This window comes from Dreissena polymorpha, chromosome 10 (genome assembly GCF_020536995.1).
Source record: "Dreissena polymorpha isolate Duluth1 chromosome 10, UMN_Dpol_1.0, whole genome shotgun sequence".
Taxonomy (NCBI): Eukaryota; Metazoa; Mollusca; class Bivalvia; order Myida; family Dreissenidae; genus Dreissena; species Dreissena polymorpha.
Window position 1 is genome coordinate 75,376,682 of NC_068364.1, and position 72,089 is coordinate 75,448,770.

The 72,089-nt window shown below is 33.0% G+C and overlaps 1 protein-coding gene across 2 annotated transcripts; it reads right to left on the reverse strand.

Annotated features, from left to right (window-relative positions):
* Positions 1-24,568: 24,568 nt before the first annotated feature.
* On the reverse strand, positions 24,569-38,348 carry LOC127847099 (uncharacterized). Of its 2 annotated transcripts, XM_052378709.1 has the most exons (9): positions 38,319-38,348; positions 38,071-38,125; positions 37,198-37,269; positions 36,606-36,696; positions 35,249-35,317; positions 34,505-34,631; positions 31,348-31,475; positions 25,327-25,488; positions 24,569-24,907 (listed from the first exon to the last, which is right to left on the reverse strand). In XM_052378709.1, exons 3-7 carry the CDS (start codon positions 37,260-37,262, stop codon positions 31,351-31,353), a joined length of 477 nt encoding a protein of 158 aa, XP_052234669.1. In that variant the 5' UTR covers positions 37,263-37,269; positions 38,071-38,125; positions 38,319-38,348; the 3' UTR covers positions 24,569-24,907; positions 25,327-25,488; positions 31,348-31,350. The 2 variants fall into 2 exon arrangements, 1 of the variants encoding a protein (XP_052234669.1); XR_008033816.1 differs by lacking the exons at positions 24,569-24,907; positions 25,327-25,488; positions 31,348-31,475; positions 34,505-34,631; positions 35,249-35,317 and adding an exon at positions 35,513-35,705.
* Between the last annotated feature and the right edge of the window lie 33,741 nt (positions 38,349-72,089).

The following is a 72,089-nucleotide window of genomic DNA, read 5'->3' on the forward strand; positions in this document are numbered from 1 at the left end:
ATACAGAATTGTATTGATACGCAGATTTTTGAGTTGCAAATATATGTTCACTAAAAAATGCAATATCAGTCTAGTAAAAATTCATCACATGTTATACTTTTACCACCAGCACCAGTTAAAAGCTCCAAAATTGAAAAAAATACAAATAATAAAGAATAAATACATGTTTTCAGATTTAACACTGTAACTTAAATTAAGCAATGACACTACATGCTTAAATTGTATCAGTTTAATTTCAAAAAGGGGCTTCAGAAAATTGATCGATCACCAGTTACTAAAAAGTTTATATCTAAATTATTGTCTGAATTTTCTTTTGTTTCTTGAATTTTTGTGTTGATATGAAAAATCTGAGGCTTTGCATGTTCAACCACTTACGCATCCATTTCATAACGCTTTACCAGGCTTTTCGTTTGTCCGAACCAGTGAGGAAAACGGACAGATCACCCTCGAGCACGTCAAATTTGTTTTCATACTCGGAAACGAGCGTTTTAAACTCGTTTTTTGACCAATTCGTTTTCTTTTTCTTCGTTTTCACGTCCATTGTAACGATTGTTTACAGCGAGTATATACGATCTTGTCAAATATTTAATTAATTAATATAAAATGTGTAAAAAACTTATTAAACATATATTTTTATAAAAATTAAAATTAAAGTTAAGAAGAACATATGTCGAAAAATGCTAAATAAGCCAGCATGTAAATCATGCATGTACGATGTGAATCTAAATTTAGTTTAACGGTTTATTTTAAATTCCTGTAACGATATATATTCATACGACACACGAAAACTAACTAAAAAGACGAATGTTTTTGGTTATTGTAGGAAAATATGTAAGAAATACATTCGTCACAATCGGCTCGGGGCGCTAATTTGTCTTTGATGCATGCTATGAAATTCGTCTTCAATTTATAATTGTTATTGCCTATTTTGTGTAATTGTGACATATTTTATCAATATATTACAATTTAACACATGTAAAAAATCGTATAATCTCGCTTTACAGTAGATACTGTTACAGACGATTACTCTCTTACGCGTCCGCGCGCACCTGCCAGGCTAAACAACACTAACATGCAGCGTAAATTTTGCGCACATTTTAGTGAAACGGCATAGGCGTTAATTTACGTTCGGCGTAAATTCTGTGCGTAAACCTAAAGTTGCGTAAATATACGCTATGTAAGTGAAACGCACTTCTAAGCTAGAATGTGAAAATTTTGTTTTCTGAGTTCAAGTGTTTTGATTGAATCAGGGACCTATATAAACATATAAAGGACCTATACAAACATTGTTTAGGTCCCTGATTCAATTGATCATTACATTTTGAAAAAAAGCTTTTTGATTTGTATGCATTCAATTACATAATATTACTTAGTGAGATAAAAAATAAAGCCGTTTACGAATGCATATATCAAATTATGGAAATCAGCACTATGCACGGGTGAGTTAGTTTCCGTTTATATGGTTATGAATTAATATCTGACAAAATAAATTGCGCATCAAGTGGAGAATTATTGTTTAAACGTTTTTAAGCACGAAACAGTTTAACACACTAGAGTAAATCTTATTCATATTTACGGTTGGTAATGTATTGCGCGTTTTAACTTTTTTGTGCGTTAATACATGCATTTAACGAGGTCATTTCATCGCTTACGTAAACTATTCCATATGTATATGCAATGCGCGCGTTCTCATTGGTTACTATCGATGTTAATGCACCGCTTAACTCCGCCTGCAAGGTGTACTAATTGGTGTTTCAGAAAAGAGAACTATCAAAATTGTCGGCGAAATGACACTCGCTTTACATATTTTAATCTTAGCCTTTATTGTTTGGAAAATATGTCCATGTATGCTAGTTGACTAGATAAGTTTCAAAAGCCGTCGATCTGTTGCGGTGATATCATAAATAAAAAGCGTACTTGGTTACTTAATGACGTGTGTATACAGATAATTTTCAGATGGAAAAGTTGGAAAAAAAACGGTCATGTAGTAAAAATAGAAGACGGAAGTCGACTTCTCCTTCATATAATATAAGGGCGAGATTATTATGTCCCTGGCGAAGTTATCGCCCACGTTACCCACACGGCTGAGCCAAGCTTCTGATCTGGAAAGGGTTAAATTAAAATTCTGAACTAAGTTTTACAGTGAAATATGATTTGACTATAGAGGACTATAGGTTTGTCTCTTGTCCGTCCATGTGTCTTTATGTCTGTGTGTCTGTCAGAGTCAGACTCCGGCTATAACTCATATAGAAATTAAGCATATGAGTCTCACTGTCTGGGAAAACTGGGCTTAATGCATGTTCGAAAAGTGTGATCTGGGACAACACTTTCTCCCTAAACTGGATTTTCGCAAGGAAAACACTTCTTTTAAATAAAAGATACCTTAAAAGAGGAAAGTGTCGTCCGTGATTAGCCTTTGCATATTGCACAGACTAATCTGGGATGACACTACGAACATGCATTAAACCCCTTTTCCGAGAACGCAGCTCATATACATATATATAATAGGAAAGAGTTTCAAATGTTTCAGGTGTTAGCAGTGCTGCAGATCGTAGTCCTCATCGTGGAGTTATAACATGGGGCATACGAGCTCAACAGATAACAGGGGACCTTCTGGCAGGCCAATTTCCTGGGGCCTCTTATTGAAGCCATCACAATGGTAAGGCTTTAATATAGAATGCCATGGCGTAAAGGAGATGGTGCCCATCTAATGAACGGGAGATTATGTGTTTGATCCCGATTTTGGGAGCGTTTTTTTTGATCTCCCCGAAAGACACCAAGTACTGGTTCTAACAGGTTTGCGGACTCGATGGTGTTTCAATAAGCCTAAGGCTTTTGATGCAATCAAGTTAAAATGAATAGGTTTAAACTTATTGTGAGGCTTGATCGTACATAGACGCTTCCGTTAATATCAATCATATTTAAATGGGACAAGTTTTAGGAAAACTGGAATTAATGCAAGTGCAAACCGCACAGGCTTAATTGTGGAATGACACTGTCCACTGTTATAGTGTTTTTCTTTAAGGAAGTATCAAACGCTGTTTTTCATATAATTTTATGTGTAGTAATGTTCTCCATTGTTTCCGTTTTACATTATGGGTAACGGGATCTTCATTATCGTATTATAAATTATTAAATTCTTAATAATTCCGTCCATTCTTCGATTTTCGGTCTAAACAAATATTATTTCTACCACATTTCAACTTCAATTAGCGTTAAGCGCTGACACTCCTTGACGTATGAGAGATGTAAATAATTAAATAAGTCGGTGATGTAAACAGCCCATTTTATTCTCTAAAAGATATCAGAACACGCACAATGCAATTAATTAAAACAGTATAAATATTTGCATGCACAAAAAATATTTATGATTTTATATATATATATATATATAATATATATATATATATATATATATATATATATATATATATATATATATATATATATATATACTACACTTTTATATATATATAGTGTTGGGAAGTTAAAATGGAACATAGTTACAGTAATTAAGTGACAGTTAGTTTTACTGATTATTTGGTTGTATGCACATGGAGATATATCATGTTTTGTGCCGAGGACAGCTTGAAAGCTTTTCAGAAAAATATTTAACGTCATAGTGACCTTTGACCTAGTGACCCAAAAATAGGTGTGGCGTGTAGAACTCATCAAGGTGCAGCTACATATGAAGTTTCAATGTTGTAGGTGGAAGCACTGAGATTTCAGAGCCAATGTTAAGGTTTAAGCACGGTGGACGCCGGACAACGAGCTGGCTATGACAATACCTCATACCGAAAACAGCCGAGCTAAAAATGAGTTTCACATTGTTTTAGTAAATTAGTAATGTAGTTAGAAGGACAGAATAATCAATTATTACATTTATTAATTAAAAAAAAAGTGCTGCTGGCATATTGGATGTTTACATCTAGCTATAAGAAGGTCCCTGTTTTATCCCCACTGACACTGAGTGATGAACCCACCATAAAATTGCTGTTTTATTTCCCGATCGGGAATGAAAATGCAAATTTTGTCTATGAGTTTCCCGATCAGGAAACCAATATGGGGATTCCCTTAGTGTCCCGAACGGGGAGTTTCTTCCACTGCTATTCCTGTACGTTGATGCCATATGGTCGGTATGGTCTTACAGAATGCAAAAAAAGTGCATGAAATTCATTATATAAATATTACATTGCTGACAGGGTGACAGTTGTGGCAACTTGAGGAGCTTCGCCTCGGTTGACAGTATTTTTGCAAAAGTTGACAAAAATTTACTGTCAGCCATGTTATTTTTATTTTATATACCGAAACAACTATTCAATCATGAACACTTTATATGAACCATGAACAATTTTAATATTCAATAATTGTATATCATTTCAGCTTTGAACAACTATAAATATTTATATATAAATTAAGTACACTGGCTATATAACACAGTCAATATCTTATTACAGAAAATAAAAGTTCAATAGTTAAACAGTACGTATTGAGTATGTCTCTTAAAGTGTTTTCTAAGTCTAATAGTAACATAGTATTAACTTCAAACAATTTTCTTCAATGTTATTATTTCAAACGTTGATTATTTCGATTCAAACACGATTTCATTAATAACTTATCCGCAATTTAAAGGTTATAAATGAGAATTATATTTACCGAATGTCATCAACTTTTCCGCGAGAACGTGACGTCACCACAACAATGAAAATCAAATGACGTCGTCTTCATTCATATGCAGTGCGCAGACAATCTAAGTGACGTCACTTCGCCTCGATTGAAAGTATTTCCTCAAGTTGACAAATTTACTGTCACCCTTTCAGTCATGTAATATTTATATACTGTTGCCCGCTGGAATAATGACACCATTTCGTTGAAAAAATGACGTTATTTCACAGTTAAACAGTGAACAGTATCTATATTATCGATAAATGTTGTGTTTAAATAAAAATTTATTTTGGTCTTTTTTCTTTGTTTGAATTTTGATCAGGTAAAAAAAACACACTTATTTCATGGATGCTTGGTGAACAGTCAAAACTGTTGTCCCTCGTTATCAGGGCTGACATTTGCAACTGTTCCGAAGTCATCTATGATACATTGGGACAACAGTTTTGATTATTATACCTCACTTTTATTTACAATGCTAAACTCCCATAGGCCATCGTGACATAGAAATACTGTCAGACCCAGCGGGAATAAATTTACTGTCCAAAATATACTGTATCCCGCTGCTATAGCAATCACGTGCCACCAGCGGGAAAAAAATTACTGACAAAAAAATACTGTATCCCGCTGCCTTAGCAATCACGTGCAGAATGTTCGAAAAGTATTCTGTCCCATTCGCGCATGCGCAGTACGCAGTTTTGCGTGTCCGTTGTATTTGGATAATTAAAATATCGATTGCAGCTGAAACTGTGCGGTAGAATAGATAAATGCCATTATTTAAGCTTTGACAGGAGTCAAAAACGAAAATCAATTTAGTATAAACGACACGCTTACCTCAAAGGCAACTTTAATCCAATGCTAATAAAAATAAAGTTACAACGATATACACTTCCAGTGTCGGTTCTTAAGGTGTTATGCATGACAAACACACAATCCGAAATACGTTTTGGATTCGTTCGATGCTTTAAACAAATATTTTACTGTTAAAAAAACCCACCACGTCCATGATGATATTGTTGTCCCAAAATGTTTCGTCACCGAAATGACGTCACACAAGTACGTCATAAATTGCGTAATCAAGTGATGAAAATAAAATACGGAAAGCTGGTTCTGTAATATATTTTCAAAGAAATAATTGACGACTAAGAAAATTGATTGGATAAATTGATTACTAGGTCGGTGCCGAATAAAGCGAAGTTCATTTTGCTCTGCCCGTAAATCTTAATTACTCAACATATTAATGGTTGTTCATTGCTGAAATTAAATTCAATTATTAAAATTGTTCATGGTTCATATAAATTGTTCATGTTTGAATAGTTTATTCGGTATAATAAAATAAATATTACATGTCTGACAGGGTGACAGTAAATTTGTCAACTTTCGGAAAAATACTGTCAACCTTGGCTTCGCCTCGGTTGACAGTATTTCCTCAAGTTGACAAATTTACTGTCACCCTGTCAGCCATGTAATATTTATATACTGTTCACCGCGCATTCATGAAATAACTGTATATTAGTATACCTCACTTTTATTCACAATCAGGCCCGTAGCCAGGTTTGAAAAGGGGGTGTGCGAATTTTCCCAATAACGATTGTTATTTAGCAACGAAGTGGGGAAGGGGGTAGGTGCGCGAGGGGTGTCCCATTCCAGCTAGCGGGTGCTTTGGAGGTCCTCCCTATAGAAAATTTTGAAAATGAAACGTAAACTCCTGCATTCTGGTCACTTTTTAAGTGTATTTAAAGACTGAAGTTATAGAGCATTTTTTTAAATAAAATTTTTCTTACATTTACCATACTCAGGGACTGTTCGACATGAATATGATATAACATACATGTATTCCAGTACCGAGTTTCATTTACCACATTTTTCTATCAGTCACGGAAATACAATATTTTATACGGTGTATGACCCGACACTAGTATGCGCGCACACACTTTGTTTTCATATGCAACAACAAATTTATAGAATGTAAAATCAACAATAAGAAGAGTGTAAATATCATTATTTATTGGAATCTTGATAAAATTTGTGTATTTTACCATTCCAAAATTCTACCATTAATAAATCAATAAATAAATTAAAAGGAAGTATTTGACTTTTTTTCAAAACAATTGTTTGTCTGCTACTAAGGATTGTACCAGAGGCAACGCATTACTCTAAAGGTGCTAATAGTGTATTGTACAACAAACACTGATTAACAAAACTGGGTCTTCTCTAATCTGCACCAATACTTCACAGCAGAAATTAAAATGGTATAACTGGTTACTTTTATTTGTGTAAACTATTTTTAACAAATTAGTTATATTTTTCTAAACGAATTTCAGAAACCGCAAACTACTGGCCCTTTGGTCTCAAAGTCCCTTACAGTGTATACCAGGACAGTGAAGAAAAAAGATAATGCTCGCGATTCGACGCAGTTCATGAAGATTAAACGTTAACGTCCACGTGATCATGTGTTATAACGGTTTAAATTCATTATAACAACTTAGATCTCACATTTTGCTGTCAAAACTTCTGGTGATTTCAACATTTCTACAGTTAAAAATTGTAAATAAAAATCACGGTTTACCTTGGAAATGACTTCATCAAGAAATTTATTATATGGTGGCCTGTCGGTAGCTATTGAATTCCACATTATTGAAACTCTTAAATACGAAGCCTCACTGGATTCAGGAAAAAGATCAATAACCGTTTTTGCGTCAAATAAAGTTTGGTACAACCGATAGTACACATTTTTTTTACTTGTCAAAAAAATGGGTGCGAACGCACCCAACGCATTCCCCCCCCCCCCCGGCTACGGGTATGACAATGCTAAACCCCCATAGGCATTCGTGACATATAAATACTGTCAGACCCAGCGGGAAAACATTTACTGTCCAAAAAATACTGTCGCCCGCTACCTTAGCAATCACGTTCGGAATGACGTCAATTTGATTGTCCGCGCACTGTTTATGAATGAAGACGACGTCATTTGATTTTCATTGTTGTGGGGACGTCACGTTTTCGCGGAAAACTTCGCCTTGGTGGACAGTATTTCCTCAAGTTGACAAATTTACTGTCACTCTGTTAAAATTTAATATTTATAAACTGTACATTTTACAGTAATCAGCGTTAACAGACAGAAACAAAGTACATGCATTTAATATAAAACGGTACATAAATGACCGTAATAAACGCTATATCCCATTAATAAATAACAAAAACGAGGTTTAACTCCAAATTATTACAACATTTGTCACATTCATATGAATGCTTTATTCTGATTGGATAATTTGTTCACGTTACCGGTTTTTCGTTTTCCGATGAACCCACTTCGTATACAAATTTAAACATGAATATTCATGTCGCTACTTTCTGGTCATAAACATGTTTTGCGCGAAAATTAATGGCGTTGTTTTTATTGGCCAATAGCGAAATGACGTTATATGTTTTTGCGCGAACTTCAACGATATAACCGTTTGACAGAGATGAAACCGAAACTGAAAATAGATTCATACTCTAGATTAAAAAGGACTATAATGTCCTTACCGCGATAGAATTTCAGCTTTAAGATCATTTTGTGTTGTAATCGTAAGAATTGAATAGCATTTTTTCTGCATTTCATCGGTGTATGAACTGTCGGGAAAATTACACCTAACGTCGGCGTTTATTCAAATTAGGCGTAATTTTTCCGATAGTTCATACACCGATGAAATTCAGAAAAAATGCTATTCAATTCTTAAGTATAACACATGGCTCACTTACAGACCTTTTTAGTTGCAATGTCGATTTTTTACAAGGAGAAATAACATCGCCGATCGTGTTTTCGTTATGTATTAATGAGAAATAACGTTGATAAGACATACGTGTACGTTTCGAACGAAATTCAACATACATTAGACGGGTCAGTGTCATGAGTAAATGTGACAGAAGAATAAAGAATGCCATAAACGATTTCAATCAATTTCAAACTTAGGTGAGGAATACACATAGATGCAATTATTGTGTAGCTAAACGGGCTGCAGTGCTTTATTGCCATATGACATTTTTTTAGAACAAGCCGTTTTGCAAAAAATCTCTTTACACGTGTACTAATTGATTCTAATTGATTGAACACTTTTAAAAGAAAGTCTAAAAGGTCGCGTATAAGGATTTTCTTGTTAAAAATAAGACAGATGTGTAAGATTCGAACTCAAAAAATAAAAGACATTGAACGTCATCAATTTCACGAGTAAATGTAATAAAACAACTTAAAATGTGTATTGAAAGTAATGTTAACCAATTTCATTTTTAAGTGAAGAAACCCGGAAACCCTGCAATTATAAACATGCATAACGAGTTGCCTTGTTAATATTGCAATTGTTTATTTTTACATCAACCCTTTTAGCAATAAAGTCATCACATATAAAAAAAATGGATTGCAAATTATTTGACACTTTGAAAAATAATCCCAAACGTCGTGTGTAAAGATTGTTTTTTAAAATAAGACGGATTCGTAAGAGTCGACTACAAAAAAGAAGATGTATGTAATTGTTATTTTCACCAATTTTGTTAGTTTTATGAAGAAAACCAAGAAATGAAATAATTGTATTTCAAAACGGCTTGCAGTTTCTTATTGAAATTGATGAATTTAAAACAACCGGTTTGCAATACACTCTTTAAAATATCCTCTTACGTCATCTTACGTGTAATTATTGATTTGAATTGATTTGAAACACTGAAATGAATAGTTAAAATGTCGTATCGACGGATTTTCTTCATTTAATAAGAGAGAAGTGTTAGTTTCGACCTAAAAATTAAAAAGCATTGAAAATGAATAATTTTATGAGTCAATATTAACGAACAGTACACAATCTATATAAAGAATGATTTCAACATTCATAATGTATATGAAGAATGAGTTCAATTAATTTCGAACTTAGATTAAGGAAACTCAGATATGCAATATTTTTATTGTAAAAAAACCCGTGTTGGAGTGCATTATTGCAATGTGACATTTTTATACAATCCGATTTTCAATAAACCCGTTTTGAAATAAACGCTTCACACATGTATATTGATTGCAATTTCTTGGAAAATGTGAAAACGATCAGTGATCACCTTTTTTGGAAACCTTGATTATGGAAATAAATGGAAAATCTAGTTCATAAATAGTTAATACAATAATAGAAAATCTAGTTTATAAATAGGACACAAAACATTTTGTTTAAGAATAACATATTTTTTTATGAATTACAGAATTTGTCATAATTATCGACAGGTTAGTTTTATTCTTGAAAAGTATTTAATAAAACTATTTGTAATTGAAAGATTGTGCATGGTTTGTCTCGAATACAAACCATATTCTCTGATCATCTGTATGTATACATAGCAAGTAATGTATTTGTTTATGTATCTTTAACGATCCATTACAATGGTCATGTGTAATTAAAACAATCAAACCTAACAATATATCCAGTGAAAAAATATTGTTCCCATTTATCGATTTTGTTTATCTACAAAAAGCGACCGTGCTTTAAAATGCCCCATAAAATCGAGGTGACGATAATTATTTTGATGATGAGTGTGTTTTTACAAGTCGTATTTTTATTAACTTAAAACAGTATAATACGTATTTATTTAAACGAAATGTGTAATATAAGTTATTTGTGATGATACATTTATAAATATTACAGCATACCAACAAATAAAACATTTTATATTTGAACTCACGATTTGTTTTTCATTAGTCGTGATGCTTTTCAGAAAATGATATTTATCTGAATGCATTTGTTTGACCTGGTGTTAAAGCAAGACAAGATCTTTACAAATACTACAGTCAACGTAAAACAGACTTGCATCAGGTCTTATGTTCACTAAGATTATGAGATAATTGCTAAAATTTAAAGGACACACCAGTAATGTGATTAAGAGCCGAACATATTTAGCTTGATGAAAGATTAACCTTTTCCCAGAAGTTAAATGTGACATATAATTTCTAACTGCATAATTGTTTTCTCAATTGATATAGGATTTTAATATTCACTTAATTTTGATAAAAATAAAAAGCCTTTTCTTACATAGTACATTCTCTCGAAAATCATATATGTTTTCAAAATGTATAAACATGTTGTTATTTCGACGCATGTGTATGCTTAAGTTGCAAATAATATGTTCTGTTCTGTGCAATTTTCATACAGGGAAGTCGTAGTTTTTTTTGTTAAATTTGAAGAATGGCGAGACAGTGCGTTTTTAGCCGTTGTTATAATAATACAATGTTGATAGTATAGAGTCGATTGACAGTTTTTTTATGTTGAAATATTTATTTCAACATGGATATGTTATGTAAGTTAGTGCAACAGTGTCAGAAAATGTCAATAAATGAAAAACTATTTTACGAATTTTCTGTGTGTATTATTCACCAAATAATATGGAATGGTGTCTATTAAGTCAATATTTCCACGAATAAATGTTTACCTACATGTAACACTAATCTCTCAAAAAATGAATACATGTATTGAAAGCATATACAGGTATCATATATGTGTTTTCGTCTGAAAAAACAAGCTAGTGAAATAACAACTAAGATATTTGTATTTAAATTATAGCTACTGCGTTTTGTTGATTGTGGTGATTTATATTTTTAGAATACTTTTAGACCTACAAAAGGCTTTTGATACAGTGGACCACTCAACTCTTCTTATGAAACTTAGTGCAGCTGGCCTTGGTGATGATATCTTGAGATGGTTTAGGTCATATCTGTCTGATAGACAGCAGCTTGTTGATGTCTCAGGCACCTATTCATCAACTGCTGGTATTTCTTGCGGGGTTCCACAAGGGTCAATCCCAGGTCCTCATCTGTTTTTAATATATGTAAATGACATGTCAACTGTGGTAAAAAACAAGTTATTATTATATGCAGATGACTCTGGAATTTTAGTTTCAGGTAAATGTAAGTCTGATATTGAACATGCCCTTAAAAAAGACTTTCGTCTTGTTAGTCAATGGCTAGTTGATAATAACTTCATTTAGGTAAGACTGAGTCAATCTTATTGGGTCTAAACACAGACTTAAGTCAAATTAATCACTTGATATTACTTGTAATGGCACTGTGATTAATCCAATTTCTTCGGTCAAATATCTTGGAGCTACCATAGATCAATCTCTGTCTTTCGATACTATGGCACGGTCTGTTTTGCAGAAGGCTAATGCCCGGTTGAAATACTTGTGTCGTAAAAAGGACTTCCTTACCAAACATACTGAGAAACTCCTTATTATGTCCTTGATTCAATGTCACTTTGATTATTGCTGTTCAATATGGTACCCCGGTCTAACTCAGTTGCTTAAACATAAGCTACAGGTTACTCAAAATAAGCTAATTAGGTTTGGTCTTAATCTTGACGCCAGATCACATGTTGGTCCACAACACTTTCGCTCTCTTAATTGGTTACCTGTCAGTATACGTGTTGACAAGATTATCCTTTGTTATGTTTTCAAGGTCAAAAATGGTTTAGCTCCTGATTATATGGGAGAGTCGTTTATCCCCCAGGATTCTGTACATTCATATAAGACAAGGTCATGTAGTAGGGGTGCTTTTGCAATTCCAAACGTCAAAGGTTTTGGTTCCAAGTCCTTCTGCTCTCTTGGTTGCTCCTTGTGGAACAGCCTACCTGCTGACATATCAAGTGTAAGAAGATTACCTTCATTCAAAATAGCAGTTAAGAAATACCTGATGGACAGTTTATAATTTTATCATTTTTATATCATGATTATCTATGTATCGTTTTTGTTTCGGTATAGGAATATTTTAATCAGTTCATCTAGATTTAGTCATTTAATATTATTTTAATTGCTGAAGATATGATATTGTTTTTAACAGCTTTTTTTTAATTGATATTAAATTCGTTTTTTTAGGTTTTAAGGACATTGCGTTATGTGAAAGTTTGTGTATTAATTTCAAGTATTTTTTCTAGCTTTTTTGTAATCCATAAATATATTTCTTTATATTCCTTTATAGTCTATTCCCTACTTTGAATACAAAATGCCAAACATAGATTTGTACTGTGATAATATAATTTGGCCAATTATCTGTGATATCATTCCATTTAACAATGTGTACTCATATGAACTTTATTATAAGGTCAATGTTTAATTACTACTTTTTGTTAGTTAAAAGCTCTCTATGTCATGCCACCAGCACAAAGGACCACAATGGAAATAAGAGTCGCTCTTTTTTGTGTTATCCTTGGTGTTTAGTGCGCATGTCATGGTTTATTTATTCACATGTGTTCTACTATTCTGTATTATACATGTTGTTTTAAATGTCCATGTATGTGTTTTCCATACCAAAATAAATAAATCAATCAATCAATCAATATCTTAGTATAAATTTATGTATTTGACGTCGAATTGTCTTTAAAAAATCCGTTTTGTTTACCTGAGTACTGCAAAATGCAGAGCATCACAAGGAATCCTGTCAATCCACACATGGTTAGTTGCTCACAGGTCCAACACTGAATGTGACAGAAGCATGACGCTGCTTGTCAATTTATACCAACGGTAAACACCAAAAGTCACGTGCTCAGTTTCCAAGACGCTAAACAAAACTAATGTTGTGACAACTGTTTTCTAACAATCATTAGCAGAATTTATGTTTTGACAGAGGATCTACTTTAAGTGACAGTACCGTAATAATTCACTGAACCAATCAAACGTTCGTATACGATAGCTGTTTAAAAACAGTTGCTCAATTGCTGATACAATTTACCAGTAAGACATTCAAAAGTTTTTAAATTACAGGTTGGTTAAATCAGGGAATAGTTAAGCAAAGATCCTTCGTCAGGTAGAAGTTCTTTCATTATTGACTAAAACGATTGGATGTTAAAAACTCACGAGGCGGAGCCTTTTTCTACTGATAAAATTCGAGTCACTTGGATTATGGACTTCGAACAAATTTGAAGTAATACATTAACTCAAATGAAACAAGTTGTGATAGCAACAATCAAATTGTCATTTTCGGACAGAAAATACTATACTGATAAATTTCTGTATAGATTGTTTTCAATGCTGAAAAACAACTTTATTACAAATGCTACAACACTCCATTCGTTTATCAATTATTATTCGGAGCATTCTGTTAAACTGATCAAGTAATGTCTTATTCATATATTTTATCTTATACATTACCATAAATTAATGTTTATCTGAAGTCTAGTATAAACACATAAACCAAAACTCAACGGAAACACAGACAAACGAATCCAAACATCCACCCACACACAGAGGCTTAACCTTAAATCTCCTCTGATCAAAGACCAGTAGGGGCATAATAATAACTTTGTTTATAGTTTTCAATAAGGCAACATTGTTTACAAAGATGTGTTGCAGTCCAGTCCGTGAGTCCAGTCCACGAGTCCAGTCCATGAGTCCAGTCCATGAGTCCAGTCTAGGTTTACTAGACTACCGTCACTTGTGGATGCTCCGATTTCAAATAGTGCAATTAACGAATGGGCATAATCCCTTTGGGGATCTGTTCCATTTACTCGGGGTTGGGTCCCTATTACATCGTAATTAAATGCAAGAAAACCCCTGAAATAAACCAATACCAATCAAAAGCAAATAATCTCAACAGTCACTCTTCGGCTCTTAAGTACTGAATGATTTAATATGTATTGTCTGTACTATGACACTCATCCTTAATGGCACTATAATTTATAGTGAAGTCGACGATGTAAACAGAAAACGGGAAAAATTATAACTTACCCCTTTAAAAAAATGTCTCTGTAAGCATGGCCTAATACCCTTTGTTTATTTGTTTCCGTGATTTATGTGTTCTTATACATTTTATGTAAGGTCTGGTTAATTAACGCATCTGGTGTCATAAAGACATATTTTTATGTTTGTTTCAGTGTTCACTCAAAGACATACGTGCTTACAAAAACGTTGATTTATTGCTTTATGTGATTTAATCGGGAAATCAGACATGCGACTGGCTTTAAAGTTTCAACTTCACATCATCCACATTTGACATTTTAAGATTAAAGTTCGCTGGTTTATTCCTGAATATACTAAATGTTAGAAGAATGCACTTGATTCTGCACTATATATATCTCAAATGTAAACAGACCATGCCTTTTTCCCCATACACATAACGAAAACGCACGATGAGTTGATCAAGAATGTACCGCGACTTTTATAACACGTTAGCACAGTGAAATATGGTATATTTTGCCACAAACGATGAACTGATAATAATTTTAAAAGTCGTTTCGGAAATTCATAGAAAATGGCTAAACATGTATGGAATGATATATAGGTTAAAATTACATCGTTCGTGGTGAAAAAATTGGCAGCAAATTGACAAAAACAAGTTGAGGCCCTTTCTTTGGGTGTGTATATTGCGACTGCACAATTGACGCTGATAAGAGCACTTTATCAGTTTGCCACGAAGAGCGTCTTATCAGATATGTTAATCCCTTTTGATTTCCGCTGTCAATTAGTATTGTTGTTGCTGTAATTAGTAAGCAACTTGTGGGTAATTAATTAAAAAGAACAAAATCGATTGAAACAGTAAACTTTCGAATACTGACGATTCAATCGAATATTCGAATAGTTTTGCCAACACAGGAAAAAAAAATTGGGGGGGGGGGGGGGCAAACGGGGAGGGTGCGGAAGGGTTGCCCCTCCTTAATAGATTTTTTAATTAGGCACGTTTTAATGTGAATTTTAATGCGTATAAAAACCTTATTTTGTGCTATAAATGTATGGTATATAACAAGTAAATCAGCACCTTTCTGAAATCTAAAGCTTTAAATGGGCCTTTTCACAGATTTTGGCATGTTTTGAAGTTTGTCTTTAAATGAGTTATATTGATACACGTAAACATTGGATATAAAACGTTCCAGGAAACAAACACAAGATTAAAATTAAAAAAGAAAAGAAAAAAGGTAACCCTCAGCAGGGCTCGAACCACTGACCCCTGGGGTCTCGGAGTAAAAAGTCCACTAGATGTATAATATTCTTCATATAAGCAATCCTCGTAGTTTCACAAAATATAACGAAAACAACAGAACTCTCCAAATTATTAATTCGTTTCGCGTTGCAACGCTTTATAATTTTCGGGTTTAGAAATCCTCAAAAGATGAATATAATTGCTATTCTAGAGCATGGTAAATGTTCGGTATTACTTTTTCCTCACAAATATCATAACTAAAACGAAAATTTTCGAATCTGATTTTTTTTTCAATTTTGTCAATTTACCCAAACGTGAACAGGCCCCTTTAATGTTTGAATACTGTTCTTACATAAAAATGGTAATTGTAGTTTTATGTCTGTCATTTGTTATGATTGTTGTCGAGTACTTGCGTGCGTGCGTGTGTGTTTAAGAGTATGGTTCTTTTAATTATGATATATTTCATTATCAGTGTGCATGGATATATGATTATTTATGTTTTGTTCTTATTGCTTAAGATGAAAAATGATGTATTTGTTGTAATTTATATTATGTTAAAATACCATGTTGAAAATAAGAAATGTATTTTTAAAGTGTAATTTCATCTGATGTATTCCTTAACAAGCCCATCTTCTTTAAATAAAGATTTATTATTATTATTATTATTATTATGTCACACACAGTATTTAAGCAGGGGAAATGTTTGAAGTCTAGTCACAATGTCTTCATGGAAACTGAAAAGGGGCTACCAAAATTAACTTTTCTGAAACGAATATTTAAAAAAATGAACACGGTTCCAAGCGACAGTTGTATTATCGATGGCGTTACAATAAGTGTTATTATGGCTGAAGTAAAGAGTGCGAAAGAGTGCATCAAAACTGGATCAATATTGCATTTTTCGAGCTGTAGATGATGGCAAATTGATAGAGTGCGAGCTTTTTTTGCATATACCAGTTTTGCCATTTTCAGTGTGTAAGTCCGAGTTTTGTTTCGAGTGAAGGAAATGGAAAAATAAAATTTATTTGATTACCGATTATGTCTGTGCATTTGGTGACGGTTAGCAAGAGATTTTAATTTTAAAATTCAGGTAAATATTTAAATCGTTGTACTGAGTTTACTTTAGCTTGATTTAATATAAAGCCTTAGGCTTAATGAAACACTGGAGTCCGTCGCCTGGTTGAGCCTTTTACTTAAGGAACACTTCCATATCGGGATCGAACTGGTGACTAAGCTATTTTTCTCTTCGAGCATGCAATATATTTTTCGCAGTTTTCCCATGATGATGGCTTCTTTTGGAAGACGATACAATGATTTGTCATTTTCGCAGTCATGTCTATTTAAGCAACCGCGCAAAGCGTAAAAGGCACACATTTATTCGTTATGGTGATATTTATAAACAATAATTTCATTATTGTTTATTAAATGTATGCGTAACCTGAATGGCTTTGTCCTGTCTACCAAGATGGCGGCGAGCACTATTTAAGTCTTCACGCAAATGCGCCATATTTACCAGAGTTTCGACCCCTTTTAAATGCATTCGCACATGTGTGTATATATTGAAATAACTGGTCGGTCTATAAACATGCGGCACACTTGGTTTAGCATTTCAAATCTTGGTTATTTCTATTCTGTCGCAGTTTTAAATCCCCTTTAGAAAATCGGCAAATATTTTGGATGGTTTACCACAAAATACTAAAAAATCATATGCAAACATGTTAATTATGTACTACCTGTATGTGCTTCGTAACTATGTGAAACTTCAGCAAAACTTTTTTTGCAGTTTTCAAAGGAGCAAAATCACGGTTTATTGCTGCTGTTTACGGAAACTAGTAAGCTTAATATGATTTCAATAATTGAACAATAAAAACAATATGTCAAATAATTGCCCATTTTCAACATGCATATATGTGAACTGTCGAATAGGTTTCTAAAATTATTTTCCAGTTAAATAATTAATTTAAAGCGTTGCTAATATACGATTATGAATGTTATCTCCTTCCATATTAAGGAAATATTATTCAATAAATAAACAAATCAACACGATGCTTCTGCAAAAACGTTATCTCCATCTTTAATGTTATTGTTATTATGTTATTAAAATTTACAGCAGTTACGGATTGAAGTTCATGTTGACTGCTTGGACCATTTTAAGACCGGAGTTATTTTAATTACCCGTTCAATATATTTGAATATCTTAGTAAATAGGTGTGTGAGGGACGAGATCATCCCTCTCCACACCGTTCACAGTTTAAAAGCAATCTATGCAAATCATAACACAATTTAAACATTGTATTTTATATGAATCTCAAGTTCACCGGGCAATCAATATTTTCAAACTCAGTTCTGGAAAAGACAAATGCATTCCCTCTTTTATATACAAGTACCAATGATTTCTCGTTCGATAGAAAAAAAGGTTGCAAAGCAACTATAAACTGATGTGTTGTTACATATTAAACAGTTAAAATACATGCAACTTATAATATGCACAATCTTAAAATCATATGGCTATAAGACTTTTATTGGATTGGCGCATACATTCAAATTCATACGAAGGTTTTTAACTTTAATTGATTTTATAATCGTAACTACCGATGCGGATGCATGCTCGTTTTAACCTTAAACTGTTTATTCACTTTCACATCACATAACGAATTTGGATAAATTTTGAACAAAAGCCAACAATAATATGTGGTAAAAAAATCAAGCTACATTGTGTATCGTTTTAAATACTTTCAAAATCACATAACAAATCGAATGTAAAAATATAACAATTGGTACAAAAAAGTTAGCGTTATTTGTTCAGCTTTTTATTTTATTTTTGTATTTCCAAAGTTGGGGCGATTGAGATTTAAGCTCAGCTATACAAAGGCATAAGCATGGCACCAATAAGTCAACTTTACAAGCCAATCACACATTTTTCATACAATTCACTTATAGGAGTTGTTGATTAAAGTGATATTATGAGCATCTTACAGTTTATAGGTGTCTATCGAAACCGTTGTTTATTTTTGGTGTTTTCACTTCATATACACTTATATTTGTTAATGCAGCATCAACATACTAAAACAATATCCCGGAAAGAGAAAAATAATGCATTTGAATATCAACCGTACTTTCATTTTGACAATTGACGACAGAAATGATTCGATTTACGTTGTGAATCTAAATCTAGTTTTAGTTCAGGTTCGTTCATACGACACAAAGACACTATTTTATTTTACGGATCATTTCGGCTTAGAGGACTGGGTGAGTCATGTAAAATATCGAATATAATATATATTTTTTATAAACAACTGGTAGCAAGATGAGTTACAGATAATTGGTCAGTAACCACATTTTAACTAACACTTTTGATCTGTTAATTACTTTCAGCTCAATTCAACAGTGAAAAATGCCCATAATATCACTTTATCTTAAAAGACTAATAATGGTTAATGATGATCGCATAGCCCCCTGTTTATGTCTGACTGTAAATGTATTGTAAAACATTGCTATTGGCAAAAAGAGTTTATGATATACCAAAATCAACCAAAAAATGTGTTCCTTCCATAGAATGTCTATGTAGATCTCGATTTTGTTCTTCCTTATTCTCGATGATCGTTCCTATCATATCCTTGTTTTTCAGAGTTTTGTAAGTCCTCAACAAAACGCCATAAACTTGAACATTACATGGACAAAACTCAGCCAGAGTCTCCAAACAGATTTCTTATTAAAGGAGCCTTTTCACAGATGTTGGCATGTTTTAAAGTTTGTCTTTAAATGCTTTATAATTATAAATGTAAACATTGAATCTAAAAAGCTCCAGTAAAAAATCAAGAATAATATTTTAAAAAGAAAAAAAGGTAACACTCAGCAGGGCTCGAACCACTGACCCCTAGAGTACTGGAGTAAAAAAGTCTTCCACTTAGACCAATTTACCCAAACGTGAAAATGCCCCTTTAAGTTATAGTTTTAAGAATTCCTTCTGTATAAACATAATGCCTTCAGCATAATAATATTGTCATATTGCTATGTAGTGCGACCCTCACTGAAATTGATTCAGCATTCTTAAAGGCAATACTGTCTTTTTATTTTGTTTAAAATCAAATTTGCTAGTAGGCATACAACTATATTTTTGACAGACATGATACCCTTTATATCAACATATTTTTCTTAAAATTGTTGAAACAGTTTTTTACTGCTGTCAAACACTATGCAAATATTTAATGTTTTTCAATGTCAAACTAATTCGAAAAACCTGAACAGAAACAATTTTTTTTATATTTTATGAAATTAATAAATGGCTCCGAATAACAAGTTAAATTACGTTTACCATTTACCAAGAGAATTTTACCTTAAATATAAACAGAAAAAATCGTTGGATCCGACGTGTTTATATTTTTCAATAAAAATAATCTGAAAATATTAGGGCAAATTCTCTGTTGTTATATAATTCGCATATAACATTAGAAGTTCACTAATATGTACTTGTTTTGCCCTTTACTGTATATGAAGTGTATGAAGTGTATGAAATGCTTAATTATTACATTGTTTGCCACTCAGTTAAAACAAGCGGGCAACATTTTGTTATGATTCATCGTTCGATTGGTTATATTGCCTTCATCAACATTCGCGCTATGCCAAAAGTTATATCACGACGAGTAATACTGAAAGAATAGCCAATGCACCATTTTTGAAGTTTATGTATTTTGTAATGCGATTGTGATGTAAAATTAACCTCATTCATTCTGTCAGACCCATCGCATTGTCTGCAATAGAAGCTTTAATAACACCAAAGTTTTACATGAAATATTCTACATGCGGCATTCGTTTTTGTTGGACGTCTCAGTTTTTTTGCTACAGGTATCAAAACAAATAATACAGTTGAACATTCACCTTCAACTATAAACGTTCATTTGTGTTGAGTGATTTGAACTTTATGCTTTTGATATAAGGGAATGCCGCAGTTTCACATACAACATTCGTCTTAAGGTTTCTTGGGCCGATACGATTTTATTCTATAGATATTTAATGAAAATACAACAGTTTTACATCTAACGCCCAACTTAATTAACTTTTTTTTATCGGAACAATTAGGTTTTATGTAATAATTCTCAATATACAGATAAGATATTTGACATTTCTTGGTCGAATAACGCAACTGATTGTTTTGGTCAGTACCTAACAAATATCTGTTTTACGTGCAAAGGTAAACTTAGGTATTCATTTTTAGCGGAGTCGTCACTTCAGTCGTGCTACTTGTCTCACTGCCACTTTATAGGAATCCAGAGGCCGTTTTTGCAACGAACTTCGTCTGTACCACATGTCGTTTTATCTTTTAGCAAACGCCACTATTTGGGGCTGTAATGCACAAGTCCTTAAGTACTTGTTAGATGCAATGATATTATAAGTATTTATGATTCATAAAGTGTTCTTTTTACAAAAACTAAGAGTCAACATCAAATGAAGCTTTATTAACCCACTTGAAATACTTTTAACAGATTTGTTTGAAAGATCAATTTATTTTGATAAACTATTTAATACAACGTACCACCTCGTTTGTCTCGCCTTAAATTATCATCGTAAGATTTAATGATAGAAAGGGTTAGATATGGATATGATTGACTTCCATGAGAGGACAGGCCATGCTAACTGTTCAACCCCCACGATATTGAGGATGAATTCCACTTCATCATCATGTGTTAATGTTAAACAGAATTACGACATCGCTTTCTGAAAAAGATTTATACAAATTATAAATTAATATCTTTTTTGTTTCAGTAATGCTTTGATTCCAAAAATATTATAAATCACATCGATTATGTTAAGAAAATTTTCCGTAGTGAACTTACATCTATCAACCACATTCCCTTAAACCGTGTTGTTTGATCGTGGCAAACTGAGAAAAATACTTTAAATGACAGACAAAACAAAGTTTTATGGATATGTAACTGTGATTAAAACGTTTTCAGTTCCCATTCAATAATTCTGATTTTTGCAAACCTGTACAGGTACACGGAAGCTTCGGAACAATGAACGAAATATTGCTAAAAGTACTCATTGTAAAAAGGATTCTTCATTTAATTGTATAATATTATTTACAAACAGCATTTTTTATTTTGCGCTCAATATCTTTACACTCGGTCGCACGCCAAATACATACACACAACAATATTTGAGACATTGTATTTTATAGAAATGTAGTTGTCCTTGTGACTTTTAGACCTCCAACATGATACTTATAACTAATTTCCAAGAAATATATCGGGCAAAATATTATGATTATGAACTGGAGCTTCTCAGCTTACTCGAACGAATTTCACTAGTTTGTTGCGAGTTGAAGCACACTTTGTCTGGCACATTGGTAAGTTCATCGTTTACGCAGAATACATTGACAGACAATTGTCTTACTATGTCTTGTGTTTAAGGCGCGACGCTTGGCTTAAGCGGAGCAGAAAGCTAACGCAGGAAAAGCTTGTGCATTTTTTCTATATCGTTAAAGCTTAAGTCAGCTCCGATTTATGTGAAAATGCCTTTTTGCTATGGAATACTAAGCCTCGTTCTGTAACTCGATGATTCCTGATATTTGCAAGCAGTTACAAAGACTGTCTTAGCTAGCCATGTCGTCGCAGAGCTCGAGATATTAAACTTTGCTCTTTAATTAAGGGCATAGTTGACGATCCGTCAAAAATTCCAGTGGTTTGCATGGGCCGTTTCAATTCGGCGACTTTAATAATATTTTGTGTTGAATATTGGGTCGTAAGGTGAACCTTGTCCTGTAAGGGATAGGTAATTGGCCACTTGCCATAAATAAAATATTACATTCTCTCATGATTTATATTATTTATCGTTGAAAATAAATGTTTATTCATTTCTCATGTATGAAATGAAGGACATATTACCAATAAAGTTAACGCATTCTAGTCCCAAAGTTAAGCACACCATTCGATGTCACTTAGAATGACTTAAGTACAATTTGTTAGTTAAATTGATACATGTGTCTTAAATAATTTATCATATGTACAGTTTGCCACGTAAAAGATACCGTATGTGTGCTTCGTTAGTCATGGAAATATGTAATGTTTGTTTTATTAAAGTATCGTTAGCGAACACCGTTCACATACTATCAGAAAAAAACTTTACTTGATTACCATATTTAAAGTTGACCAAGTTTAATTAATCAAAACGATTTAAATTTTTTATCACCAGAAGACCAGATCATTAATATACATATTGATTCAGTTTAAAATACGGTTTCTGAGTTTATTTATTGGTGTTGGTATTTTAAATACTATTTAGAAAGCCAACAGTTCAAATAGGCAACATTTTGCATAAACATATAAATGCATATATTTAATAATTTGTTTATATCATTTCCTATGACTTTTCAATATTTGGAAATGAAATAAGTAGAAACATATTGACGCATATTGACAACTGATTTGCGCTTTGTAAAGGAAATATTAAACAAAACCAACTCACGATATGTACGCTGAAGAGATCCAATATGAAAAGTGAAATACTCATCTGTATCAATGTTTTGTATAACAAAAACAAAACAACACACGGAATAAATTACACACATAGATATACATTCGTTGACAGTGGGCCTGTAATTTAAAAAATATAATAAGTTAAAAAATAAATATCTGACTATTCAACACGTTTCAATATAAAATAGGAAATTTAATTTGATTTCTGTTTCAAATAATTTTGATAAAAATACATCACGGGAAAAAGAAAGCAGAACTGAAGCACACTAAACATAAATAAATCTTAAAGTTGTATTTCTAAAGAATCTAAACATTATATTCAAGAGAGACAATTTGTATTTAATACATTATGCTATGCATACTTTTATTATAATGAGCTGTTTAGCTACTAATACAAACGCCGTATTCTAGACTACGTATACGGAACACTAGACAGTCTTAAAGAAAAACGATACAACCACTTTTAATTAAGTAATTAATGGCAACCATATTAAATCACGACATGATACAGGTGAAAAACTATTATCGTGATGCCTTATTAGAAACAAAAGAAAATCCACACACTATGCTGCAAATTATAATAATGATACTTCATTAAGCCAAACATAATGAATTGCCTGGTTTAAATGCTAAATGAATTCGCCAGTTTATCGAAATTAATCTTCTCCAAATATTGAAAAACTCGACGGAAATATGACGAATACACATACAAATATCCTTAACAAATGTGTTTGACGGCCAAATTTGACCGCTCGTATGCACTATTCATGCTTATGGCAATTAAAGAAGATATATCAACAAAACAAGACATTAGGTTTAAACAAGAATTAAACTTTTAGCCCGGGATTCACCTTTAAGACGACTACGATGTGTTTATCCTTGTAATTTAATGCAACATAAAAAAGAAGCTCAATTCATAATTGAGCGTTTTGAAACTAAAAGATTTTTTCAAATGTTAAGAAGGTTAATACGCAACAAACTAAGATTGCGCAAAATGTAAACCATGTAAAATCCATGATGCCTCTGACATTATAATGGCTGAAGGGCACATGATAACTTATCAAGACGACATGTCAGTCATGTGCGGCAACAATACAACTGACTTCTCGCTCAAAGACATAGTTGAAATGTATGCACATTTTATTGGTCAGTAAGTATGACGAAGTATGACGAATGTCTAAAATACCCGATTTAAAAGGAATTCAAAAGAAAAACAAGATTGTCTATACATGTATTAAATATTTGGAAGTTATTGTCGTTAATGAACACAATTCATGCATAGCTTTCGAATAGTACATGTTTATGCATTTCAATATTGTGATTTTTTGTGAGAATAACAGTTTAAACCATTTTCTTATAGAGATCTTTGCCTGGTATTTTCATTTTCAATTTGTTCAGCGTCCACAACAAAATGCGAATAAAAGATAAATTACTGATACATTATCACTAAAACATTCCAAGTTTTCAATTTTAAAACTTAGTCAGTTTATTCATGGTTTAAGTTACCAAAAATGGTTTTAAAAAAAAGAGGTGTATTCAATGGACAGAAAAAATATTCATAAATAGTACAGTTCTATATTTCCATTAGTCATGTGTGTCTACACTGGATACATAAGAATCAAGATGCTAAACTCTCCTGAACATCATTTTTGCCTTTTTCATTGAACCATTTTGTCTAAAATCCTTATAAAAATTCCGGTTGCAGCGGATGTATCAGGAGTTAAATATTCTCCATTCAAATTCGCATTTGTACAGTAGCTATACCACCATCCTCCGTGATATCGTTTGGCACAGGTGATACTGGTATCGTTATCATACGTAGAAAATCGAAATCCGTTGTCACTGGACAATCCTTCTCTGTCACCTTATGAAAAAATTAAACGAAAGCACGGCTAACTAAAATGTTTAAATAGTTACTCCCACGTACAAATATAACAATTTAATTTGAATTATTGTTTTTCGGGAAGAGGAAAATTACAACGAGCGAGGCATGGCATAGGGGAGATAACCATGGGTTATACTTAGGTTAGGGTTACGGGTCGGGTAAGGGTAAAGATATGAGTTCAGGCTAACCCAAACCCGACCCTTAACCTTAATCCTAACCCTTACCCTAACCCTCTAACCCCCCCCCCCCCCCATGCGCATTACAATACCATGCCTCGCTCGTTGTCGTTGTCCGCTTTCCTTGTTTTGCTTGTTGTTGATAAATATGTAAACACAGATGGAATATCAAAGTCCTCTAAGCATACTTAAAGTTTATAAGGCAAAGATTGCATTACATACCAGCTGTTCCATGTCCTTGGTTGACATGCAGCGTGCAATTAGGAGCAGTCGACAGTCTGAAATTTGGGAACACTTCAAACGCTGTAGATCCATCAGCCGCCATCAAGTCAATCCGTAGTTCTGATCGCACGTTGTATGTCATTGCATGTATGAACTTTAAACCTAAAATAATATTTATTGAATTTGTTAACTTACACTAAGCATTAGCTCATTTGATGGCTTCTGGTTTTTAGTCTGTTGAACAATATCAAATATAAGAAGTGTTTAATTCAAGTTTTAATTTCAAAACAGATTCTTCTTAAAACCTTTCGTATGTGCGCCTTCATAATTGTATTCCAATATTTGTTAGAATTTTGTTTTACTGTCTGTTTATAGCAAAAACTATAAAGTGTAACGAGCTACACTTTGACGATGCTAGACGCAAGACTGCCTAAATTTACTTGAATACTCGGGTTAGCTAAAACAACAAATCATAAAACGCTGACATTCGCTTCTAAAATGTCTTAATAATAAGCGAATACAAACGGTTGTTAGTTTAAATATACTAACCATTCAAAAGCAGTTGAACGACAAAAACTAATAATTTAGGAACACCAAACGAGAGAAAAGCAAAGTAAGTCCTTCAATACAGCGATTACGGTCGAAGCTGAATGAATTAAGATCGACGAAAAGTAGCAGATGAATTATGCATGTAGTGTTGAATGTGTTTCAAATGCGTTACATACGTATTGCTAACTTAGCAAATATAACGATGGTTGTTTGGGCCTCGTGTAGCGCGTCCGTTCGCGGAGAGTCAAGCGCCTACACAGGCTTAAAGACTAGTACGAATCTGAATAAGCACCAGCAACTCTAGCCACAGTAGCAGAGGACCAATATCACCACACATGTTTGCTGCGTAAATATAATAAGACTCTCGTGTAGGTATAACCAACTTTATTGTTGTCAAATAAGTAGATCAATCTCACCAGTATTCAAAACCAAAATTAACTCACTATGACCCTTTTTGTTTGTGTCAGATATCCATATTTTGGTTGGTGTAGCAATTAAACCGTAATTACTCTGAGAGTTTGCTCTAGCCCAAATGCTTAGTTTGTGCCTCTTATTTTTCGGACACCCAGGTTTTATCGTGTATAATGACTCAAAAATTTCCGAAGGTTGCAGGTTACCATTTTGTTTCCTATTTGCGTCAATCCGTTGATTAACTTAATGACGGTCATAACACGTTGTAAGAAATTGCCAACATTCGGTGGACGGTTACCTTGCTGTATTTGGGCACATAGACGAGTTTACCTGATATACGGTAAATAATGTTTCAACTGACAACTTAATGTGCTTATTCAGTTGAACCAATAAGTTCTGCTTAATATATGTACTGTGTTAATGTCTTACCATTTCGGAAAGAAATTTTAGCCATCAATTACTGCAAATTATGATAATACGGATTGCTCAAAAAGGTTCATACTACAGAAAAGTAAATGAAAATCTTGCTGGTCGAAGTTCAACCAGGGAGTATCTTTTTTACATCAAAAGTAAAAAAGTTACAGTTATACAAATTTAATTTTAAACACAGTTTTAAATATTATTACTTTATAAAGTAATGTTTTCCAGCTACTTTTGGCAAGTTATGTTCTACATATTTGATTCCAAATGTCGATGCAAAATATGTATTAAAAAGTTATATAGTTGTATGATATAGGTAAGTGTTTATGTTACGGGAATTATACACGGCTAAACATAATGCGAACGAAACTGTTTCAATTTATAGTCAATTCCAAATGGGTTATTTTAGCTGATATTCAACAAAATTAAAAAAGTGATACTTCAGCAATTATTACACAAGGTCCTTTATGTATGTCAATTAACCAATAGTCACGCATTGTGAATACACAAGGAAAGAGTCTTTACACATGCAAACGAAACATAAAGAAAGACATAAATGAATCGTTAAGTCAGTCGAGAAGTTTTAAATTCTTCCCGTAAATATGTGTTTACATGGTATACGTAATTTAAACTTGAGGCAGCCATATGTGTCACGTGATATTTCTGCCTAAAGAAACAGTGGCGCAACACTTATCAGTGGATAATGCGGTATATAAGGAACACATACAAGATCTTTCCAAGTATAATCATGTGACTCATTATGGCTGTTGTTGTGAAAATAATTAGAAATGTTTCTCATTTATGCAGATTATAAAATAATCTAAGATTTTGGAAAGACAAAGGAAGGTTATTTATAAGAAATGCAATATGTTTCATCATTCCTGGTGAAAACGTATTTGCAATTGCATCTCATGATAAACGCATGTGTACGGGCAGAATTTAGGTGTTTGCTGTGTTGAATATATTTAACAGTTGAAATACTTACATGTAGGCATGTGTATTTTTTTATGTATTCAGCAATCTTTTCGCAAAGTCTACATGTCCAAGTTTTTTTCTTGCATTATATTATAGTTATATAATCCTACTCAGATTAATGTCAGTATCAAAATATCATTTTTTACTTTGTTGCTATTATAATCTTTGATTTTGGGTTTTGGTATGTTTAGTTAAAAAGATAATATACTATCCCCACACCGAAAACGTCCCATATTGAATTAATGGTTTATAAAAAAGACTTTAATCAGCCTTTAAAATTAGATTTAACAAAACGTATCAATAACAAATACAACAGTTACAAACCAAGCCAGAATTCCCCATGAGCGTTTCCGAAGCCGTTTTCATACGATGAAAAAGTTTGGTAGAAATCCACCGAACCGTTGAAACGACTTTGAAACACCTGAAATCAAAGAATCATCAGCATCGCCGTCATTATCATCAGCATCAAAAGCAGTAGCAGCAGGAGAAGAATCAGCATAAACATCAACGTCAAAATAATTACTTCTATTATGGTTGTTACATTATAATGATATAGAGATTATGTATAAAACCGTGTTATCGTTTAATGAGTGGTCATGCTCATTATATGTTCAAGATCGACGGAGCCATTGATGAAACTATATGTTCTATTTGGCCAGGAATACGATGTCTATAAAAAAAATTGATTGAAATCAACATAAATAAGTTTTATTTCATGCGTTTCGACGATTCGTGATATAAAAATACGCGTAGTAGTAGTAGTAGTAGTATTAGTACTACTACTACTGCTACAACTAGTAGTAGTAGTAGTAGTGGTGGTGGTTATAGTAGTAATAGTAGAAGTAGTAATAGTAGTAGTAGTAGTAGTAGTAGTAGTAGTAGTAGTAGTAGTAGTAGTAGTAGTAGTAGTAGTAGTAGTAGTAGTAGTAGTAGTAGTAGTAGTAGTAGTAGTAGTAGTAGTAGTAGTAGAAGTAGTAGTAGTAGTAGTAGTAGTAGTAGTAGTAGTAGTAGTAGTAGTAGTAGTAGTAGTAGAAGAAGTAGTAGTAGTAGTATTTATAGTAGTAGTAGTAGTAGTAGCAGTAGTAGTAGTAGTAGTAGTAGTAGTAGTAGTAGTAGTAGTAGTAGTAGTAGTAGTAGTAGTAGTAGTAGTAGTAGTAGTAGTAGTAGTAGTAGTAGTAGTAGTAGTAGAAGAAGAAGTAGTAGTAGTAGTACTGGTAGTTGAAGTAGTCGTAGTAGTAGTAGTAGATGTAGAAGTAGTAGTTGTTGTTGTTGTAGTAGTAATAGTAGTAATAGTCGTAGTCGTCGTAGTAGTAGTAGTAGTAGTAGTAGTAGTAGTAGTAGTAGTAGTAGACGTAGTAGTAGTAGTAGTAGTAGTAGTAGTAGTAGTAGTATAGTAGTAGTAGTAGTAGTAGTAGTAGTAGTAGTAGTAGAAGAAGACCAGCAGAAGTTATATATAGGATTTATCATTAAAACATGATCTTGCTTTGTTATTATTGTAATTGAATCAAGACTGATACATTGAGTTTGACCTAACATGTTCAAAACAATAAAGCTTTTGGACTTGATAAGAATAGCCTGCCATTCTCAAATTACGAAACGAAAGTTTACGTTCGTGGCATTCTATTATATGCTGCATGCATTAATATTTTAGTAAATATAAAATAAATCGCTCTATTAACGCAACAACTGCATTTTGCATTTCACTGATTTATTTAATCAGCGTATTACGGCCACATTTGGAGTATTAACAATCAGTGTGATCGACGATGACCTGAAATATCACGAAACAAACAATAACGACACAAATATAAACTTAAAGTGTAAATCATTAGACAGTTAATCACATTTTCACTTGGCTCTTGCTACTTTTTGACACATGTATCTGTACAAGACCATGTTATATCTGATATATAAATAAATAAATAAATATATATATATATATATATATATATATATATATATATATATATATATATAAAACTATACTATACTAAACTATACTAAAACTTGAACGGTAAGGATACATATCAGAGGACAATTTATCCTTACCCCATTTCGGACCCGTTCAAGTTTTAGTTAGCCACATATGCTTGAATGTCGTGTATTTAAACGAATAAGCAACGCGTCTTAAATGTTTAAACGTATTTGGATGGGGCGAATCATATGGCACCTCAAACGTTCGTTATGAATGTGTTCAATACTTGGGAAATGTGTGTTGCCCGTGCGGTACGAACTAATTGTTATATGTGGCTTCTTAAGGTTTTGAAAAAAACTGAAATCGTAGGAGATCACAACCGCAAGTGGTCAAGAAGTGTTAGCGCGTCATAAATTAAAGTATAATTGCAACTATATAGAAAATGATCTCTTATCGCAACATGTCGAATGTCAAGCTGATATATCAAACTGTTAAAAAAGTGTGTGTTGCGTTAGAGGCGCGATTTACGGATTTATTGTTTGTTTTAAACATGTTACATAGCATCATCGAATAATTTGGTAAGAATAATTAAATACACGTCTAACAGTTCAATCATTTACGATTATAAATAAGTACTAGATATAGTTTTGTGCGCAAAACCAACAAGTAAATTCCTTTTATAGAAGAACGAGAACGCTTAAACATGATTTATAAATAGATGATTCGCGGTGCATTGTTAAGGATGAACAATTTAGTGCTAAACATTCTTTGGGTCAAATCGTGTTCCAATTATAAAAAAAAACAGACGGTTTTCTATTAGGTCGCATAAGGCATCACATAAGTTTACAGATCACTTGTAAAATGAGGTTTATGTGTTCTTTAGCACCTGAAAGAATTTGACTTATTCAACTAGACTGCTATTATCATTTTATGAGGTAAAAGAAGTTCCTTTATTCCACTAATCCGTCTGAACATTTTCTGCTGCCGACCCTTGACTGGTTTTTAGTATTCCGGGTTGATATTTCGAACAGTGTTTTGACATATATTCACTAAATTAAATATGAAATTTGCGATAATTTTTGCGATAATTTTGTCAATAAACTTAACATTAAGAAAAATATTACTATAACAAGATATTGCGACTATTCTGCATGTAATTGTATTTTCTTGTCGAAGTATTAAAGTGCAAACATATTCACGAGTAAAAATTAATGACCTACAACCCTTATTTATTTTGCAAATGGCTATGCTAGCGGAAACAAATTACCTTTTCTTTTTAGCCTTGGTATATTCAGTTAATTGTGTCTGAAACAACTTATAACTGTTAGTTAAATATGCAACACAAGTAACCAGAAAATACAACTTTTGAAGGTTCTCCTTTAAACATGGCATACTTGAGTCAATCTTTGCATCAAAATATTGCATCGTCGGCGCGACCCATAAGTCATGTGTAATTTTAAAAATAAAGTATCATCTGGGATGTGTAGATTACACTTTATCTATTTTCCATTTCATCCCGTTATGCAACAGCAAACTTTCAACTGTCAAGACATTTGTCTTATGTTTTGTACCATAGATTCTTGTAAAACAGGAATATATCTCTTTCAAAGTTTGCAATAATACGAAATATTATATTGCATATAAGAAAATATCATACATCAATGTAGTCAACATATCATTGAAAACAAAAGTAACAAAACCTGGGTAAGCAAGCTAAAATAAATAAGCATATGATTTTAAGATCTATTTACCGTCTAACCACCTCCGTCTGTTGTGATGTCACAGTACACTTCAATGTCTTCATTTGTCCCCTCTGGTCGCACGCTGTACACACCAGAGACATTAGTGAAGGATCCAGTCCCCTTGCAGTCCTTGTAACCTTTGTATGCATAACGTTTGAATATTATATATTATTAACGCTACAACAATAAGCACACCTCAGGATGATACAAGGTTTGATCAAACTGACGATGTAAATATAAACCGACGCGTTAGCTTATATTGATGCTATTATTGTATTATCCTCTGTAGGGATTGATATTTATGAATATACCAAATAGGTAGCATCATAGTCAAGGTCCTAACGAAAGACATCCTCATCGTCAAAAAAGACCGGATCGCAAAGGTTGTATCAGACGCCTACGAAGACTGGTAAGAGACAGAAGGTAGATATGGCATGGGAGAGACCTATGTCAGGAGGGCGTAGACTTTTTGAGTTCAATTAAAGACACCAACTTACCAACACGCTATACCCACATAATACGTCTATGACAGCCGCCTTACATGCTCCAATAAGGCTTCACACAACCAGATCAACTCAAAACCTGCACCTCAACGGTTCCAGCGTCAAGCAGGCGAATAAAAAAAAGTTTTTTTTGCCACAGAACTTGGCAGTGACCAAGATTAAGTTCGTAGCTGAACTTAAACAACAAGCGCATTTACAAGAATATTCGCATTAGATTTGACTTGGAAATAGATCCCAATATAACAAAGGAATGCCAAGCACAGATAGTTGGAAAGTGTCCAGCCCTGAATAGACAAAAGTATTGACAGCACCAACAACATCAATAAAGTCCTAATGTCATCGGCCAAATAATTTCTTGGGAGAGAGCGAAGGAAGAACACACCATGTGTGACGACCGAGATCATGGACCTGTGCGAAAAGAAAAGAGCTGAGGCGTGAGAAGTACACAAGCCTGGACTCTAGGCCAGAATTCCAGAAATCGAACAGGGAGGTGTAGAAGAAAATGAAAGAATCCCCTTTGCGTAATGGATATGGTGTCCGACTAGCGACCGGGAGGTCACAGGTTCAATCACCGCCGTGGGAACGTTCTTTAGATCACCCTCAAAGACACCAAGTACTCATTTTATAACTAGCCCAAATGAGTGCGCCAAAGTCGTTAACAGCAGGACCTAATACTATAACTTCCCGCAAGATCCCTGTCCAATTAAGCTTATTGAGCACGGATCAGACTCAACGAGTTCAGCAATGACGATACTATGACAGAAGATCTGGAAGGTCCTGGAGAGGAAGTGGCCTAAGGAGTGGATTCAATCTCTCGTGATCCTGCTACCTAAAACAGACAACCACAAGCCGTGCGAGAATTACCGCACCATAAGTCACATAAGCCATCCCAGCAAAGTTATGCTATGCATCATCCTCACCTGACTCAAAATTAAGCCAGAGAAACTGCTGGTGGAAGAACGGACTGAGTTCAGAGCTTGGCGGATCGCACTTGAACAAAGCCTCAACTGTAGAGTCATCATTGAGAAACATATGCAACACCAACGTGAGATCTCCTACATCTTCAACCACTTCAAGAGAGATTCGACCGCGTGTGGCATAGGACGCCTATGACAGATTCTGATAGGATTCAACATTGACAAAGAGCTGGTGCTAGTCATCAACTCTACGGAAACTCTAGCAGCGCAATACGTCTCAAGGGCCAGATGGGTAACTTCTCTAAGGGCGTCCGTCAGGGGTGTCTGCACCCCCCCCTTCCAGTTTAACTTTTTAATTGAGACGATAAACAAAGAGACCCTCCTAGACCACCACACCTCAATCTTAATTGGTTGCAGACCGATCTGGAAATTGAGTTTCGCGATTTACCTCATGGGCGGCACCAGCACTGAGCTCCAAGGACTTAACAACTGACTGTATGCAAAAGCATGAGCATAAGAGATGGCAATCAGCACGGAGAAGTCGAAGATAATGTTGATAAGCACAAACAATGCCATCGCAGGCATCACGATTAACGACCAGTAATTTGAAATAGCGACCAGCTTCAAGTACTTGCGAACAACCCTTTCCAAGATGGGAACCAGCACCGCTGAGGTCCGAACTAGAACCGCAGCGATGGCCAGACTACGTAGATTATGGACAAGAAGCTCTATCAGCTTCCCCACCAAAGTACAGGCTCTACAATTCCATCATAGTCTTCATCCTACTGTTCGGCTCCGAGTCCCTCTCGATGGATGAGATACAACCAGCAGCTCACCACAGACCTGACTTGCGGATGATTTTTCTGCCGTCCTCCCTTATTTCCCTCAACAGCCAGACCGATCAAGGGAATGATGATGATGATAATTAATTCATATGGAATTATAAATACTAGTATTTATTACGTTAGCATCTTTGGAAGCTTAAGGTAAATTTAAAATTCCACATTCGCTCAGTTCTGATAATCTTGTCTTAAAGGTTCGAATTCCATTCTTTTAATTACTTTCTTAGGATAAAACAAATATTTCGAATAATACTCTGTTTATATATCAATAAACATAACATGGTGATTAATTTCATTATATAATTAACACAGTTTACTGTTGTAACTAAAGCAATTTATTCAGTTGAAATAAATAACTTATCGAAACCATCGCACACGCATTTCGATTACGTCTACGTTAACCGTCTTATTGCAGTTCATTTAGTACTATCTTATTGCTCACAATCATTTTCGCAACGTTCGTTTCTGTTTAATATCAAGTGATGAAAGAACATTTAAAAAATTAAGAAATCTAAATAATTCTGATTCGCAATACAAACTATGACCATTGGTTGTATATCCAATGTTTTTCTCTTTTAACCTACTCGGTCACTCTATTTCTTGCATAATTTGGAATGCGTATACGTGCTGAGGTATTGTACAATTTGTTTCAAATATAATAAGGAATCAGTAATATTTACCACGGAGGAAAACTACTCGAGTGTAAAATTATAAAAATAACATGTTCAGCAACATGCTTTAACAGATGGAAAAAACACGTAGTATTAACAACATATTAGTACCTTGTTCACAAGCATTGCATTTTGTTTTGATTCACTGTGTGGGAACATAATATAGAAGTTGGATGTACTTTGATAAGAAAATATTGCATGGCATGTTCGTATTTGTAAGATGAAATAAATACTGCAATGTTTGTTGCACAGATCTCCATTGCAGCAACGATCGCAGATAATTTCCGTTACAGATCTCTGTTCCGCTGATAAGGACCTGCCAACTATTGCCAAATTGTCCAGCTTGTAGCGTTCACATTGCTGAAAAAGGGCATGTATTATTTTGTGAATTGTTGTTGGATATACGTGATGAGCTCTAAATTATTGGGAAATAAAATGTTGATGTATATATGCTTAAATTTTTAAATCCTTTAGTCGAATGTCATAAACGCACTTAAAATAACATGCTTGCAATCACATTGATTTTAAGTCGATTTTAACACAAAACATTTTGTTCTTTATAAGTAATAGTTACTTTTCTGATTTTAACTAAAGAATAAATGAAAATATTGAATTATAATCAATTAGCCGGAAATAATAACGGTATTTCTGAAAAGCTTTACATTTACATAAAGATCAGATACCGTCTGTTTTAGTTTAAATATAATTTGCGACAGTTTATGATTATTAGATGTTTTGCGCAGAAGTATCTGAAATAAGTTTTTATTTAATAAAAGCCTCAATTGAGTGTCGTATAAAATTTCCCCGCATCAAATATCGTGTAACGATTGCATAACAAACTAAATTATAATTGTTGATTTACTTTTCAAGATTATTCGACTCTGTTTATATTTATTTCTCGCAAAGGAACAAACTTTACTATATAGTAGATATACTTTATAGAAAAGTGTAATGTATCAGAAAAATGTATAACATACCGATAACACAGCGCATTTGTATGTGTAGACACTGTCACCAAATTCACGTTCTTCATAGAACAAGCACACCTTGAAAACATTACAAATTGCGTCAAAAAGACTAGATTAGCTCTTACTTTTATAATTCCTACAAGAGGGTAATTTTACCTTATCGATGTTTTATGGATGTGTCTCTTGTTATTATTCTTGTTGTTACAAATTGAAAGCTAAATATTGCCATATAACGTTAGAAACCCATGTTCTTTAACAACAAAGCTACAAAACTGTGATTTTCTATTTGTTTTTGCCAATTCTGCATATTACAAGCGATGCAAAACATACATCAACAATGCAGCTAAGGTTAAACATATATGACATCATAGTTCGTGGCTTCCACAAAAGTCGATACTATGGCAGGATCCTGGAGTAGTCTGCGACGAACAACTGTAACATATCGGTCCGCGATTGGGCGGGTAACCTGTGCAAAAATGTTACACACACACACACACACACACACACACACACACATACACGCACGCACGCACGCACGCACGCACGCACGCACGCACGCACGCACGCAAACACACACACACACACACACACACACACACACACACACACACACACACACACACACACACACACACACACACACACACACACACACACACACACACACACACACACATACACACACACACACACACACACACACACACACACACACACACACACACACACACACACACACACACACACACACACCCACACACACACACACACACACACACACACACACACACACACACACACACACACACACACACACACACACACACACACACACACACACACACACACACACACACACACACACCACACACACACACCACACACACACCACACACACACACACACACACACACACCACACACACACACACACACACACACACACACACACACACACACACACACACACACACACACGTGACGACAGCGTTATGATCAGATTAAATAAATACGTCAATGTCCGAACGCAGTCGATACTGTTTCGGGATACAAGTACACGTGGGCAGAACGCTATCTTCAAAATGTGCAAGGTTATAATTGTTTGATTTATTGTCACATTTGATATGTCGGATCTTATTTCGATAAAAATTTGCGTGTATAAGTTCGAACAAAAGATATAAAAAAAACACTGTGTATTTGAAAACTCGTTTACAGGACATATGCCAAGGTTTCATAGTTTAAGGCGCTTTTCAAATGATAAAATGCCACATTTTCAATTGCTCTAGACGCTTCAGAAATATGCTAGTTTTGCTAGTTTATTTTACCAATCATTATTTGACATATACGTCTAGCTAAGCAAATCTTACCCGGTTTTCCGCATCCGGCAGCGTTGCACAGGTCACTATAACAGCAGTCGTCACAAGTGGCATGATTGCCATAGGTTCAATTAAGACACATCTGTCGAGGAGAATGTCAAAATTTGATGTTTATATTTGGATTTATAAAACGAAAGTGTCTTAAATATTTGTTTGATAATATAACAAGTCCATCGCAGAGTAAACATAAGATAATTACATAAACGCGTTTAATTTATAACGTAATTCATTGCGATTAAACAAATAGCATTCGATTTGATTAGTATTCGATGTATAGATCAATAATCATCGGATAAGAATAATGGAGTGCAGCAATAAAAACGCAAAAGCGGTTTTCATTTGGTTAAGAAATCATTCGTAGGAACGATATGAATGTTGGATTTGTAAAAATACATTTCCATTCTCACTTTATAAATTAATTAGATACACGATACACGATACATAATTAAATGTATCTATGCTGCGCTCGGGTTGATATATCTTGATCTGTATTTAAAGAATGGCATTCAATTGAGTACCCTGTATTAATTTCACAATATAATGTAAACGAGTCAGTAGATCACGTCAGTATATTACGACCTACCGAGGCTTGTGTACATCCAAGGTCATATAGAACATCCCCATATTCATTCGTTTTCTGATAGACATGGCAGATCTAGAATGCAGACGAAGAAAAAAAAATCATACAACACTTAAACTGCATAAACTATGCCTCATTGGAAATTTCATACAACACTTAAACTGCATAAACTATGCCTCATTGGAAATTTGTCAAATCCACCATCATACAGATCGATACGGTGCAGCCCATTAAACGCTGCTAATGTTGATAGTGTTTATTTAGTCAAGCATAATAAACCATGTCATCTGCAAAAAAACTTAATATGTAAGGTTGCAATATCGTTTCATAAATAATAAAATAAGACCACTTGAATGAATATAAGATTAAAAATGCAGTGACATTTGTATTTTTAAATGCGTCTTTCTATTCGAGACAACTAGCAAATGGGAACATGAAATGAAGAGTCTGTTTAGTCAATAGGTAAAACTATTTATATGCATTTGTTTCGAAAAAGTGCAACTCATAAATATAAATGTTATCACATGTGCATCCTAACAAATCCCTTCTGTCTCTAAAGAAGTATGAGTCATTTACCTCGCCCTGAGCACATTCCATGATGTTTTTGCAGTATCTGGATGTCTGCGCAATGAAGACATGTCAAACAATTGACTTCAAAATGCAAAAAAACAAAAATATATTTAAAACAAACTCGTGTTTTTGCAAAATATGTGATCTTTGTTTACATACCATCGACCAGTCAAGTCGGTTGTTTATGTTGCTTTCTATGAGTCTTCAATTTTGAGTGAATATTCGATGCGGAATAAGTTTTGAATTGCCAACAAGTAATTTGGTCGTTTATTACTTATATCCTTGTGTATCAAAACTGTTACTTACCGTTGCTGAGGCAGGCTTATAGAAGGCTAATTCCTAGCCGGAGGAACATGTTTGTCTAAAAGATAAATCAACGTATGAAACATTTATTCGGTCGAAAAACGAAGAAAGTGTAAAATTCAACGTTTATGGTTTAATAATACGTTTTTACCTAGTATAAAAAATCTAATTCACATGTTACCTTTATTAAGCATGTGACAACAACATGCACATTCAAACTTGTGCAACTTAAAAAATGAAACATAACTTACTCTTACACTGTTATCAATCAGGTGGCGAATGTGCCACGTCGAGTAAATTGTCAAACTTAAAAACATTAGACGAACATCTTATCTCTTCAAATCGTCTAATGAAAGCCAGAAGATGTAATTAACATTGAAAGTGGATATAAAGATGGAATATTCTGGCTCTCAAACGAATATGATTAATTTCGAATAATTGCGATAACGAAGTGTCTGAGACGAAACAGATAAAATTTTAACAATATGTTTGGACATTTTCTGAACAATATTCAATCTGCACCTTTTATATTATTACTAGTATGCTGTGATAAATTATTAATATAACACGACACTCATTTGCATCATATGAATGAAACAGAATGTTTGTGTTTACATTTGCTCAAAGGTATATTTGAGTCGTGTTCTGAGAAAACTGAGCATAATGCATGTGCGTAAAGTGTCGTCCCTGATTAGCCTGTGCAGTCCGCACAGGCTAATCAGGGAAGACAGTTTACGCACCTACACAGGCTAATCAGGGACGGCACTTTACGTACATGCAATAAGCCCAGTTTTCTCAGAACGCGGCTCATTTTTTTCTATTTGACGTTTATGATACTCCCACACATCAAAGTTGTAATGGCGTCTTCTGATTTTAGATTGATAGGACTTTGTATTTGTTTGATATATTTAAAAATAGTATTAGAGGCATCAATTTCAAACAAATACGTTACTAAGATCTCATTGTGAGAAGTTTCAGTGAACACGGATCTGGCGGTTAGGAAGTATGTCAAAGAGCCGGTATCCCTTGTGTTGTTCTTTCGTTTTCTACTTTTAGACGGATTACATGCATTGCTAGTTGTTTTACATGAAACCCACTTTGTATACATTAACAGAACTAAAAGAGAAGACACGTTGAAACAAATCCATGGAACGTGAAACATGCGTCATTTTCCTTGATTTTCGCTTAAAAGTTACTGCAATGGTTAAATGTTAAAGACGAATGGATCCGTCCAATTCCACATCATACCTTCTAAATGATTGTGTGGATATTAGGACAACGTCAGTCTATGTGTAGCGCGAGCCGGCCGCCTTTCTGAGGCCGCCACCGAGCGCTATGTGCGCGGCATCACAATGCCAATGTGTTTTCATCAGGCTACCTGCCTTTTGATTAGAAAATTAACAAGAGCTGTCAGAGGACTTGACAGTATAACGTAAGCCATCATGGGGAAATTGTTCATATTCAATAATTTATTAGACGATTTAAAAAAAAATTAAAAAAATAGGGGTTTGGGGTAGGGGGGGTGAGAGGGGGGTATAATGTGGGGTGTGGTAATTTATTAGATGATGTTTACAAAAAAATTTGGGGGGGGTGGGGGGTAGGGGGGGTGGGGGGAGTGAGAGGGGGGTATAGTGTGGGTGTGGTAATTTATTAGATGATGTTTAAAAAAAATGTGTTTTTTGGGTGGGGGAGGGGTGGGGTGAGAGGGGGGTATAATGTGGGGTGGGGTAATTTATTAGATGATGTTTAAAAAAAAAATTGGGGGGGGGAAAGGATTCTGCTAGGGGCGTGGGGTATTGTTTGGGTGGAATCCATTGTGGTATTCACGCAAGTGTTGTTTTGTCAAAGTAATAATAAAATGTGATCATAAATAAAGAAGTTATGGCAATTTAACCAAAATGTTTAATTATCTAAGTGTAAAAGGGGCCATAATTATGTCAAAATGCTTGATACAGTGATCTGCTCTTGTTTATAGGTTGGGGTCATGTTGGTCAACAAGTATGCAACATATAAAAGCAATATGTCAAAGGATATAGGAAATATTTAGGGTAGTACGCAAACTTTAACATAGATTTATCAATAATATGCATATTCTAAGCATAAAAGGGGCAATAATTATGACATAATGCTTGATAGAGTTATCTGCTCTTGTATATAGGTTGGGGTGATGTTGGTAAACAAGTATGCAAAATATAAAAGCAATATGTCAAGGGACAATGAAAATAAATGGGGTAGTACGAAAACTTTAACATTTGCTGCATATTCTAAGTGGAAAAGGGGCCATTATTATGACAAAATGCCTGATAGAGTTGTCTGCTCTTGTTTATAGGTTGGGGTCATGTTGGTAAACAAGTATGCAAAATATGAAAGCAATATGTCAAGAGACAAAGAAAATATTTGGGGTAGTACGAAAACTTTAACATTTGCACGCAGACGCTAACGCTAACGCTAACGCCGACGCCGGGGTGATTAGGATAGCTCCACTATATATATTTCATTTATACAGACAGACAGACAGACAGACATTTTATTTGACTTGCACAATGTACATCGTCAACATCACATGTGGTTAGAATTGATATATGTCAACATGTATATGCGCAGAAAACAAGTGTCAACAAAAGTGAATATTTACAAAACAAATATATACAGAAGTACAGAGGATGAACAATAAGAAAATTATGTTATACGATTTAACAAATTCAATCTAATACTCAATGATTCCTTAACAAACAAACACAGTTTTATTAAATCAGACCTATTGGTTGATTGTAGTAATTGTACATACTTAATAACAGATGGATTATTATAGAAATATTTTTTTTATGTATTTCTTTCTTAAATCAACAAATGTTGAACAAATACATACAAAATGAAATTCGTCCTCAATATCCGTGGTATTACAACAAAGACAATATCTTTCTTGTCTAGCAATAGTGTTTCCATTATATCTACCAGTCTGTATACGAAGGGGGTGTACAGATAATCTTAATCGGCATAAATAAAACCTTAAAAGTCTAGATAAAGATCATATTCGAAATTTGACTTAAATGTTCTAAAATGTCTAACATTGAACTATCTTCTAGTGTACGGTGCCAATTTTGTTTATATGAATCTATAATTCTGGACTTTATAATGGTTTAAAAAAATTTTTAATCAATATCATGGACACTATTGAAGACATAACTTAATCCGTAATCATCCAATAATTTCTTGATGTTATAAATCCAATTTCGGCAGCCTTTGGCGTAATCTGAAACTCCAATATTGTATACAGTTTTAATAATTATGTTATCCGAGGCTGCTATTTTATACCAATATTGTACGATTCGCATGTATCTATGTATAAAAAGAGGATATCTTCCTAACTCACCATAAACACATGCATTACATGTATTAGTTTAAACTCTTAAAAGCCTTTTACAGAACTTCAGATGTATCCTTTCCAATTCCTTAGATTTCGTAAACCCCCAAACTTCTGATGAATAACCTAAAATAGACCCGACGAATGCATCAAATAACTGACAAAGAATTTTTGGTTTTAAATCAAATTCTTGACATTTGCAAAACAATGTATTCAATGTTTTAAGAGCTTTACCAATTAAATGTTCTTGATTTAAATTAAAACTACCTGTAAAATTAAATACAACACCTAAATAACTAAAATCATTTACAGTTTCTATCGCATGGCCATTGTATGTCCACTTTTCATTTGGCAATAATTCGCCTCTTTTTCGAAAAACCATTATCTTTGTCTTATCAATATTAACTTTCAGTCCCCATGTATTACAATAAGTATATAAATTATCTAAATGGTTCTGGATTTCTTCTGGTGATTTACCCACAATGGCCATGTCGTCTGCAAAAAGTAATAAAATTAAAACAATGTCATCTAGTTGCAAACCTGAATCAATATTATTTTGCAAAAAAAACTCAAGATCTTCTACAAAGATAGAAAATAACAAAGGCGACATAACTTTTCCTTTACGTAAGCCAACAGCATAGCTAAAGTAATCCGAAAATGAAGATAGTGATTTTACACATGACTTAACTTTTTGGTACATATCTCTCACAATTCTTAATATTTTGCCTTGAATACCACATTTAAACATTATCAACCATAAAGCATTTCTATAAATAGTATCAAAGCATTTCATCATATCGACAAAAATAACATACAAACGTTTGTTTTCAAATAAATAATGATTTATCAAAGAAAATAAAATAAATATTGCGTCAGTAGTAGATCGTCCTTTTCGAAATCCGAATTGGGCGTCCGAAATGATGTTATGTTTTGTACAGATATTTTCAACGCGTTTATTTATAACAGTAGTGAATAATTTTGACAAACAGCTCACTAACGTTATTCCTCTATAATTATTAACATCGGATTTGAACCTTTTTTATGAAGGGGGATAATAATACCTTCCGTCCACTGGTCCGGGAAATAACCGGAATTTAGAATATTGTTAAATAAATCACATAAATAAGATGACAGAATGTCAATAGATTCTATAAAATATTCATTTAAAAGGTTGTCACTCCCATAAGCTTTAAATCGCTTAAGTGATTTTACAGCAGTTGTTATTTCATGCACCGTTATCGGTTCATCTAGTTCAGGATATACATTATAAGGAAGATTAAAATCATTACAAAAATTAAAACTTTCCGCTTCTAAATTCGATGCACTAACATTATCCGAGCTAATCCTCGAAAAATAATCTGTGAATTCAATTAACGGTATATCATTAGATCTATTGGTTTTTGACTTAAAATGTTTCCAAAATTCCCTTGGTTTACTTTTCTTTAATTCTGTAATTTTATCCATTCTTCGTTTATAATCGCAACATTCTTTCTTTCTGACAATATTTTTTTTTTCTCTCACATAAAACTATTCTGTTGTTAAAAGTTTTATCAGTGTGAAGCATCGAAGTGCATCTAGATATAAATTACGGGCATCTATACAATCACTGTCAAACCACTCCTTATTACTACTTGTATAATTTTCAAAAGCAACCTGATCTTTAAAAATACACTCTTTCGAAAACAAAGGGTCAGCTATATCACGAATAGTGTTTGTAACAAGTTGAAACTGGCAGACATCTGAATATTGCTTTCCATAATCGCGTGTGTAATGTTTGTTCACAAATCAATATTAATATGACATTTGTGGATTGTGAATATCATGCATTTTTCCATTGTACTAAATATACAAGTATTAGAAATCAGTTTCTGTTCAACTGGTATAACTCTGGTACTGACTTGAATAACTTCTATGACTTATTGTCAACGAATGATTTTGAAACTATTAGAAAATTAGCAGTGTATATTTTCTATCTTATGAATTCTAGAAAAGACTAGATACATGTATTAACACGTACATTTGTACAATATTGCAATGACACAACGTTATAATTTCTGTATATTACATGGTATGTTTGCGGAAAATATGCAATCTATGTTCTCTATCTTGTAAATTCTAGAAAATACTAGATATACATACATGTATTAACTTTTGCATCTGAACAATATTGCTGTGGCACAGCTTTGCAATTTTTTTATGTTACATGGTGTGTATGTAGAAAATCTGTGGTGTATTTTTCCTGTCTTACGAGTTCTGGAAAAGATTAGAGACTTATGTCTGTATAATATTACTATGACGTAACTTTGTAATTTCTATATATTACATGATATGTATGTAGAAAATCTGCAGTGTATGTTTTCGTTCCTATGAATTCTGGAAAAGGGACTTGATACATGTGCTAACATTTACATCTGAATAATACCACTAACATACAACTTCCTGTACATTGCATGATATTTATTTTGGGCCGGAGGCCTCTGTTTCTTTAATAAACTGTTGACTTGACTTGACTTGTAAATAAAAGTAACATATTGTTCACGGAATCCCTGCTTAAATAATCTGTGGTATTAACAATGGTATTAAACAAAGGCAATTGAGAAATAAGTCGTGAGCGAAACTCCTCTCTAAACGTAGAATCCCATTTATACCTAGTCTCTGAATAGTATAAACCACCTCGGGGAATGTTATTACAGTTCAGTGAAAAATACAGTGGGGCGTGATCACTCCATTCATTGAATGGACATACTGTAAATGACTTTATCTGGGAAAAATTACATTCTTTTGTTAACAAGTAATCAATAACTGAGCAACCATTATTGGACAAAAATGTATATTGATCAGTATTACCTATACGACCGTTAATAATTCGGTAGCATGTACCTTTACAAAGATCTAACAATTTTATCCCGTGGTTATTATGTGACCTGTCATTGGAGGCCCGTGCAGGTGTGCTATCGAAAACATAATCAGGACAATCACAACAATCATTTACCTTATCAAATATAATAAAATCACTTTTCTGACCGACTCTACTGTTAAAATCGCCGCAAATAAAAACACTTCCTAAGCTATCATACAGAAAAAAATCATTTTTTAAAATATCAAATAAATCGACATTAAAACTGTTGTACATAGGTGAATCTTCTCCCCAGATATAGGCTCCACATACATAAATATCGTTCTGGGTATTAAAAAATAAATGGTCAAGTTTAAGCCAAATGATTGTATCAAAATGATTTTTAATTATTTGTATTCCATCTTTTAATTGCTTTTTATAATATAAAACAATTCCTCCACTGTTTCTACGGGCTTTTCTATGCTGAAATTTACGGTAAAAATTATGTGAAATGTATCCGTTTAGATTTATATTACTATTAGAATCACACCATGATTCGTAAAGAAAACAAATATCAGACTGTTTTAAAATATTTACAATGTCAGGACTTCCCTTTTTGTCTCTGGTAAGGCCGTGAATTTTCCACGAAAGGATAGAAAGTTCATCCCCTTCGTGCTCCTACAGTTTCACTGGTTTACCGTCCACGTACAGGGTATCGTACACGATCCAAGATCGTTTTCCCTTTTTTTGGCGTCCTTCATTTTAGGCACTAACTTTCGGCGCTTTTCAACCACTTCCGGTGGGAACTGCTCAAACATCTGGCATCCGGTTCCTGACAGGTGTTTCCATTCTCTCCGTACCATCTCCCGGTCCTTGAAATATGTAAATTTGGCAACGATGTTGCGAATCTTACCGGAAACTGGCTGTCCCGGTGAGCGATGAACGCGCTCAAAGCGGATCGTGTCTGCAATGTACTTTGCAATTTTGAGTTTCCCTTGTAAATGATTACGTAATTTTGTTTCCGTAATTTCCGCCGTCTCGTTGCCGGTGGAGTTGTCCTCTTGGATATTTGTGAACACTAGGTTGTTCCGCATAGATTGCGACTTCAGGTACGCAACGTCGTCCCGCAGCTCCTCCCGCTGTTTCTCCAGCATAGCCACCTTCTCGGCCATCTGCGCCGCCCCAACGTCTGCGTAATCCACTCTCTCCTCTAGCGATATAACTCGCGCATCGGTGCGTTTTACGCGGTCGTCCAACGCCAACCAAATTTTCTTGAGCTCTTTGTCAAAGTCCATAACTTTTACCTCCAGATTATCGAGGACACCGAGCTTACGTTCCATGGCTCCTATTCTAACGCCTAATGCGTTCATGCAATCCACTAGATCCTTGTTAGTCGGCTCGCGGCCTCCGTCTGCCATATTTGAGCAACTGCTTTGTTTAGAGTTAGAGTTAGAATTATTCCCTGGTGTCAAATCAAAAGTGTTGTCATCTGCAGAGTTCGAATCCGGGAATAACACAGCACTAGCTTTACTTAAAATCTCACTCACCGAAATATTAGTGTCAATTTCTTCAGACGGGCCTCTTGGCTTGATAGCTTTGTTTACATTCCCGCTCGCACTCCCACTACTATTTCTGTCTTTTCTCTTCCTTGTCATGTTAAATTATCATTTTCAGTTGAAATAAACTAAATAACTAGTCACATATAACTATTCCGATATAAATCTAAGCATTTAACACTCTTAAAATTTTAATTTTATCAAAAATACTCTCTCTGATGGAAAACACGTCTTCTCCGCGCCATATCACGTGACTATAATAGTCGAGCTAAAAAGTGATCAAGTCGCCATGAATATTTACAGTGCGACAAACAGGGGACCGTTGCCTTCAATGAAGCTTTAGCTATTCGTCACCCCAAGGCCCAGGGCTTTTTTTCCTGATTTTGTGAAGCGGTCCTGGCCCCCTCACCTTGGGAAAAATGAGTCGCGAACTTTTCAAAATTTGAACAAAAATGAGTCACGAACATCAGAAAATTGTGAAAAACGAGTCACGAACTTGTACAAATTGTGAAATTCATTTGTTTAAGAATTAGTATAGTTAAAGCATGTTCAATACACATCATATTAAAATGTCTGTAAATAATGCATTAAAATCATATCTTCATTGTCTTGACACTTACTTTCAACAAATAAACACTTACAGTTAGATCAACAATATTCTGACTGGTAAACTCTATCTAAAACCATAGAAAAGCCTAACCCCTGTCAATATCTTGTCTCGCTCAATAAATTTATGTAAGAAATTAAAACCAGTTATTTTATTTTTTCAGAATTTACAAAGCATAAATACCGGTACACACACTGTTTGAACATTAACGCATCGTGAAATTGAATTAAAATTAAAGTTCATATACATGGATCACAGTAATACTTAAGCTTAACCAATATTTACAATCGTAAACGGATAAGATACATAACAACAAATCTCGCTCTCGGTTATCAATACATGAATCATGTGCTTTCAGCAAAATTTCAAATGACTTTACTTATTATGTAATCCATGTCCGTTTAAATATTGCATTGTAAAACGCTGTAGAAATCTTTTGTTACTTTTTTTTAAATCGCGAATTGCAATAAATCGGTATTATTTGATGTTGTTTTTTTTTAAATCTTTTTAACATAGCAACGCGAGTTTTGCGACGACATTTTGTTTGTTTAAAGATGAGGTTGATCGGCCGCGCTTGAACTAACACATCGGTTGCACCGGTTTAAATTTTTTATCGATTCAGGTATGTAATCGATTAAAACAAGCGACGACAGTAAAACGATTCGTAAACAAAATTTGCAAATTTGTTTTTTAAAAACGACGAAACGAGACCTAATTTCAAATTGTGAAATGGCCGTTTTTGACAGTTTTGAGCACAAAAAGTCCGTTTTTAAAAGTTTAAAACGGCCGTTTTGAAAACAAAACTCGCTGCAGTGTTAGATTTGTGAATTGTCCGTGTCAAAATTGTGAAATGGCCGTCAACGGCCAGTCTAAAAGAAGGAAAAGTATCCCTTAGTCCCTAGGTGAAACATCCACCACCTAGTACGCCTTCTGTAGACACCAACCCTCTGAAGACCCTCTAAACTTGCAACAGGATCTATGCAGCCCGGGCAGCACCGTTTGAAGTAAACGTACTTACCCAAATGCTCCAGAGAAATGTTCTTTAGAGTACCACACCATTTCTTCAGCTGTTGTCCTGCTCGCATCCGCAGGAGAAGTCACCAACTGGCCTATTTGAAAGCCTTTTATATAAAAAGATCAGAGCGCCACCTAGCCGACGGAAATACACGATCCGGAAACCACCGACGTTACCGAACTTCCTTTGCTTTTGACGAAGCTAACCGATTGCCCTCCGAACTCAACGGAGATTACATGCTATCAATTCCTCCTCCACTGCCTCAGAAACAAGCCGAATGTACAGGGAGGCGGAAAACTACAACGGGCGAGGCATGGTCAGGGGTGATAACCCCAAAAAAGGGTTAGGGTAAGGATTAGGATTAGGGGTCGGGTTAGGGTTGGGTTTAGGCTTACCCAAACCCTAACCCGACCCCTAACACTAACACAAACCCTAACCCTAACCCTCTAACCCCCCCTTGCGCAATACCATACCATGCCTCGCCCGTTGTAGTTTTCCGCCTCCCAAATATATATGCAGGATTTTATTTACACACATTCCCAAAATATCAAATGCTCTAGAAATTCTTCATAAATAATTTCCAATACGAAAACAGAACTTACTGTATTATTTTAATTAACATTTGCATATTGTTTACTTGGAAAATGTAAAACAAAGGGAGGTAGTTATAACGTTACCGTGAAGAAACGTGAAATATCTTATTCGAACTCAAAACCTTTTCGTCACATTATTGTATCATACGGCTTTTGTATATCTTTTTTTGTCAAACATTGCATTATATAACTATAATTCTCAAAGGCATGGGTGTGTTGGTGTGTGATATTTTTCATGAACGATCGAACGTTTAAGAGGTTTGTTGAATAACCATCAGACAAAGCATTATAAAAGTCGAAGTACATTACTTTATTTTAATATATTATGTTAATTTTGTATTTACAGTGTAAATACAATTTTTACTTTATAGTAAATGACAATTTTGAAGAATTATATAGACAAGTGAAAAAAAAACGGACGGAGGGCAAACTGAACTGTCTGTGCATTGATATTGATAACTGTTTATTTGCGATTATAAGTGACAAATATATATAATAAATCTCTAATGTTTGTGTTTTTCGGAAACATTATTTAACCCCGTCGTGGTCAACGAAATGCTTGTTTTGATTATGTTGTTCCCTACACTAACGTACATTCTTTACAGGACAGGCCTTACTAAATGAAGGTGTTTTCTTTTACCGGTACCCGCTTAATACGTGAAATGTTAAACATTTCAAAATATTTATAACGTATAGGTATTAAGCGCTTTAAGAGGATCACGACTTTCGTTCCCACTGACAATCGTTTCTACACTTATTTTGACAAAGCAGACATTCGTTCCTATGTTGTTTTGACTACCTAGACATTCGTTCGAACGTTCTTTTGAAAACCCAGACAATCGTTCCTACATTATTTTGGCAGTCCGGATATTCGTTCCTGCATAATTTTCACGCCCCGGACATTAGCTCCTACTTAATTTTTACATCCGGACATTTGTTCTTACAATTATAGGCAGTACCTTTACTGTGAAAACAATATGTACATTTATTATATACCTGTTTAATGCTTTTTACAAAATACAGGTTGTATCAATCGTTGAAATAAAAAATCCCGTATTACGCTACTCGTTGTTTCCAATTCCGTATTACCATACTAGCCTGACTACTTCGACCCATTTAAAATGACGTCACATTACGCGCACCGAAAATAGAAATATTTTATAATACGAAATATTTTACGTAGTACATCGTGTGACGTCATTTTTGTGACGAAACACAATGGTTTTATCTAAACTCTGGAATTTAAGGACATGTCGGACGTAGTGTTTTTTTAACAGTAAACTATTTGTTAAAAACATAGAACGAATTCAAAACGTATTTTGGAGTGTGTGTTTATCATTCATAAATGTTTATTTTGATAGGAATACATTAAAATAGTGTGGTTTAAGCTAAGTTTCGATAAAGACATGGAAGATAGAAGTGGAAGCGCATATCGTTTCAACGTTTTTGTTATAAACATCGGATTAAAATTTAAAGTTGTCAACTTAATTGTTATAAACATTGGATTAACGATGGCATAAAGGTAAGCGTGTCGGAAACCTGTGTTTTCCCGGTTCGAATGTTTACATGTTAATTTACATAAACTGTATTAATACGCGTCTTAAATAAACTATGGCGTACCGTTTTAGTTATTGTTTTGTCAGTTTTGTTAAAGTAAAAAATAAAATTGTTAACTGTTTTCGTTAGTTGTTGTATGAAATAAAAGGAATATTGCGCTAATCAATTGTTCCAAGAGTTTGTATCACTCTCGTGGCTTGTGCTATTTCGCATCACACGCGAGGCTCCGCCTCTCGTGTGATACGTCATCACACAAGCCACTCGAGTGATACAAACTCTTGGAACAATTGACTAGCGTAATATTCCGTATGTATATATAGTAATGGGCCACTCCATCATATTCACTCACAAAATGGAACTATTAACGAACGAACGTGGTCAGCCTGAGCTATGCTCCGAGGGTCGCTCGTAGGCTAAAAAACACACGTTTGAGTCTACAATACGGTGGCAATACAGTTAAATTTGCCCCGATTTCCGCAAGTGTTCGCTACTTACAGATCTACGTGTTAGTCGATATATTCAAATAACTTTAAACGTTATCATTCTGATGCTCACGAAAAATTCTTACACCTGAATAAAAATATGATAGAGATATCAAATGTAGCACACAATTTAATAATAACGTAACAATTTCATGTTAAAAATTGCCCAGATTTAAATATTCATTTGGATAAAATGTGATAATAACGACCAGGATAGCAATTATGTAAGAACCAATGTCCGGGCTGTCAAAATAATGTAGGAACCTTTGGCCGGATTGTCAAAATTACGTAGGAACGAACGTCCACCTGTGTCAAAATTAGCGTAGGAAAGGACTACGCAATACTACTACCAAAACAAGACAATACTGCATGTAGGTATCATAAATTGTGTTTAATGACAAGACATCTGCTGCCCGTAGCTTATGAAAACTGGTTATTATTTAAAATATTTGTCGGCACAGTATCTGATCACAACGAGATAATGGGTTTGTGCTTAACACAGGGGAAATACAACTACAGATCTATCAATAAACAAGATTATTGACCAATCTTTGATTAAACACTGTCATAAAGAGGATCAAACGCAGAGCGTCATAATGTGTGCAAACAATTGAATGAAACAAGTACTTCAATCAAGAACATGTATTTAATGCATTAACAATTAAAATGGGAAGTATATATTACTGCTTATTCTGACAATCTCATCTTGTGTTGACAATATCATTACGTCGCAGAATGTTCAAAAGAGTGCATGGATGAAATCGGATACGGCGTTGCGTGGAAATATTAGAAATGGATACACGTTCAGCCTCGTTATGGAATTCTGCGAGTCACGTGACTTTGCCCTCTTATCAATTTTGGCCGATTGTGAAATGGGTCTATTCTTCTTAATTTTTCACACAAAAAGTCCAATGGTTCTTAGTGTTTGTCTGTTCAATTATCATGTATCATTATTTATCACGTGAATTTAAGTTTTCTCTCGATTTTTGAATTATTTTTCTCATGATAATTGTTTGTATGGTATTTTTCACGAAAGGAGTTTGTTCTCCATCTGGTAAAGTATATATTGTGATAACTTACATACCAGAAATTTATATATAAGACTAGTGGAATGGGATTGCGAGTATCGTGTGAACGCGCATGGGGTGCAGACGACAATAAATAGTGCCCACATCAAAGACCTATCAATATACATATGTTAATGGATAGGTCTTTGCACAAATCCATCTCCCAAGGACGGATGAAAGTCGTTAGTGCGAATCCGAGTGGCAGGTACACGCGCACAGTTTTTAACTTCTTTGTACGAACAATCAAAAGTCACGTTTGTAAAAACGTTATATTGATTTGAAGCAGAGAGCTTATGCTAAGCATTATCAATGCGAAAATTGCGAAAGTAAAGAATTTAAGCTCACCCCATAGAAAGTAATGGTGTATCTGAACGTACATCTCCTCAACTCACTGTAATGTTGCATTTTACCTTCCCAAGCATGTTTAGATTTGCCTTGCCCTTACACAAAAAACTCTTACAAAAAAATCTCATATTGTTGTGTTTCTTTATAATAGTTTATAAGCTTATTATTTTTATATACTTATACTTGATGAATGTTAAACAACTATTGCATTGGAATATAAAATACTAACTGTTATACTAGTACTGTCGCATATAACAAAGAAATCTCCATATCATCTCAAGTCACATTATCTGTGAAGCATTTTTACTCGAATTTTTAAATTCCTTCTGTTATTGTTGTGTTTGATTTCCTTCTCATCTTTTCTATATTTAATAAAAACATTAAACCAAGCATTCGAACAGAAACAATAAATAAAAATCGAACATCAATATACCACACATTGATAATTGTATGTGATGTGTACTAAGCTCGATTTCGTTTAACAGTAGTTAAGTTTGGAAATAAAATCAGGTTAATATCTAAGATTACAGCACTTTCAATTCGGGGTTTATTGACAAATCGACAAGCAGGATGCGGTCTCCTGCTAGTTTTCTTTATTTAACAATATTTTTTTGGTTTTACATATCATTCAGGAGCGTAAATTAAATAAACAGAAACTGAAAACAATATAACTTTACAACAGGACATATTCGAAAAATCAACAATTGTGCCTTTTCAGTTCATTAAGTTATATATATTTTTACGTACAATTTTACGTATTGTTTATATTTAAGAGTAAATTTGCATGATCAGGCATGTTAGTCATAATCCGGCATTGTTAACCAACTGAAGATTTGATCGTGGTTTTGTCGTGAGTTACTTGGGGAAGCGGAAATGCTACTCAGGACACTTGTTAATACGGAAATTTTATTATTATTATTTTATGACAAGAATACAAGCATATAGATGAATATACAATGCACAGAACGCAAATGTCATTTACAACCCAAAATTATATAAGTGTAAAATAATGACACCCAGATTAAAAAAGTAGATACAATCCATGAATAAAAAACAACAAATTACACATAATAATAAATACAGTATTAAAACGGAAAGATAAAAAATCATTCGCATTTAAACGTATAAAACATTAATTCACCAGATCAACTATTACACATAGAAAGACATTTGTCTTGCCAGTTGAAACATGAAACACTATCTCTGAATTTCCAGCAAATAATATTAGGTTACAGTGCGAGTTTCATGTAAGACTAATTCAGCCATTAACGCATAACCTTGGTCTATATGGAACAACATGTGTCAACTAACAATGGTCTTAAGCCATGTCTTTAGTGCAGTAAATCGTTCATCATAATAAAAGCTTGGTTGTTAAGTATATAATATCTCATCGTCACCAATATCATTCATGCAAAAGTAAGTTATTCGAAAATTGATGACCAACTAAATTAGATTCACAAACATCATGATTTGTGATATCATTGCGGGCCAATTGAGAAGATGTGATTGATGTAAACGTATATCATACATCACAGAAAACCATTTATCAGGATCACAGATAGACACAATTACATATTAACATAATAATCTAACATATAACAGCGATGTTGATATGGCCAAGTAAGAAGTGACTTTCAAGAATTGAATATCAAACAACACAATATATCAAAAGAATATTAAACACAACAAATGCGTGGAAGCACATTCAACTTAACTTTATTCCTTTATCATATGCAACCTGCAGTTTATACGTATTAACGTAAAACAAATTATGGTAATCCATCACACACGTGTAAATATCTCTGAAAGCAGATAAAAATATATAAAGGCAGTTACAAAATAAAAAAATATTGTGAAATTATAAGTAAAACAATTTAAATATATTCAAACATATTCTTTGAATCTGATTACACAATTTACTTGAGCAATTATTCAATCTAAGTTGTGCTTCTGTGAAAATGATTTTGTTTTCAAGAGGTTGGCCTTGGCAACAACTTGGCTTTCACTACCGTTTGCGTTTCAACTGAGCCTCTCCGTCTTGCTGTAACGAGAGCGCCGACGTCGTTAGAAGTCCATTGGCAGATACCGGGAAGTTACTGCTGAAGAAAATGTTAACGGAACAAATGATTGAATGAAAATTTTAAATTCTATCAAAAGTGTTTTAATAGAAGGACACATAAATGAAGCAAGAAGTGTAGAAATATTGCAAACCACCCTATATAAATCGGAAAATCAGAAATATATATCAAGGGATATTGGTATTTTGCGAGCAAGTACATGTCCGGATGTAAATGTTATTTTTGATTGGCTAACGTTTATTTATTGCTCTTGTTTTAATTAAACTTAGCATAACATCATAACTATTTACGAGACTGAACGTCCTTTTCATTCGGAATCATAGATCAAAGTTATATATTTGTTTTTCTTGTTTTGTTACTATTCATTATACTGTTACGATTGCTTCCTTTTCATTTAATCAGAAAGGTACAAATCGTTGGCTGTGTTGTTGTTAACGCAAAATATTACAAGAACGCTATATTTTTGAGCACACGTTCCGAAGGTTTTCATCCTTATTCAAATTATTTAAATAATTTCAAATAAAATGCAAAATAATTTGCAGATTAATATCAAAATACTGTAAGTTGACCCCCTCTCTTGCCACCAAAAATCGCAAGGTAAATGTTTGCCGTCATAAAGTTTAATTATAGTACAGCCTTCGACAGTCTTCAGCACGAAACAATTATTTTTCTGTTAAAACTATTTAAAGTAACGTACCCGATTCATAAATACATTGGAAAGGTATGTTATCTCAAAATCAAATACGACGAGATTCATTTTGTAAAAAAAACACATTACTGAGTATGCAAAAAAAAATTAGAAAAAAAATGTTAATAACATATTTATAGGAATTCATTGGAATGGTGTCATATATGAATTAAGTGAAACTACGGTAATTTAACCAAAATCTCCCTCCCATCCACGTTTTAAGGGAATTGTTAACAGATTATTGCATTTTTTTCAAATGTCATTAGATATGATTGCTTACAAATCTTTAATGTTTTTTAATAGACTTAACTAATTTTTATAGTAAGAAAAAAATGTTGAAAAAAAAGAGTTCGTCGCGGGTATAAGAACATGTAATGTCCTGATCTGTAAGCGGGTGGGCTACAATTGCGCCACGCAAACTTTTACTTTGCGCGGCGAAACATAATGTCTATAACAGAGATAACCTCCGTGCAAATAATTTCGGCAAGTCTTTAGTCAACCTATGTTGTATTTTTGATGTTCACTTCCTAAATGGGCGATTTTCTAGTGATATTGATGGTAATTTTACTTGTATCTCAAATGATGGCGCCAGTATGGTGGATTACATGTTAGCGTCTTCCGGTTTATTTTATTACATAAAGGATTTTTGTGTAATCGATCGAGATGAATCTGACCATTTCCCAATCTTAACCAATTACCTAACCAAACACCTGTTAATATAATGACATGGAATCTTCTACCTATTAAAATATTTAAATGGAAACAGGATAAACTTACACAATTTACGGATGATTTTGAACACTCTTCAATCTTTTCATTATTGAATAATCTGCCCTGTTACGCAACAGGTGTAGCACAGGTATATTTATTACCGACGATATCCCAGACATTCTTTGCTTAATGTTTGCAGCCGATGTGTCCGGATGTGCGGAAACTGCTGCAAAACTTCAGCAACAAATCAATATTATTGACCAATTTTGTTATGAATCTGGTATGGAATTTAATTCTGACAAAACTGAGATAACCGTTTTTCAAAATGACGTTCCTCTTCGTAAATACGAACACTGGTTTTATCGCGGAAATGAAATCAAAGTATCTTCCGTTTATAAATATTTGGGTATATTGCTAACATCAAGTCTCTCGTGGTCGTCTGCCCACTCAAAACTAACATCACAAGCTCTATCTTGGATCAAAACATTTAAAAACCTTTTGGCTATTTTTCAACTCCAGACTCATTTAATTTTTTTTTACTCTTTGGTGAAGCCAATTCTTTGTTTTGCGTCCCAAATTTGGGGCTATGAATACGTTGATTCTATTGATCCTGTTCAAAACAAATATTGCAAATATATACAGCATGTTGCAAAAACCACAAACACGTGTATGGTTCTAGGGGAATGTGGTAGATTACAATTATGCACTACATACTTTATAAATTGTATTCGATACTGGTGTACTTTATTAAGCAAGCCATCACACAGCTACCCACAACCATGTTCCAATATGTTAAAATCGCTTGACGATGAAGGCAGTAAATGTTGGGTAACCAAGGTTAAAACTCTCTTATACAAATACGACTATGGGTCCATATGGATAAGTCACGATGTTGGAAACATAAACAACTTTATTAAAATAGAATAGCATAAATTAGTACGCTAGACTGGTACGCTTCTGTTGAAAATTCGAGTAGATGTTATCGCTATAGCCACTTTAAAAGTCTTTTAAATATTGAGAAATACTTAACATCAGACATTCATCTCAAATATCGTACAGCCATGTCCAGGTTTTAATTATCAAATCATAAATTAAATATTGAACTCGGTAGACATAGTGGAATATTGAAAGAAAACCGTATATGAAGTTATTGTCTTCAAAACTTTAACACATTAGTTATTGATTGTGAATTTCATGCCTTTTTAAATGTTATAAATATGATGATGTTAGAAATTCATATTTGTTTAACTGGTATACATATGGTACTGATCTTCAAGATTTCTATGTACTGATGTCTTTTCAAGAAGCTGATATTGTAAGAAAGTCTCTCTTTATGTGATTATGCTTTATTTCGTATTAAAATACACTTCATTTCTCGACTTTACTCCCCGCAAATTTTCTTGAAATTGAAAATTTGCTGTTATAAGGTCATCCAGCTAAGAAATTTAGCAGCGAGTAAAGTAGAGATATAGAGCGAAATTAAATACGAAATAAACGCTAGTAACTTTCTTGCTGATATGGTTTGAAGGGAGCGGTATTTAAACAAATTTAAACAAGTAATACAAGGTTAAAACCGGCGAAAAAACATGTCTCGGCAAAGACATCGCCATCTTGAATATCACGTGATTACCCCTTCTGTAAAGTAAACGTTAAAAGCTTTTGCCAATAATAGAATTGTTTTATGAACGATATTTGTTTTTATTTTTATAAGAACGTTTTTTCACAAAAAATGATCGTGGAAAAAATCACTAAAAACGATGCTACGAAAATTCTCAGAAGAAAATCTTCGAATATTTTTTGTAAGAATTAGAAAAATCAGTGCTAATAATCTAATCTATTTCGCCTGCCAACATCCTACTACATCCAGGCATTTTTACTGCATTTTTACACTCAACCGACCGGACTTTCTTTTCGATTTGTGGTTATTAAGTTCATTGGCAAGCAAATGGACAAAATAGATTAATAGTTTGCAATGAATTACTGTCAGAAATGAATATACTATATAATATATAGAATATACTATACAATAAATAATATAACACAATACTTGATTAATAAACCATTATAATGCATCTCAATTGGTATATATTGCACATTTGACTTGAAGAACACTGTTGGGAAATAAAGGTAAAGGAATAATTCAGCCATCAAGCAGCCAATTATTTGAAATGTACATGTATATGTAACGTATACTTATATTAAGGATCCTTATTAAATATGACATGTTTTCAATACGTACTATTTTCTAAACATTATTTAAACTTGCTTATAATATAACTTACAAATTAAACAAGAAGGAAGTATCGAATAAGTTATAGTTAAATACGAAAAATTTTCTGATCTAGCATTTGTACCATACGACTATTGGCCCAACATTTCATTCTAAAAATATAATCTCAATCAAATTGTTATCTATTAGTGAGTGATTAATAACAAATTTTAAAATAATTATGGAGATGATAATTATAATTATGCCAAACGAAACATAAATGGCGTAGTTTTTATTTCACAGAAATTATCCGATAGTATACACATGTACATTTAAATATATGGAAAAGTGCTAATAATCTTCCTGATTAAATTTTCCATTGCTCAACTGAATTGTTTTTACAGTTTCAATTGTTACTGAATATAAGACAAGAATAATAAAGTCAATATGTAATTTGAGACATCTCCAAATTTGTCAGAATGCATGTAAACAAACAATTGTTTGTCCGTTATTTACAAAAGCACATGTCGCTCTTTCCGTGCCTATTTTGCCTATTTTGTTAGATACGCATTAATTTGATTACGGTGTAATAATTATCTATTAATGAACAATTTTTTCAGGTGCATCACAAATGATTTAAATTTACTGATTGATTATAATGTCAAAAATATGTTTAAAATGTGTGTTAAATAGTCTGTCGAAAGACCTGTAAATTTAACTTTGACAGTGCTCTTTTCACCAGAAGTTTGGTGCTGGTTCAAATATACCTTTAAAACACAGACGAATGCCGCGTTGGTTGTACGCGTATAGCATTTTATAAGTACAATTAATGAACTTTTATAGGATACGGATATTTGGACAGGAACTAAGGATTTTTGGACTACGTCGTGAAAAGTGCAACGATTTCATTTTTCGCTCGATTTCTATTGGGTATAATTGAAGTATTGTCCCCGATAAGTGTGGTTCAGGGTTGATTTTATCTCGTTATTTATATCACAGATTATAGATTATATGGAAATAGCGAAATTCAAGAAACATTTTTAGACGAGAAATTCTGCTCCTCTGTTCTTGTATCTAAGACAAAAGCAAATGTCCTTTTCTATTAAATGCATATACTACGACAAAAAGCATGAACCAATAATCGGAGCTTGGGTTATCACATTTAAACGGTAAAGAAACGCGTTTGGGGTTTAAATACATGTTAAGACGATCCTAAAGTGTAGCACATAAATTATCGATCGAAAGATAACAGGGACAATGACAAAATAAGAACTATATAGTTCAAAACATACACACATTTAATCAAACTGATTTATTTTTGAGTCAGTGCCTTTGAATGGTCTTAAATTGGGGGTTTTAACCGGTGATGGCTAACCTCACACTAATTATACACAAATCAAACTAAAGAAAATAAACTAAACATCCACCTAATACAGTGTAACTTAATTGAAAAAGCAATGAAATACATTAATGATTCGATTTTATTACAATTTAACAAATATTACAATAATATGTAATAATGCAATATTACAATTTTATAATGCAATATTACAATTTAATTACTTAATGGTTGAGAGAAACCCGAGTAACATAATTTTAACATTTTTAGGCACGAATTATTATCAAGTATGAGATTGATCCATTCTCGATTTCAGAAACCAGGCTCATATAGTACAAATTCCAGAGCATCGTTATGTAACTCAGGTAGATGTAAGATGCTGTACATGCATCATTACGTAACTTGGATGCATATCCTTAAAACGCATTTGCTGTGTACTTGTAATTAACAACCAACGTGGATTTAATTAATACTTTTAATAGAAAAATTATTAACCAAAAAATACTTGACCATAGCTCATCTGCGTTTAGAAACTTGTCACATTGGCGATAGCGGTTTTTAGTCTATTTTCAACGCATATAGTCTTTTGTCATACCGCATTTCAAAATCACAGTGGGAACGGTTGTCCTTTTCCAAGCCTGCCCTGATTTTGGGCAGACGAAATAGATATTCAATATAGTATTTCGTAATTCTTACAATTTTTCCTTTTTAAACTTGTTTCTAACATTTTTTTCCAAAACATTGCTTACATCATTTGTAGTGATTTTTTCTTAGAGCCTTTAACGTGAAAAAACGTTCTTAGAAACTAAAACAAATTCCGTTCGTAAAACAATTTTGTTATTCTGTTATTCGCAAAAGTGAGTTATTTTGAGAAAATTACCATCTACAAGGCACACTTAAAAGAATTGCGTCCCTTGAAAACAAAGGGAGACAATTATATTACTGCTTCATGCGAGGTAGGGGACTTTTATTGCTTGGCAATAGTCTTGTTCTTCATAAAAAAATCTAGATAGCCGTTTACATTTTAATTCAGATAACTAAACTAATCCTTTAACATTTACTTCAGCAGAAACTTCCCTGTATCTTCCAAAAAAGACTTTCAACGCCATCGGCGCTCTCATTATAACATGAAACAAAAAAACGCTAAATATCTGGGCCCAGTACATAGTGCTTTGTCTCAAATGCATAGATGCAAATGACTTATATCTACCTGCTTGCATGGTTACTTAGATTGTCTTTATTTAACTGTATAAGTTATTTGCCCCGTTTCAATCTGCGCCGAGTCAAACATTCCATCAGTGTCAATATAATCTGAGCAGGTACGGATACGGAAGTCTTTCTCTGTATAACTAAAGATTTCCCTATGTATCAGGACAAACTTTACAAGGAGCTTGTATGGTTGAATTTCGGTTTCAGTTAAACAAACCTCATTTAATCTCCGCTAAATTGACATCGCATGTGTTCATTAGGTATTAAATGCTTAATAAAAGTAATGGACCGATATAAATCTACGTCTAGTCATTCTTTAGAGGGTGATCACATAGTTAGATATACGAAAACAGATTTGTCTACGAGATATATATCGCAAACGCTTTGTATCAAAGTTTTGCAGAACTTTTTGGAGCATAGTGTGTTCTCTTTTGTAAGGATAGACCTTAAAACAAGTACATGTATATGAGTGTGATCAATATATTTGCTAGTGTCGGTACAATGTCTTCATGTGTTATTTACACACAAATTAAGAAAAGAAGCTCATTAAATTTAGCGAATGATAGAGACACGTAAATAGCACAAAGTAACACGGGAAATTTCCACTGTATAATAAAACCATGAAGCCAGAAACGTTGTTTTACTTTAAAACTTAAATTAATTAATTCTAGTGAAAGTTTGACGTTACCTCAATGCACTGATAAAATAACTAAAGTTGATAATTAAGAGTATACGTCGTTCAAGCCGATGTACATGAATGTAAATACAATTTCGTTTCTATGGCGTATGCTGCAGTTTTAATGAAAAATTTGCTATATCTAGAATTTGATAATATTTGGTATGTACCGACAATCATCTGTTGTGAATAGAAAAAAAAACATAAAAATTATGGGTCACCAGTGTAGTTAATTTTTTATTCACACTTGAACAAAAGCCTATTTCAGCATAAGAACAACTCATCAATAAGGTAGTAACATAACAACTCGAGTAAATTGATGAGAAAACTGTTGAAAACAACCTCTATTTCTCAAAAAATATATAATATAGAGGATACTTGTTGGATTCGGTTGATTTTTTATTTTAATTCACTCGTGATCATAGAAAGTATATATTTTCTATGATCACTCGTGAATTAAAATCGATATTCCACCGAATCCAACAAATTTTCTTTATATTTTATGCCTTTTTTCACAGTTTATATACATTGTTAAAGTGTTTAACTAAAGTATTTTGCTCGGATAATGACGTCATTTCGTACAAAATGACGTCATTTCACAGTAAACAGTGAAAATTATCGATAATTTTCACTGATAATGTTAACTGTTTGAAACAGTGAAATTATCAGTTTTTATTCACTGATATTTCTCTATAAACCATTGGAAAACATTAAATAAACTGATTTAATTTGGCTACAATTTTAATTATTTTTTTGTAAATTTAAAATCAATTGATTCATATATTTGATCAATTTTTAAACAAAAACAAAACAAAGACAACAGAATTTCACACATGAAAATAAATAAACTGCTTAAAAGTCATTTTTATTTTACATGCGTTCCTGTATCTAGATTTTGTCCAAATGTACCCAAATGTTTTATGAACAATAACTTAATACACATATAAAAAGAAAAACATAGGTCACCAGGGCCAATTGTGCACAACTGCAGTTTTATTGCATAAGGTAAAGTACAATAAAAACATCAAGTCAAAACGCATACACGAACATGTATTGCTGTAAGCCAATTAAAAAGTAGATTAAAATGCAAATGAAATCATACATTATGTGTAGCAAGATCAGTAAAAGTAGGTTAATAGAGCATCCAACTTAAAACAAGATGAATAACATTCATTTAAAGGGGCATATTGGCGATATTAATAGTAATTCTTGACATGGCTTGACCAACATATTTCTGTATGCCAATACAAAAGTCGATTTAAATTTAAACGAAAACACAAATTATGTGGAGCAAAATCGGTAAAATTAGGATTATACAGCCACTCTAAAAAACACAAAATGTATAGAATACATGTAAAGGGGCATATCAACGATCAATGTATTGCTGTTTGCCAATGCAAATGTAGATTTAAATTTAAATGAAAACACACATTATTAATAATGTGTATCGAGATCTTTAAAGTTAGATTTATTACGTATTCAGCTTTAAACAATACACTTAAAGGGGCATAGCAACGGAATTAGTTTTAATTCTTGGCAAGGCTTTACCAATTCACGGCATTCCATTTGTATGCATACATATATTTATAAGCAGTAACAGATTATTCAAATTGCTATGAACATATGTATGCAAAACATTTTTATGTTCACAGTTTGTGTACGATAAAAACACAATCCAACACAAGTATTGCATTTTTATGAAAACTTTTACATACTACAAATATTTTGGCATGTAAAAATAGATATTACAGAAGGCAATTGTGGCGAACATGTTAAACACTCATTCACTACCTACATGAACTTCGTATCTATAATATTTTTTTATTATTATTATAATCTATAAGTCTTTGACTGTTATGTAATAATACTAACATTAGTATTGATTTTTTTACGACTACATTGACTCGCATTTGCTAAAGCACTGAATGCATTTGAAGGACGTGCGCGGAAGATTACATTTTAATTTTGACATATAGAATATGTTTGATCGTTATTTTGTTTGCCAGAACCATCTTTTGCTGATAGGAAAATGAAATAAAAATCGTGGGTGACTGATGTGACTGGTGTTGTTATTTTGCATTGGGCCTTAAATAATACGATTATTTCAACGAGCGGGTTCACCTCGAACATATGCCTTAAAGGATTAAATTGAGCACACAAGTGAGAAAATTGTTGCAAATAATGTAATATCTGTGTATATCTAAAAATATGATTAGCATTCGATTTCAAACATCAAATGGATATCAACAACTGATACGTTTTGGGATAAAATAACAAATAAAAATTTCTCAAACTCGTCTTTAAATACCTTCCCACAAATAGATTTCATCCAAACTTGCACAAATTCATGGGTTATTTTTGAAAAATAAGAAAACAGAGATAAAAAACTTGGTCACTAGGTTCTTTTGTTCACAATTACAATTCAAAACAAAACTCGCAAACAAACAATAAATGCTAAGTTCAAACACAGTAAATCATAACTGAAAATGCACTTAATGGTGTTTCCAATTCCGGAATTCGAGCCTTATCAAGTTCCCGTATGCTACATGCACACGTGGTTGCATGTCACGTCTTAAGAAGTTCAACGTGTTACAAAAAACATAAATAAACATTTAATATTTCTTTTAATCAATTGCTAACCAAAAATAAACAATATGTTTGTTCGCATTAAATTGGTCCGAGAGAAAACAATATGCGAACAAAAATGAATAATATTCGCAAATATGTATAATATTTGCACGTGCGGCAAGATGAAACCCCACCCGCATATGGTCTAGACGTCGTGGATAAATGATTTTTATTCATCTGGTATTCTATGTAGTAAGGATATAACACTTCACTGAAGTTGATATCTTATTTCGTTGTTTGTGATATAAAAAAATGACAAAAGTGTTCCGAATTATGTTTTAAGCTTAACATTAAATGTATATACATATTTTGATATGATGATTCAATACCAATTAACTTAATTCTAAGAAAAGTTATCTGTTGTATACAAGTATAACTTGCGACACAAAGATTTTCAATTGTAAGGATGTATCGACTTTTTGTCCGTAGCTAGACTCATGCTCGCCGTTACAATCACGCGATAAAAAGGTTTGTGTTGTCTTAAGGATGATGGTTGATTCGTATTGTGTAGTTTAGGGGCTGAACACTCTTAATCAATTTGTATTGCTTCATCATACTTTATGTCTTTATAGTATTCCCTGATTTGACATACATCCCGTTTTTGAACGACTTTACGAAAAAGCTTACACATATTGCGCAAACTATGTTACTGTAAAAACAAATTTGCGTGAAACTAAACTGCCGCGTACATCCTTAAATGTATTGCGTTTTGCGAATATATTATTTAGATCAAAGGAAAATAACAAGTACCACACGATTTGATTGATGCATGAGAATGTAGTGTCCCTTGTATTGGATGAAACGTTACGCCATGAATCATCGATGACATGTTTTCATGAATGGAAACTTGCCACTTGATGATATTTTGTTCGCATGCATATTTTAATTGTCTGCTTTTCATAAAATGTTTAGCGCTATTGATACGAACGTCGTTTATTTTTTATATATAAAATTGAACATAACAAAAACATGTAGTCAAATAAAAAATCAATATGTACAAATGTCTGTAGATAATTTCAATTTAGATACAGGCACTACTACCTTAATATTGTTATCCCTGAATTTACAATTGTGTTTCTTAGACTTGAAATGGCCACTTAATATCCCAAACCAGAGATTAATTCATTTGTTTTCATCACTGAATAAATTGAGATAGAGACTAAAACTGAGAAATAATAAGTTATTACTAGATAACTCGTATTTACCAGTTTTTTTTTTTAATTTCCACTATAGGCTTTCAATCATATTTGCTACATTTCAAAATAATCGCAAAATCAACTGTTCCGTGTAATTATAAACATGTAGCAAACATATTTGAATATGTCTGTAACTATCTGAAGCGATGCATTTTCGTTTAAAGTGGAATACACCGACGAGGAAAAATCACATAGAGGATATTTGTTTATGTCAGTATAAGATCGAGCGATCATAGAAAATATATTTTCACGAGTGGCTCAGCCACGAGTGAAAATATTATTTTTTCTATGATCACGAGTGAAATAACAAACGATCTTACACTGACTTGAACAAATTTTCTGTTTCTTTTATGCCCTGTTTTCAAGAAAATAATTAAGAGCTATTTCCCTTTCGCTGAAAAGTTACCTTTTCTCCCGTGGCGCGCCTCAATACATTTCAATACACAAAATAACGTCATTATACCATTGAAATTCTCCGGTTAAACTCTTGAGGAATGTAAATAAACGGTAGAAAAGCATAAATTAAAAAATGAAAATTTGTTGGATTCGATGAATATCGTTTTAATTCACTCGTGATCATAAAAATATATATAAATCTTGACGTAAATCTTGATATGATAATCTAAATGTAGAAACAGTCGTTCCTAAAATGTGTTGTTTTCACCGGTGAAAATAACAATTTGTTTATTTTCGCTTCTGTTATTTCACTTAAAAAATATCATATTTTATCATTAGGTATAAAAGAAATGACAATGTCACTTAGAGAGTTATGTGAACTAGCTCGATGTTCGAGCTTGTGTGATGAGGTAAGGAAAAGAGAAAGAAAGATTGACAATCTTTGGTAATTTATTAAGAAACGCCTTATCGTATTAATGAATCATTATTGTATAATATATGTAATCCAGCGTTTAATTAAAAGCATTACTTTGTTTTCATTTTAGGCTTTTAAATGGTCGAATAGTCTACGCAAACTGTGCACACATTTCATTATACCCTAGATCAGATACTCCATATACAGATGCAATAGCTGAAACGGATTGAACGTTTTCTGGATTTCCACATTTTCATTCCCTAACACGACTTAATTGTTGAAATTTAAATCTAGAGTAGTCAGTTTTATTACAAATAAACGTTTTAACGTTTTTTTTTAACAGACTTATAATTGTAAAATATAACATCTTCAGAAAATATAAAAATTCATATTACTTATAGCTCGCCGAAATTAACCTGGCTAATCGGGAACCTTTCAGCATACATTACGAGCATGAATTGTTTCCTTACTATTGTGTTTTAATTTGTTGGTGCCAGTGGTTCACAAGTTTGATGATGCCACACTATTGTATTTAAAGTGATATGTTTTAACGAATGACTCGTTCTCAGTACAGACACTAACACAATTCTATTTATAACAGAAGTTTAATAAACTAATGCATTATATTAAGTTTTATTCTAGTACTGGCGAGCTATAACACCTTACACATATCTAATCAATATCGATGGTCTCCATGATTGCTTTATGAACAGAACAAAACATAATTTTATTACACATAAACTTTACAGTTTCTAGTGTTAAACACAAACAATAATACAAAATACATCAATATAGTAAGTGGATTTAGCAGAAATGTTATAAAATAGTAATGGATGAACTATACAGATACTTTAACAGAACTCGTTTTAAATCACATGTTAAGAGTGTAAATTGCTGCATACTTTTACTACTTTTATAATCATTAATAAGGTAACACATTAATTTTAAATTTGAAGGAGATAGAGAATAACAGTGCGCATCCAAACAACATAAATTTTTAGTAGCAACGGCACAGTTACAAATTATTGTTGACCTTGTATAATATACATCAGCATAGTCTATAATCAGTAAAATATAAAAATAATTTTAATTTCGAAATAAAACAAGAATTATACTTTGGAAGGAGCACACATTATACATTTGAATCACATTTATGCATTGATTTATTTAAGCATGTCATGCAAGTTTAATTGAACATGCAATAATTAATCAAACCAGGCTCAACATAAATAGATAAAAATTACGGGCAAAACTGATAATCTTATACAACATTCACGAGTATAAATATATATCATTTCCTCTGATGCATATCCACTAAAATCCGATGTAAATATTCCCAGACAAATAAAACATAGTTCAGTAGAATAAAACAATACAAAACAAACCGGAAAACAAATTACCAAAGCTCATATTTACAATGAAGTAATTACTCATTAAATAAAACATTATAGCCAATAACATATGTCAATTGAAAATAAGTTCACAGTTAAGCGCTTTGAATTTGATTTCTGTATCGTAACTAGGCATAACATTACATAACAAATAAAAGTCATTTAAGAATACAAATACAAATAAAAACAATGGATGGTAAAAACACGTAGTTTCTATCAAGGCGGTACTAAAGTTCATTGAACAGTATTATTAAAAAGCGCATGTCTTTTAACAAAAAACCAATACAACTATAAAACCCATATAGGTCAACTAATGCATTACTTGATTACAGTTGTTGTCTTTTGGTTGAAGTGCCGACAATATCAATATGTGTGTTACCCCTTCCCGACCCATGCAAAGTTGGGCTGGGTAGGTAGGGAACTTTTAAACACTTTATACATGCACTACCGACTTCATTTCAAATTTAACATCATTTAACAATTCTGATATCTCTGAATGGATATTTAGCGTTATTTTTTACCAACAGAAATAATTATAACAAGTCTTGGTGTTCTTGATATTTAGTAACTCCGACACTTCCACCCTTTCTCAACAATATCTCCCGATGGCATACTAGACCTAACTTGCATGATTTATTTTTTTAACAGCGTCGTATGATGAATCTTTGTTTAATCTCCCACAGACCGAAGGAATTAGATTCCTCACCATTTTAAAACGCACGACGATTTTGGTTGAAACTATAGGAGCGTTTATACTCGCTAAACTAACAAAATATATTGTGTCATTCTGCTTTTAATTAATTTTAATATTGATGCAAATTTATAATAACCTGACCATTGTAGTAAAAAACTAGGTCAGATAATTCAAATCATGATTCGTTCTATTATAACATGTCTTACTTTCTGAAATTATATGAGATGTAATCTACTAAACTAGGAGAAAGAAAATGCCGATTTTATGTTCATTTCATCAAAAATTGAGTCAAGACTATAATTATAAAAGTAAGTCGCAATCTGTTGAAAAGAAAACATATTTAATTTAAAATTATTTTTAAACGAACGGACACCGAATGTTTCATTTGGACAAAATAGTCCAATGTATTCCGTCACGGTCATAAATAAGCTTGATCCGCCTTTTTGAATTCAGTTGTTTCTTGCGCTATTTGCTTTATTGTGTGGTAAAAAAGCCTTAGGAACAAAGATTAGTAAGATTCGTTAATATCGCGTTTTATTATGACTTCTTTATCTAATCAGAAATCATTAATACAATTTTATCGAGGCGATTCCGTTGTTCGGGCAACAAGGGGACACACACATATTATTATGTTTGGCCTAATTTGCATATAAACGTTTGCTTTTAATATATCGAAGTAAAAACAACAACACATAATAAAGGAAATTAGAAATGGTGTGTTTCGTTATGAAAAACAAAACAAAAACGACTATGCACTCAATTATTAGTTTTATTTCCGATGATTTGGCATATACATACATGTATATCTAGAATACACATAGCTGAAATGCATGTGTGCCTAGTGAATATGTATGTTGTCAACGGAAGTCATTATTAACATCGCTGATTCTGAAATATCCTCATATATAACTTCAAATTAAACACAAAACAATTTATCCGCCAGGCAAATTGGTTATACAGTATTGTGCGTATAATAAAGATTTCTGTCACAACGCATACACGAATTTTAAAAATAAAAAACAACAACAAATCAACAAAATAATTTAAGAGAATAAATACATTGTCATAATAGTCATTTTCAATATTTTTTGTTGTAACAGAGTTTCTTTAAATCGAATGCTGGATTAAACCCAACGAGGCTATAAACTTTACATAAGATACCAACCTAACTAAGATTTGCAAGCCGTTGACTTTTGATTTTAATTGTAAAGTGTAAATACGAAATAATACATACATTTCATTAAATACGTACATATACCCATTCTGATTCAAAAGCATGTACACATATGTATTTATCAAATTATATTATGACACACAGAACACGAAATACAGTTTACTCGTAAGTTATTACTCTTATATTAATTCAATTCACACGTGCACTATTAATCTGTATATAGCACGATTATAAATAAAAAAAGCTAACTTGTACAATTTTACTTATAAATTGCTACAAGGTGTACATTCATGGCACTCTTAAAACAAAACCGATATTGTATACCTCTCCCATCATAAAAAGAGATTCCACCATGGTAATTAACCCATTTATTCCTAGTGGACTCTCCCATCCTTTTAAATTGGATCGATTTATTTCCAAAATTAGGGATGCCTAGTCTAATTATTTCTATATTTAGAATATTCCTTAAAGAAATTTCTTTAAGCAAACAGCGCAGACCCAGATGAGACGCCGCATCATGGAAACTTATACGATTTCTGTTATTATCATGCAAATATTAATTATGCAAATGTAACACCGATAACGTATACACCGGAAATATTGTTTCTTTGGTTAAGCTATTTTGGTGTAATATTTGAGCAGGTAACCTAGTGTTTTTACCCCTCGTTACGAAAATTCGAACTTACGCTAGATAATCATTAACATAAATATTATGACCCAGATGCATTGAAACAAAATAAAGAATGCAGCTTCTAGAGATGAGACAATGTATTACCAAGATTATCTAGATTTTCACATTTGAGCCATATTCGAACTATGAAACGATATACATATTTTGCTAAGTTAAACCGTTTAAACCAATTTCTGCTTTACAGTGGGAAGTTCGAATTTCGTTATCATTATGTGCTTTTGAACATTATTCAAATAGATACTTGCAAACATACATATCATATTTTGACTATTTAAGATATACACATATGCTTAGATTGTGATAATAACAATACTTGACATAAATCGTGTCTTAAATTCAAGCATACAATACGATTAAAATTAAACAAAATTATCAAAAATCGATTATTGATTATTCAATACTTAATTCTCCGACACACCTATCTAGTGTTTTAAAATAGCATATTGGTGTAAACCCTAACCATATTTACACATTACATTTTAATACAATGCCGATGATGGAGATGACAATTAGATCTACATCTAACGCGGCAGATTTATTCACATGGAAACTGAAGTTAAGCATTAGGTAAAAATACCAAAAATAAATACCTTAATAAAATATTGGATCACACTGCAAATAGAGGATATGCATGAACGAATGTCATTTATTTCCAAATGCTACATTGAAACCGCATCTGCCGTCTTTAAATGGAATTAGGATTTGCTTTATGTGTCTGGCAACGTTCTGCCCAAAGACGATACTTTACAAACATAAAAATGTGTTGTTAATAACCATTTTTAGTGTGAGCGTTAGCTCACACTAATGTTACAGATCATATTTTGCAAATCAGTATGTGCTTAGAAGCCTTAGCTACGTTATGGAAAGACATCCACTGCTTGTAAGACGAGATTGGCCAGTGTATTGTTTATCATTGAAATTTGTACAAATTGCTGCTTTCAGGGAAAACGGGGCTTAATGCATGTCAAATAAGATTAGCCTGTGCATACTTATTAGCCTGTGCAATGCGCACAAGCTAATCAAGGACGGCATTTCTGATTTTATAATGTTTTTCGTTTAAAGAGAGTCTCTGGTACTGGGATGACAATTTATGCAAATGCATTAAGCCCTGTTTTCCCAAAATGAAGCTTAAATTATATTTTTTATTAATTATTAAAAAAAAAACACATCTGTACCTGTGCTTTAAGACACTTTCTTAATAAATTTGAATAGGTTGTGCTAATTTTAAACTTGCAATATAAAAAGCTATAACATAATTTTTTAAACTGAGTTGCGTCTAAACTTATACAACAGCGAACACCTACAGTGCCTTCAGCGCTTTGATTATCTTACAGTGATTCACATGAAGTTTTGTTATATCTTTTTCTACGAGTAGTACTTGAAACAACATATTTTCCCTAGATTTATATAGAATATGAAATAAATACTTGTAACACAAATACATTGACATTTGTTTCTTGTAAACAAACAATTAAACATGTTCGCTAGATTTTTTTGTAGCATAAGAATGTGGCAGATGAAGATAATTTGGAAAAATGGCTCCTTTAATGTTCAATCAATACTTATATTATATATTTAACGCCCTATACAATTCAGTTAATTCTAACCTAAATCAATGAATTCTTAAAACTATACATTACATATGCACAGTACGTAGTACTAATATTGCAATAATACAATATTGTAAACAAACAACAATCGAATATCTATAGACGTGCAAAGGAAACTACACTGAAGACTTTTGTAAACGATTTAAAAGGATTCTCGGACATTATATTACACCTTCGCTGAAACAAGAAATATCTTTAAAAAGATATACGGTGTTGATTGTGGCTGATGTTGGTGAAATATAAATAGTTATAGGAATGAGATCAAAGATAATGAATGCCTTTTTCTGCACAATTCTAAGCTGCATCAAACAAAAATCGATTACGGGGTATTGCGCCAGTTTTCGTGGCTTATTTCGCATTATTTGATATTATTGCTCATATATCTTAAAATGAAACAGAACAGAAAAAGGGAGAATGGAAGTAAAATTAAAACATATAAATCAACAGGCGTCACGCAAATTATCCGTACATATTTGAAAAAGTTGTAAGCGCGTTCTTCAAACATACCTGTTTTAATAGTTTGTCGGACATGTGAACATTTGATTCGATTATTAATAGTTTTGTTAATCATCGCTCTCATGCTTAATAAATAGGTCAATGTGGTGGCAGAACGCTTATTGAATTAATTAAAAATAGTATTTACCATGGAATTCTTGACAAAACATTAAGAATCTACTTTTGACATACCATTATTATATCGCCGAATATCTTCATTTTAAGGTATTTCTGGTCACAATAAAATTCAAGTTCGCCTATTTGCGAAATCCACATATAGCCTTTACAAAACAGGTATACAAATACGCTATCATTGACTTAAAAAACATTTTATTCGTCGCTATTAATATGTTCATGCCAAATGTTGTATTGCGTATAAATCATATTCGGTACATTCCCTTACAATTAAATACATCCTTTCGTCGAAATTAATTCACCTACTTTGCATCCAGATAAAAGCGCATATATTTATATTAATTTTTGTTTAACACATTAAACATAAATACATTTTCTATGTGCATTGCATACACCTTAGACATTTTTACATGGGTAATCGAAACGACGATTAATGTGTTATTTTCAGAAATAAATCACATAAAATGATTATATTTGAACATAGCAAAATCAATAAAATAACGCAAAGCGAAACGCGGAAAAATAGAAGTTTTCTTTCGATGAGGCAATATTTTATGTGCTTAAACATTTGTAAATTCAGCTACATATATAGATGCAGAATTACTTATATTGTCAGCAGTATCTTAATAATTTAATGACGAATAACAATATCATTTCATCCAGTGTCATACTGATAATGACAATGATATTTAGGCCAGCAATTAGAATATGACATTGTATGTACATATATACACACTCTATTTATATTGTTAATCAAAATAACGACGTTCGTACAATAATTATCATTACATCAGATCCATTATAAAACTTGACATGATCAAAACACTTGCCAAAACATATACAAGAAACTTAATACTACAAATGC

Excerpts from the sequence above, each read along its gene's own strand:
- LOC127847099 (XM_052378709.1), bottom strand. The coding sequence starts at position 37,262 with ATGTCTATCAGAAAACGAATGAATATGGGGATGTTCTATATGACCTTG. Across the intron at positions 35,318-36,605 it reads TGCCGGATGCGGAAAACCGG|GTGTGCTTGTTCTATGAAGA; the intron begins GTAAGATTTGCT and ends AATGTTTTCAAG. Across the intron at positions 34,632-35,248 it reads ACAAATGCGCTGTGTTATCG|CAATGTGAACGCTACAAGCT; the intron begins GTATGTTATACA and ends GCCCTTTTTCAG.